The 72,089-nt window shown below is 36.2% G+C and overlaps 2 protein-coding genes and 1 non-coding gene across 4 annotated transcripts; all 3 read left to right on the forward strand.

Moving 5' to 3' along the window:
• The first annotated feature begins 30,873 nt into the window (after nt 1-30,873).
• On the forward strand, nt 30,874-30,981 carry LOC112773885 (small nucleolar RNA R71). Its single transcript, XR_003188409.1, has one exon. It is a non-coding gene; the product is annotated as a small nucleolar RNA R71 (small nucleolar RNA).
• Nucleotides 30,982-43,098: 12,117 nt separating this feature from the next.
• On the forward strand, nt 43,099-51,319 carry LOC112771823 (anaphase-promoting complex subunit 6). Of its 2 annotated transcripts, none has more exons than XM_029295181.2 (18): nt 43,099-43,377; nt 43,893-43,998; nt 44,582-44,976; nt 45,331-45,444; nt 45,919-45,992; nt 46,215-46,254; nt 46,501-46,546; nt 46,697-46,776; nt 46,946-47,127; nt 47,256-47,381; nt 47,805-47,879; nt 48,114-48,239; nt 48,670-48,739; nt 48,871-48,953; nt 49,442-49,555; nt 49,875-49,974; nt 50,579-50,614; nt 50,923-51,319. In XM_029295181.2, the coding sequence occupies exons 3-18, from the start codon at nt 44,731-44,733 to the stop codon at nt 51,025-51,027; spliced, it is 1,617 nt and encodes a 538-aa protein (XP_029151014.1). In that variant the 5' UTR covers nt 43,099-43,377; nt 43,893-43,998; nt 44,582-44,730; the 3' UTR covers nt 51,028-51,319. The 2 variants fall into 2 exon arrangements, with proteins under 2 accessions (XP_029151014.1, XP_025672426.1); XM_025816641.3 differs by having other exon boundaries at nt 44,723-44,976.
• A 10,845-nt stretch (nt 51,320-62,164) lies between these two features.
• LOC112771581 (protein trichome birefringence-like 42) lies at nt 62,165-66,628 on the forward strand. The gene is made up of 5 exons (XM_025816366.3): nt 62,165-62,556; nt 62,962-63,133; nt 63,219-63,397; nt 63,635-63,793; nt 66,207-66,628. Exons 1-5 carry the CDS (start codon nt 62,273-62,275, stop codon nt 66,475-66,477), a joined length of 1,065 nt encoding a protein of 354 aa, XP_025672151.1. The 5' UTR covers nt 62,165-62,272; the 3' UTR covers nt 66,478-66,628.
• The last annotated feature ends 5,461 nt before the right edge of the window (nt 66,629-72,089 follow it).

A 72,089-nucleotide genomic window follows, 5' to 3' on the forward strand; every position in this document is an offset into this window, starting at 1 on the left:
GTTGCCAGAAATCAGCATCTGTACCTAAGCAGTGACCCTTCCATGAAAGAAGAGGTTAAAACAGTAACTGCTGAACTCAGTCCTGTAAAATAAGCTGCTGAATTCAATCAGCAATCGGACTTTCTAATAAAGCAGTTAGCCGAATTCAAGGATAGACTACAAGAGACAAGGATGGCTAATATAAATATGGAAGAACAATTGAAGCAAACAAAGCAGCAGCTGTCAAAACAAATAACAGAAGAATGCCAAGCAGTTCAATTAAGAAGTGGGAAGACATTAAATACCCCACCTCAAGGCAGCAAGAAGCCAAGAAATGAGCAAACAACCCAAAATCCACCTAAGGACAATAAGAGCCCAGGAAAAAATAATTCTGGCACTAAAACGCCAGAACTTGGGTGGAAGGCTGGCGCTGAACGCCCAAACCATGCTTAGGACTGGCGTTCAACGCCAGAAACAAGCAAGGATATGGTGTTGAACGCCCAAAAGAAGCACAGTTCTGGCGTTCAGACGTCAGGAACAAATGAGGAGCTGGTGTTTAACGTCACTCCAGCTTCTAACTCTGGCACTCAATTGCCAGTGAGGGATCAGACACACACAAGTGCTGATGACAACCCATCTAAAAGGGCTTCTTCAACCACTTTTGTAGGAAATAAACCTACAGCAACTAAGGTTGAGGAATATAAAGCCAAGAGGAGCAGGATAAGCAATTTGCTCGCTTTGCAGATTATCTCAGGACTCTTGAAATAAAGATTCCATTTGCAGAGGCACTTGAGCAAATACCTTCTTATGCCAATTTCATGAAAGAGATCTTGAGTCATAAGAAGGATTGGGGAGAAACTGAAAGAGTTCTCCTCACTGAAGAATGCAGTGCAGTCATTCTGAAAAGCTTTCCTAAAAAGCTTAAAGACCCTGGGAGTTTTCTGATACCATGCACATTAGAAGGTAATTGCACCAAGACAGCTTTATGTGATCTTGGGGCAAGCATCAACCTAATACCTGCATCCACTATCAGAAAGCTTGGTTTAACTGAAGAAGTTAAACCAACCCGGATATGTCTCCAACTTGCTGATGGCTTGATGAGCGGATATTTTATACGCTTTTTGGGGTTAATTTCATATAGTTTAGTGTGTTTTAGTTAGTTTTTAGTTTATTTTCAGTAGTTTCTAGGCAAAATTCATATTTCTGGACTTTACTATGAGTTTTTGTGTTTTTCTGTGATTTCAGGTATTTTCTGACTGAAATTGAGGGAGCTGAGCAAAAATCTGATTCAGGCTGAAAAAGGACTACTGATGCTGTTGGATTCTGACCTCCCTGCACTCAAAGCGGATTTTTTGGAGCTACAGAACTTCAAATGGCGCGCTTCCAATTGCGTTGGAAAGTAGACATCCAGAGATTTTCAGAAATATATAATAATTCATACTTTGCTCAAGGATAGACGACGTAAACTGGCGTTCAACGCCAGTTCCATGTTGCTGTCTGGCGTCCAGCGCCAGAAACAAGTTACAAGTTGGAGTTCAACGCCAGAAAAGGATCCAAAGCTGGCGTTGAATGCCCAAAACAGCCCTATGCACGTGATTAGCTTAAGTCTCAGTCCCAGCACACACCAAGTGGGCCCCAGAAGTGGATTTCTGCACCATCTATCATAATTTGTTCATTTTCTGTAAACCTAGGTTACTAGTTTAGTATTTAAACAACTTTTAGAGGTTTATTTCGCATCTCATGACATTTTAGATCTGAACTTTGTACCTTTTGACGGCATGAGTCTCTAAACTCCATTGTTGGGGGTGAGGAGCTCTGCTGTGTCTCGATGAATTAATGCAAGTATTTCTATTTTCCGTTCAAACATGCGTGTTCCTATCTAAGATATCCATTCGCACTTCAATATGAATGTGATGAACGTGACAATCATCATCATTCCTCCACGAACGCGTGCCTGACAACCACTTACGTTCCACCATAGAATGAATGAATATCTCTTAGATCTCTTAATCAGAATCTTCGTGGTATAAGCTAGATTGATGGCAGCATTCAAGAGAATCCGGAAAGTCTAAACCTTGTCTGTGGTATTCCGAGTAGGATTCAGGGATTGAATAACTGTGACGAGCTTCAAACTCGCGAGTGCTGGGCGTAGTGACAGACGCAAAAGGATAGTAAATCCTATTCCGGTACGATTGAGAACCTGCAGATGATTAGCCGTGCGGTGACAGCGCATCTGGACCCTTTTCACTAAAAGGATGGATGGTAGCCATTGACAACGGTGACCCACCAACACACAGCTTGCCATAGGAGGACGTGCATGCGTGAATCAGAAAACAGAGGAAAGCAGAATTTCAGAAGACAAAGCATCTCCAAAACTCCAACATATTCTCCATCATTGCATACAAGAATAATTTGTGTTCTGCCCTTTTATTCCTTGCAATCAAATCTGATAAGTGAATTATTTTATTATTTTCCTGACTAAGAGTTACAAGATAACCATAGATTGCTTCAAGCCAACAATCTCCGTGGGATCAACCCTTACTCACGTAAGGTATTACTTGGACGACCCAATGCACTTGCTGGATAGTGGTACGAATTTGTGAAGAATTGTGATTTACAATTTCGTGCACCAAGTTTTTGGCGCCGTTGCCGGGGATTGTTTGAGTTTGAACAACTGACGGTGAATCTTGTTGCTTAGATTAGGAATTTTTGTCTTTTGGGTTAGAGTCTTTTATTTTATTTTCAAAAAAATTTTTCAAAAATAATTTTTCTATTAAATCTCGTGCCAAACTTTAAGTTTGGTGTTTTCTTGTTGATTTTCCTTTGTTTTTTGAAAATTTTATTTTGGTTTTCTAAAAATTTTAAGTTTGGTGTTCTTTCTTCATGTTCTTGTGTTCTTGTGAGTCTTCAAAGTGTTCTTGAGTTTTCCTTGTGTCTTGATCTTAAAATTTTTAAGTTTGGTGTTCCTTGGTGTTTTCCCTCCAAAATTTTCGAAAACAAGGAGCATTAGATCTAAAAAATTTTAAATCTTGGGCTATCTTAGTGTTTCTCTCTTTCCTCTTTAAATTCAAAAATATCTTTTCTCTCTATTTTTAAAACAAATTTTCGAAATTTATTTTTAAAATTCAGATTTTTTTCAAAATTTAAAATCTTTCTCAAATCATATCTTTTTCAAAACTTCCTGACCACTTTCTCTCTCCTCATTTTTTCGAAAATCTTCACCTATTTTTATTTATTTTATTTTAATTTATTTTATTTTTGAAATAATTAAATAAATAAATAAATAAATAAAAATAATTTTTTTATTTTACATCATCTCCCTTTCTCCATCATAGATCTAAATGGAAATGAACAGTTCAGGAGGACTCTGGGGTCATATGCTAACCCCTCTACTGCTTCATATGGGAGTAGTATCTGCATACCCTCCATTGGAGTCAGTAGCTTTGAGTTGAATCCTCAGCTCATTATCATGGTGCAGCAAAGCTGCTAGTATTTCGGTCTTCCACAGGAAGAACCTACAGAGTTTCTGGCACAGTTTTTACAAATTGCTGACACAGTACATGATAAAGAAGTAGATCAGGATGTCTACAGATTACTACTGTTTCCATTTGCTGTAAAAGACCAAGCCAAGAGGTGGTTAAATAACCAACCTAAGGCTAGCATAAGGACATGGAAACAGCTGACAGAAAAATTCCTGAATCAGTACTTTCCTCCAAAACGGATGACACAGCTAAGGCTGGACATCCAAGGCTTTAAACAAGGAGATAATGAATCTCTTTATGATGCCTGGGAGAGATACAGAGAGATGCTACGAAAATGCCCCTCTGAAATGTTTTCAGAGTGGGTTCAGTTAGACATCTTCTATTATGGGCTTACAGAAAGAGCTCAGATCTCTTTAGATTGCTCAGCTGGTGGATCTATCCACATGAGAAAGACAATTGAAGAAGCTCAAGAGCTCATTGATACAGTTGCTAGAAATCAGCATCTGTACCTAATCAGTGACTCTTCCATGAAAGAAGAGGCTAAAACAGTAACTGCTGAACTCAGTCCTGCAGAGCCAGCTGCTGAATTCAATCAGCCATTGGATTTTCTAGCAAAGCAGTTAGCTGAATTCAAGGATAAACTACAAGAGACAAGGATGGCTAATATAAACATGGAAGTACAATTAAAGCAAACAAAGCAGCAGCTGTCAAAACAAGTAACAGAAGAATGCCAAGCAATTCAATTAAGAAGTGGGAAGACATTAAATACTCCACCTCAAGGCAGCAAGAAGCCAAGAAATGAGCAAACCACCCAAAATCCACCTGAGGACAGTAAGAGCCCAGGGAAAAATAATTCTGGCACTAAAACGCCAGAAATTGGGTGGAAGGTTGGCGCTGAACGCCCAGACCATGCTCAGGACTGGCGTTCAACGCCAGAAACAAGCAAGGATCTGGCGTTGAACGCCCAAAAGAAGCATAGTTCTGGCGTTCAGACGCCAGGAACAGATGAGGAGCTGGCGTCTAACGTCACTCCAGCTTCTAACTCTGGCACTCAATTGCCAGTGAGGGATCAGACACACACAAGTGCTGATGACAACCCATCTAAAAAGGCCTCTTCTACCACTTTTGTAGGAAATAAACCTACAGCAACTAAGGTTGAGGAATATAAAGCCAAGATACCTTATCCTCAAAAACTCCGCCAAGAGGAGCAGGATAAGCAATTTGCTCGCTTTGCAGATTATCTCAGGACTCTTGAAATAAAGATTCCTTTTGCAGAGGCACTTGAGCAAATACCTTCTTATGCCAAGTTCATGAAAGAGATCTTGAGTCATAAGAAGGATTGGAGAGAAACTGAAAGAGTTCTCCTCACTGAAGAATGCAGTGCAGTCATTCTGAAAAGCTTTCCTGAAAAGCTTAAAGACCCTGGGAGTTTTCTGATACCATGCACATTAGAAGCTAATTGCACCAAGACAGCTTTATGTGATCTTGGGGCAAGCATCAACCTAATACCTGCATCCACTATCAGAAAGCTTGGTTTAACTGAAGAAGTTAAACCAACCCGGATATGTCTCCAACTTGCTGATGGCTCCATTAAATACCCATCAGGCGTGATTGAACACATGATTGTCAGAGTTGGGCCATTCGCCTTTCCCACTGACTTTGTAGTGCTGAAAATGGAGGAGCACAAGAGTCAATGATGATGAGTTTAAATTGAATGCTGTCAAAGCCATGCAGCATCCAGACACATCAAAAGACTGCATGAAAGTTGATCTTATTAACTCTTTGGTAGAAGAGATCAACATGGCTGTGAGTCTCGAATCAGAGTTGGAAGACATCTTTAAAGATGTTCAGCCTGATTTGGAGGATTCAGAGGAAATGAAAAAGCCTCTGAAATTTCCTCTGGAAGAGGAAAAACCTCCTAAACCCGAGCTCAAACCATTACCACCATCCCTGAAATATGCATTTCTGGGAGAAGGTGACACTTTTCCAGTGATCATAAGCTCTGCTTTAAATCCACAGGAAGAGGAAGCACTTATTCAAGTGCTAAGGACACACAAGACAGCTCTTAGGTGGTCCATAGGTGACCTTAAGGGCATAAGCCCAGCTAGATGCATGCACAAAATCTTATTGGAGGATAATGCTAAACCAGTGGTTCAACCACAGAGGCGGCTAAATCCAGCCATGAAGGAAGTGGTGCAGAAAGAGGTCACCAAATTACTGGAGGCTGGGATTATTTATCCTATTTCTGATAGCCCCTGGGTGAGCCCTGTTTAAGTTGTCTCCAAAAAGGGAGGCATGACAGTGGTTCATAATGAAAAGAATGAACTGGTTCCCACAAGAACAGTTACAGGGTGGCGCATGTGTATTGACTACAGAAGGCTCAATACAGCCACCAGAAAGGATCATTTTTCTTTACCATTCATAGACCAGATGCTAGAAAGATTGGCAGGTCATGATTATTACTGCTTTTTGGATGGCTACTCAGGCTATAACCAGATTGCAATAGATCCCCAGGATCAAGAGAAAACAACATTCACATGTCCATCTGGAGTGTTTGCTTATAGAAGGATGCCATTTGGGCTGTGTAATGCGCCTGCAACCTTCCAGAGATGCATGCTCTCTATTTTCTCTGATATGGTGGAAAAATTTCTGGAAGTCTTCATGGATGACTTCTCAGTATATGGAGACTCATTCAGCTCCTGTCTTGATCACTTGAAACTAGTTCTGAAAAGATACCAAGAGACCAACCTGGTTTTAAACTGGGAAAAATGTCACTTTATGGTGACTGAAGGGATTGTCCTTGGGCATAAAATTTCAAACAAAGGAATAGAGGTGGATCAAGCAAAAATAGAGGTAATTGAAAAATTACCACCACCTGCCAATGTTAAGGCAATCAGAAGCTTTCTGGGGCATGCAGGATTCTATAGGAGGTTTATAAAGGATTTTTCAAAAATCACAAAACCTCTGAGCAATCTGCTAGCTGCTGACACGCCATTTGTGTTTGACACAGAGTGTCTACAGGCGTTTGAAATGCTGAAAGCCAAGCTGGTCACAGCACCAGTTATTTCTGCACCAGACTGGACATTACCATTTGAGCTAATGTGTGATGCCAGTGATCACGCCATTGGTGCAGTACTGGGGGCAGAGGCATGACAAGCTTCTGCATGTCATTTATTATGCTAGCTGTGTTTTGAATGATGCCCAGAAAAATTACACAACCACAGAAAAAGAATTGCTTGCAGTGGTTTATGCCATTGACAAGTTTAGATCATACTTAGTAGGATCAAAAGTGATTGTGTACACAGATCATGCTGCTCTTAAATATCTACTCACAAAGCAGGATTCAAAACCCAGACTCATAAGATGGGTGTTGCTTCTGCAAGAGTTTGATATAGAAATAAGAGACAGAAAAGGGACAAAGAACCAAGTGGCTGACCATCTGTCCCGGATAGAGCCAATAGAAGGGACATCCCAACCCTCTCTTGAGATCTCTGAGACTTTTCCAGATGAGCAATTATTTGCCATTCAGGAAACATCATGGTTTGCAGACATTGCAAACTATAAAGCTGCAAGGTTCATATCCAAAGAGTACAACAGGCAACAAAAGAAAAAATTAATCACTGATGCAAAGTACTACTTATGGGATGAACCCTATCTCTTCAAGAGATGTGCAGACGGAATAATCCGTAGGTGTGTGCCTAGAGAAGAAGCACAGAGGATCCTATGGCATTGCCATGGATCACAATATGGAGGCCATTTCGGAGGTGAGCGAACAGCCACCAAGGTCCTCCAATGTGGCTTCTATTGGCCCACACTCTATAGAGATTCCCGAGAGTTTGTACGTAACTGTGACAGTTGCCAAAGAGCTGGTAATCTGCCTCATGGTTACGCCATGCCTCAACAAGGAATCTTGGAGATTGAGTTGTTTGACGTATGGGGAATTGACTTCATGGGACCTTTCCCACCATCATACTCAAACACTTATATTCTGGTGGCAGTTGACTACGTATCAAAATGGGTAGAGGCCGTTGCCACACCCACCAATGATACTAAAACAGTGCTGAAGTTCCTCCAGAAATATATCTTCAGCAGGTTTGGGGTCCCTAGAGTACTAATCAGTGATGGGGGCACTCACTTCTGCAACAAACAGCTTTACTCTGCCATGGTCCGGTATGGGATTCGCCACAAGGTCGCAACTCCATATCATCCACAAACTAATGGGCAAGCTGAAGTCTCTAACAGAGAGCTAAAAAGAATCCTAGAACGGACTGTAAATACCCGTAGAAAGGATTGGGCAAGAAGCTTGGATGATGCTCTATGGGCATACAGAACAGCATTCAAGACTCCTATAGGGACCTCTCCATACCAACTTGTATATGGTAAGGCATGTCACCTGCCCGTGGAACTGGAACATAAAGCCTACTGGGCAACCAGATTCCTGAACTTTGATGCCAAATTAGCTGGAGAAAAAAGATTGCTTCAGCTAAATGAGCTAGAGGAATTCAGATTCACTGCTTTCGAAAATGCCAAGCTTTATAAAGAGAAATAAAAAAAGTGGCATGACAGAAAGCTGTCATCTAGAATCTTTAAACCAGGACAGAAGGTTCTGTTGTTTAACTCTAGACTCAGGCTATTCCCCGGGAAACTAAAATCCCGGTGGAGGGGACCATATGTGATTACAAGTGTATCACCATATGGTTATGTGGAACTTCAAGATATTGATTCTGATAAGAAGTTCATTCTTAATGGACAGAGAATCAAGCACTATCTTGAAGGCAATATTGAGCAAGAGTGCTCAAGACTGAAGCTAAATTAAAAGCTCAGCAAGGTCCAGCTAAAGACAATAAAGAAGCGCTTGCTGGGAGGTAACCCAGCCATGGGGCATCACTTCCTCTAAGTATTTTGCCCTATTCTTGATTTTATTTGTTTATATAAAGTTCATTGATACTAAGGTAAAGAGTCAATTGTATAAGTTTACAGGGTTACAGAAGGATTTTGCACGCAAAACAGAGAAAAAGAGCTCACTGGCAAGAAAACGCCAGTAAAAGTCTGTTTTGGGCGTTCAACGCCCAAAAGAAGCATCCACTGGGCGTTGAACGGCAGTAAGGATAGCCATCTGGGCATTAAACGCCAGAAAGAAGCATCTTCTGGGCATTGAACGGCAGAAAGAAGCTCCTTCTGGGCGTTTAACGCCAGATTTACAGCGTCCTGGGCGTTCAGAAAAATGCCCAGTGACAAAGGAGTTCCTGGCGTTCAATGCCAGAAAGAAGCAACAGCTGGGCGTTGAACGCCCAGGAGAAGCAGCAGTTGGGCGTTGAACGCCCAAAACATGCAGCGTTTGGGCGTTCAAACGCCAGGATGGTGGGGAGGAGGTAAATTCGTTTTTTCTTCATGTTTTTCATTTTAATCTTAATTTTCATGTTTCAATTCATGATTTCTTGCATAAACATGTTACAAACCCTGATTTCTAAAATCCCTAATTTCTAAAAACCCTTCTTTAAAAATATTAAATGTATCTTAATCCATAAGCACAAATCCTTTTTTTCAATCCAATTCAACTCTTTTTCAAAATTTTCAAAACAAATCTATCTCTTTTCATTCAAAAATCTTTTCAACTAATCAATATCTTTTTCAAATCTCCATATTATCTTTTTCAAAATCCAATTTTATCTTTTTCAAATATCTTTCATATCTTTTCAATTTTAAATTATATCTTTTCTTATCATACTTATTTTTTTTAAAATCATATCTTCTATCTTATCTTTCTCCCTATTTTCGAAAACCCCCCTCCCTTTTAAAAACCCATTCGGCCTCCTTCCTCTCATCCACCATCCTACACTGGCTCTCCTTCTATCCCTCTCCTTTCTTTTCTTTTGCTTGAGGACAAGCAAACCTCTAAGTTTGGTGTGTTTATCCGTGATCACTAAACTATACCCACTAAGATCATGGCTCCTAAAGGAAAACAACCCACTCCAAGAGGCAAGAAAGAGAGTGTTCCAAAACCACTTTGGAATCAAGGGAAGTTCTTAACTAAAGAACATTCAGACCATTATTACAAAATAATGGGTCTAAGATCAGTGATCCCGGAAGTTAGATTCGATCTGAAAGAAGACGAATATCCGGAGATCCAGGAGCAAATTCGAATCAGGAACTGGGAGATCCTAGCTAATTCTGAAACGAAAGTGGGAAGGAATATGGTCCAGGAGTTCTATGCTAATATGTGGCAAACAGACAAGCAAAGACTATCTGGATCTGCTCTCTATGACTATCGGACCTTGGTCAGAGGAAAGATTGTTCATACCCACCCTGACAAGATCAGGGAGATCTTAAAGCTACCTCAGCTGAAAGATGATCCAGACTCCTTCAATAGGAGAATGATGAGAACGGACAAGGGCCTGGATAAGATTCTAGAGGATATATGTATCCCTGGAGCCAGGTGGACCACCAACACGAAGGGTGTCCCAAATCAACTCAAAAGAGAAGATCTCAAACCAGTCACCAGAGGATGGCTGGACTTCATTGGGCATTCTCTGCTGCCCACTAGCAACCGTTCTGAAGTCACTATTAGAAGAGCAGTGATGATCCATTGCGTCATGATGGGAAAAGAAGTGGAAATTCATCAACCGATTTCAACTGAATTTTACAAAATTGCAAACAAAAATTCCAAAGATGCCAGGTTGGCTTATCCAAGCTTGATTTCTATTCTCTGCAAGGACGCTGGAGTAAGGATGGGAATAACTGAGTATATCTCAGTTGAGCGGCCAATCACCAAAGCATCAATGGAAAAACAACGAGCACAGGATGACCCCATCAAGAAGAGAACACAGGAAATTCTCCCAGAAATTCCTCAATCTGAATACTGGGAGTATCTTGAAACATCTATTACCAAGATGCAAGAAGCTATGGAACAAATAAAGAAAGAACAGAAGGAACAAAGTAGCATTCTTTGCTATTTGCTTAAAGAACAGGAGGAGCAAGGGCGTGATTTAAGGGAATTGAAGCGCCAGAAATTATCTCTTGAAGGACCAAGCACCCCGCAGATTAGAGAAACATCCACTTCCCAGAATACAGGTTGTTAAATTCCAATCTTAGCCTTAACTCTGTGATAACTGTTTTTATTTTAATTTTACCTTAGGAGTCATATAGTAGTAATTAGTATCTATATTTTTTATTTTATCTCCAATTAAGCTATAATTTAATTTTATCATCATCATTAAACATGAATAAAATAGAAGAATTTCTTTAGAATAAGAGGCAATAAATTTCAATTTTTTTTTACAAGAAAAATTCTAATTATTTACATGTGGTGGCAATGATTTCTGTCTCCTGAATGAATGCTTGAACAGTGCATATGTCTTTTGAATTTGATGTTTAAGACTGTTAAATATGTTGGCTCTTGAAAGAATGATGAACATGAGACATGTTATTGATAATCTGAAAAATCATAAAAATGATTCTTGAAGCAAGAAAAAGCAGTGAATACAAAAGCTTGCAGAAAAAAAAAATTTAGAGAAAGAAAAAGAAAAACCAAGCAGAAAAAGCCAATAGCCCTTAAAACCAAAAGGCAAGGATAAAAAGGATCCAAGGCTTTGAGCATCAGTGGATAGGAGGGCCTAAAGGAATAAAATCCTGGCCTAAGCGGCTAAACCAAGCTGTCCCTAACCATGTGCTTGTGGCGTGAAAGTGTCAAGTGAAAACTTGAGACTGAGCGGTTAAAGTCAAGGTCCAAAGCAAAAAGAAGAGTGTGCTTAAGAACTCTGGACACCTCTAATTGGGGACTTTAGCAAAGCTGAGTCACAATCTGAAAAAGTTCACCCAATTATGTGTCTGTGGCATTTATGTATCCGGTGGTAATACTGGAAAACAAAGTGCTTAGGGCCACGGCCAAGACTCATAAAGTAGTTGTGTTCAAGAATCATCATACTGAAATAGGAGAATCAATAACACTATCTGCATTCTAAGTTCCTATAGATGCCAATCACTCTGAGCTTCAATGAATAAAGTGAGATGCCAAAACTATTCGGAAGCAAAAAGCTACTAGTCCCGCTCATCTAATTAGAATCTGAGCTTCACTCAAAAACTCTGAGATATTATTGCTTCTTGACTTATTAGTAGTCTATTTTATTTATCTAGTTGCTTGGGGACAAGCAACAGTTTAAGTTTGGTGTTGTGATGAGCGGATATTTTATACGCTTTTTGGGGTTAATTTCATATAGTTTTTAGTATGTTTTAGTTAGTTTTTAGTTTATTTTCATTAGTTTCTAGGCAAAATTAATATTTCTGGACTTTACTATGAGTTTGTGTGTTTTTCTGTAATTTCAGGTATTTTCTGGCTGAAATTGAGGGAGCTGAGCAAAAATCTGATTCGGCTGAAAAAGGACTGCTGATACTGTTGGATTCTGACCTCTATACACTTGGAATGGAATTTATGGAGCTACAGGAGTCCAAATGGCGCGCTTTCAATTGCGTTGGAAAGCAGACATCCAGAGCTTTCCAGCAATATATAATAGTCCATACTTTGCTCAAGGATAGACGACGTAAACTGGCATTCAACACCAATTCCATGTTGCAGTCTGGCGTCCAGCGCCAGAAACAAGTTACAAGTTGGAGTTCAACGCCAGAAACAGGTTACAACCTGGTGTTGAACGCCCAAAACAGCCCATGCACGTGAGAAACTTAAGTCTCAGCCCCAGCACACACCAAGTGGGCCCCAGAAGTGGATTTCTGCACCATCTATCATAGTTTACTCATTTTCTGTAAACCTAGGTTACTAGTTTAGTATTTAAACAACTTTTAGAGATTTATTTTGTATCTCATGACATTTTAGATCAAAACTTTGTACCTTTTGACGGCATGAGTCTCTAAACTCCATTGTTGGGGGTGAGGAGCTCTGCTGTGTCTCGATGAACTAATGCAAGTATTTCTGTTTTCCATTCAAACATGCGTGTTCCTATCTAAGATATCCATTCGCACTTCAATATGAATGTGATGAACGTGACAATCATCATCATTCCTCCACGAACGCGTGCCTGACAACCACTTACGTTCCACTGTAGAATGAATGAATATCTCTTAGATCTCTTAATCGGAATCTTCGTGGTATAAGCTAGATTGATGGCAGCATTCAAGAGAATCCGAAAAGTCTAAACCTTGTCTGTGGTATTCCGAGTAGGATTCAGGGATTGAATGACTGTGACGAGCTTCAAACTCGCGAGTGCTGGGGGTAGTGACAGACGCAAAAGGATAGTAAATCCTATTCTGGTATGATTGAGAACCTGCAGATGATTAGCCGTGCGGTGACAGCGCACCTGGACCCTTTTCACTGGAAGGATGGATGGTAGCCATTGACAACGGTGATCCACCAACACATAGCTTGCCATAGGAGGACATGCGTGCGTGAATCAGAAACAGAGGAAAGCAGAATTTCAGAAGACAAAGCATCTCCAAAACTCCAACATATTCTCTATCATTGCATACAAGTATAATTTGTGTTCTGCTCTTTTATTCCTTGCAATCAAATTTGATAAGTGAATTATTTTATTATTTTCCTGACTAAGAGTTACAAGATAACCATAGATTGCTTCAAGCCAACAATCTCCGTGGGATCGACCCTTACTCACGTAAGGTATTACTTGGACGACCCAGTGCACTTGCTGGTTAGTTGTGCGAATTTGTGAAGAGCTGTGATTTCCAATTTCGTGCACCACTCCTCAGGTTCTGACACAAATTTGCAAATATTGTGCGACCAAAACACCAAATCGTTGAATCTCTTGCTTTTCGGCTCCAATAGAGGCTTGTCTTGCTACTCTTGATATGTGTGTGCCTCCTCTTTATGTTCCTGCTCCAGCGTTTCAGTATATATTTTGGTGCTACTTTATCTACTTACTCAAAGCTTAAGACGCTCAGAGAATGGCGGCATAGTATGCCCTTTGACTCGAACAGCAGGCAATAGCACTTTATTTCTCATGATACTGCGTCGTAAGTGACAAAAAACTTGTTGAATGTGGAGTTAGAAACCTACCCTATGACTTCTTATGTTATAAAACCTAGGGTGGAATGCATTGATCTTGTGATGCAATTCACCTTTCCTCTGAATTGTGCTTGAACTTCCCTGAACTTCTTGTGAGTATACACATGCTAAAATTGAGCCTCTATTACTGATTTTGTTGTGCACAGTATCACGGTGTGAAAATTTGTTGCATCAAATTCTCTCTCTCTTTGCTCTCTGCTTGCTAGTCAATTATCGTAGTGCTTCACAAATTGAATTAAGGAGCTATTGTGTGTGATGAACTTGTTGAAAAATGCATGCATGCTCTCGCTCCTTTGTGTGCTTTTCATCCCGTCACAAAAGTGGTGATCCAGATAAATTGGAATCCATAAATGAACCGAAAACATGAGCTCGGATAAACTGAAAGCTATGCACATTTTAACAAAAAAAAGTAACAGCATCAAATAATTCGAATTAAAACCTCGGTTACCTGAGAGCCACTTATTGCCTTCGACACTCTACTTTGTGACAAGATCCTTCCAATTTCAGTCGAATGCGTCTTTTGTGAACGAGTTCCAAATGATGTGGTTCATCTCTTGTTCGATTTCTTCGTGTCACTTGTAGCCGTTTAATTTGCTTGGGATCTTCTTCATGATGTGGCAGATGCACCATCGGTGAATTGTTGTTGGCATGCACATCTCTATGGCCCTTTGCATTGTTGCGCATTGGTCGGTAAGAATACCTTTTGGTGTCTTGCCTTCCATGCAACGGAGCCAATACTCAAATAGCCATTTGAATGATTGGATGTCCTCATTTTTCATTAGAGTGAATCCGAGAAGTGTTGACTGACCATGGTGATTCCCGCCCACAAAAGAACCAAAAACCAGATTGTACTTGCAGAAATGGACACTGGCAACAGTTATGAATCGGAATGTGTTGGCTTGGTGAACCTAAAACTTAATTTCAGTGAACCGAATACCTGTTTGTGTTGTAAGTAGTGTCAAAATAAAATGACGTCTCCAAAATACTAGCATGCAGCCCTGCTTCTTGCATCGGCCCAGAATGCATTTTTGATGGAGTGATCGCCTTTGAGGTTAAGCTCGAAAGAGAAATTTTGATTCTTCTCTTTCATGCTTAATAAGTACTTCTCAAATTTTTTGGCATCATCTTGTTCAAAAATATTTCGTACTTCCCTTGTGATGTAATTACTCACGTCTTTTTCGATAAAACTTAGTTTCCGATGACTGTCTGCTGCTGTTACGAATGATTGATATGTTTTGCTCGGTATAACGACCCGACTTTTTGAAAATTAAATAAAAAGTGATTTACAATTTATAATATTTATTGAAAATTTTATTTAAAAAAATTATTTTTCCTAAAAATAGTTAAATTAAATTTTATGATATTTTGAATTTAAAATTTATTAGACTTTCTAGATAATTTTTATTATAATGAGATCTTTCAAAAAAGATAAAAGAATTATTATTATTATTATTATTATTATTATTATTATTATTATTGTTCAAAAAAAAAGGAAAGAAAGTGGCCGAAGGCCATTATATATACATATATGCCGTTATATATATTCATTATATATATACATAGTAAAGAAAGAAAGCAAGCAAGCTAAATGTGGCTTATATGCATGAATATATATAAAAACACGACACATGCCTCTAAAATCATCACGTTACCATCTTAATTCCTTTTTTCTTCATCATTCAGTTTGTGAGTCTTGAGAGAAGGAAGAGAGAGAATTGTAAGAGAGAATGAGAGAAACATGGCACCGTAAATCTTTTGACTTAGATTTTTTAAGTTTTGTAACTCCAATAAAAAATTTAATTCGGTAAAAGTGTTTGTATTCTCTTCCTCCATACGTTGATGTTATTTTTATATGGTAGAAGTTGACGGTGACGTAACTCCTCTTTTCTTTGAGTTTGGCCAATTGAAATTCTAGAAGGCACAGACGATTTTTAACGTTTTCTTCTTCAGTGACTTGGTTAGAAAGCCTCTCCGAAACTTCCGTTTTTTTTTATTTCGTACAGAGGTAGAGTTGTGTAACTTTATAATAATTAAATGTGAATTTGATAAGTGAATGTCGATTTGGTTGATTATTGTTTGATTTTGAATGAGTTTATGTTGAATTATTGTTGCTTGTGATTTGTTGGTTTGGCTATGAGGAACAGCTCAGCTGTGGTTGTTTTAATAGTTTTGGGACTGTTGTGATGTGGTATTTTGATGAAATTGATGAGATTTGGTGGTTGAAAGATTAAATTAAAAGTTAGAAAAATCGATAATCGAAAGACTCGAAAACGGATTAAAATACAAGTAATATTTTGAAAAGGAAGGGCTAAGGGTTTCAGTTTTGGTATAAGAGGAAGGCTAATATTTTAAATTTATTTTTGAAGGGTAACATTGTATTTGTATAAAAAAATCAAGGTACAATTTGTAATTATATAAGTTTCTGGGTATTTTGGGTAATGAATAAAGTACGAGGGTAAAAATGAGTATTTTATAAAAGTTCAGAGTTATTTTTATAAATGTAAAAATAAGTGAGGGTTCCAAATACAATTTTATAAAATATTAAGGTTAAAAATATAATATTAAAAAGTTCGTGATTCAGAAAGTAATTAATAAAAGTTTAAAAATAAGGTTTTATAAACTAAGTTTTAAGAAAATATATATAATATAAATATTATTTGTTTACTATTTAAATTATTCTATTTATATTATTGTTAATATTTTATTAGGAATATTAATTAGTAGAGAACACAGACTTAATTAAAGTACTTTATAATTCTTTTCCATAAGATACTTAGGGAAGGGCGAGGGAATAATGCGAAGATAAATTGTATTATGAAATGATAGGAAAAGAAAAGAATACATTAGTTAAAGGAATCTCTGTCACATGAGAGCAGAGAGCAAAAACTAAAAGAATCTAATGAACCTCTGCCACAGAAGAGCAGAACACAAGAAAGAAAAGAATATATTAACTAAAGGAATATGTGTCACATGAGAGCAGATCTCTGCCAATAGAGAGCAGAGAGCAAAGATAAAAAGATTTTAAAAGATTGTATGCCACATGAGAGCAGATGCAACCTTGTTTGAGCCTCAGTGCCAAATGTATAGTGGGGAAGCCCACATACTGAGAACTGTTTTCCAGATGCAAGCATATTGAAATACACTTAAAAGTAACATTGTATGCGGCATGGCCGTGCACACTGTATGCATCTAGAAAGTCATACCTGGGACTCGTGGCTGGGTAATGTCGGGAGCGGGTAGGCAACTGACACATGAGCTTATGGCTTGCGTTAGGAATAGACATGCATCATACTTGTTTGTGCATATTTGTTTGTGTGTTTTCTGTGATTATGGGTGTGCTAAATGGCTGTTTGAATTTTGTGTTCTATAATTATTGAATTAGATTGTTCCTTGTTGACTGTTATTGCTAACCAAGTATATATATAAAATGAACTAAAAATTTCTAACCCCGATTCTAATAAGAACTCCCCAATTCTTACCCCCTATTTTCTCCCTTTTCAGCTATAGGTGCGAAGGTTTAGTGCAGAACTACAGCAGCATAGAAGATTATGCTTACAAGTTGAGTTGTTAGAATTTATTTTTCTCTCATCGTTTATTCTTTTGTTTTTTGGCGGGGTAGGACTTGTAATTGAAATTCTTTTACTAAGTCTATGTATATAATGCTATGTGGAGATATATATATATATATATATCTTTGTGATTAAGTAATTAAAAGCAAAAACTATTTCGTTTTCTTAATTAAAATTTCGGTTCGTATTCGTGAAGGCTCAATATTAAATAAAGATAGTATATAATAAAAATGTTTAGAGGTAAGTAGCGCCTGTACTTTTAGTACGATCATGGGGTACTAAAAGTTAGGGTATTACATTATGGTATCAGAGCAGTTCGTTTCTGTTAAAGCCTTGGGAATGGATTGATTATGCTTCACTGCATACTCTGAGTGTCTGTCATGCGATAAAACTTGTCTTAATGACAAGAGTTTGAGTTTCAAATGCATGATTGTCTATTGATTAATGCTGTTAGTTGACCGTTGCATCTCTCATGGTATTAGGTCTGGCCAACTTAATGCTGATGATTTGTATATACGGAAATACTAATAGATTTTCATAGACAAAATAGAATTAACAGGTTATGCGAATCATGAGTTTTGGGAACGTTAGGAGTTATTTTTCAAAGATCCGTTTAGTTTCGACCTACGATTCTTGTCGCAAGAGTTGGCACATTGTTTCTTGTTTTACCATCTTCATTGGAGTTCTTTATTTCGGATACCTTTTCTGAACCATGCTTTGATTTTCTTCTGACCATATTCCATCATTCGCATATATTTTTGCTTGATCATGTTCCTGTACCACACTACACTTTTTCAATCATTTTCACATGATATTATTTTTCTCATATTCAAAAATTGAACATGTCAAATCTTTCTGTTTTTCTTTGACATGTCTAAAAAGGAAGATAGTATGAATCTCTTCCATCTTAAATCAATTTTTGAGAGCGAAAATTTTTATAAGGTGGGTAGAATATAACAATCTGAATTTTTGAAAATTAAATAAAAAGTGATTTACGATTTATTATATTTATTAAGAATTTTATTTAAAAAAAATCATTTTTTCTAAAAGTAGTTAAATTAAAATTTATGATTCTTTGAATTTAAAATTCATTAGACTTTTTAAATAATTTTTATTATAATGAAACATTTTGAAAAAGATAAAATAATTTTAATTATTATTATTATTGTTCCAAAAAAAAGAAAAAAAAAAAGAAAGTGGCCGAAGGCTATTATATATACATATAGGATTTTTTACTTAAATAAATTGTATGGGAGTCAGAATTATCTGATTCCCCTGAAACAGATTCTGCAACGTGAATCTCCTCTTGGTATTATTATATAAATTGTCCTAGGCTGCATAGGGTTACAGAAAACGTGAATCATCTCAGCCTAGAACGATTAATGCATGAACATGTAAGGCAAATCAAACGTAAATTGTGGCAGGGTCTCCAGGGTTAGAAGAAGAGCATAAATCGTCCCAGGGTGGTAGGTTTCACGTGTTAATGGGCTAACTCTCACTGGGCTGCCACGATTTATGCATTATTGGGACCCTATTCAGCCTGGCACGAGTTATGTTTGTGTTCGTAACACTAACTGGGCTGGGACGATTTATGCCCAAGTTAGTAACCCTAAGGACCTAAGGACGATTTACACAGTCAGAAACTCTATAAATAAACGAGTTTCAAACAGATGAGCCACACGGGACATTTGTTGAGGGTGTGAGAGATGGCGGAAAGTATTTTCTTGTTAGTGCATCACCGGAAAAAAATTGATGAAAACACAAGTGAGGGTGTAACTTTTTCTAGCAAAAAGTAGATAGGTGTGTTTATAACTCCGTCAACGACGTTGATGGATTTGCACAGTAGTATATTAGAGAAGGCTGGAAAGTGTGGTAAAAAATGCGTGAAGCAATTATTTTTTCGTATTCCGATATCATTGAAGCAAGGTTATGTTAAGTTTGGGAAGTACGCGATGTTGGGTGATGACGACATGCGAGTTATATTTCACAGTCAATCAATATTTTCCGACTTAGGCGCGCTGGAGTTGTTTGCCAGAATGGTTGACGTGGAGGGCAGTAGCGGGGGATCTGCTCCGAAACTGCCCACTAGCGTCATAGAAGGGACTTCCACCGCCATTCCAACAGGGCAACCAGTGACTCCACTTGTTTTGTCCCCATCTTTTGCTGCTGATTTGCCTGTCCCGGGTGATGACTTGGGTGATGGGCGGAGCTTCGGCCAGCTTGCAGCTGCTATGGGATCTGCACATGTAGTGGACGGTGTACCCGCATTCATGGAGGTAAGAGAGAGAGATCCGTTTACGGAGGCTATAGGTGATGATGGGTCAGATTCGGAGCCACCAATTATTGGTGACGAGAGCGACGGTGAAGAGGACACTGCATTTGCCGGGGGAGCTCAAACCCATGGTAGCAGTGGTACACAGCAGTACCCTTGACACTTTACCACATTGGACCTTGAAGCTATGAACCAGGCCGCAAATGTAGATTAGCATCACCCTGTGATTCATGGAGAAAGGCCTAGCGTGATTGGCACGAACGAGTTTGAGGTCGGGCAACGGTTTGAAACAAAAGAGGAAGCTGTACTAACAATCAAGAGTTATAATATTCGGCGGGGTGTAGAGTATAAAGTGTTTGAGTCCGACCAGTTGAAGTATCATGGGAAGTGTGTCCAGTTCGGGAATGGTTGTAACTGGCTGATCCGTGTCACTATGAGGCAGAGGAAAGGCTACTGGGAAGTCAGAAAGTACAGCGAACCACACACGTGTCTAGCAACGGAGATATCGACGGATCATAGACAGCTTGATTACCATGTCATATGTGCCTCGATTCTGTCATTGGTGATGGCTGATGCATCGGTCTCAGTTAAGGTGTTACAGAATGCGGTGTCTTCGAAGTTTGGATTCAAGCCCAGCTACAGGAAGGTTTGGATGGGCAAGCAGAAGGCAATTGCTCAAATATATGGAGATTGGGAGGAGTCTTACAACCACATACCACGTTGGATCATCAGGGTTCAGTTGTATATATCGGGTACTATTGCGCTTTTGCGCACTTCGCCAGTAAGGATAGGTAATATCGTAGATGCGTTAACGGTTTTCTTTCATCGACTATTTTGGACGTTTCCTCCATGCATTGAGGCATTTAACTATTGCAAGCCACTGATATCCATCGACGGGACCCATTTGTATGGGAAGTATGGCGGCACTCTTCAAATGGCTATTGCCCAGGATGGAAACTCGAACATTCTCTCAGTGGCTTTCGGGTTAGTCGAAGGGGAAAACACGGATTCGTGAAAGTTTTTCCTCAGCCACCTCCGCCAGCATGTCACCCCTCAACCTGGCATTTTAGTCATATCTGATCGACACAATGCCATCAAGGCTGCCTTGCTTGCGGAGGACGGCGGATGGCTCCCACCGACAGTATACCGGGCATTTTGTGTGTGACACATCGCGGCTAACTTCGCACTATCATACAAGTCTAAGGAAGCCCGGAGGATTCTCGTGAATGCCGCATATGCAAAGACTGAGGAGGATCACCGGTATTACATGGACATTTTGCGGAAGGAAGATCCTGCAATGGTTGAATGGTGCGACAGGATTGAGTTGGAGTTGTGGACCCAATATCGGGATGGTGGTCGTCGATATGGTCATATGATGACTAACATCTCCGAGTGTATCAACGCCGTGTTTAAGGGTACACGCAACCTCCCGGTGGGTTCGTTAGTTAAGTCAACATATGGGCGTTTGGCCGAGCTCTTTGTGAGGAAGGGAAAGGAGGCCGAGTCTCAGGTCGGGACAAAGCAAGAATTTTGTCAAACCCTTGTGAAGGCGATCGAGAGGAATCTACAAGCCTCTAGAAATATGAGGGTGGATCTGTATGACAGGGGAAACTCTGAGTTTGTCGTTGAGGAACTTGCGCCGACTGCGGGGAGGATTGCAATGAGTGTGTGTCGGGTGTCTCTATCCGCCCGCACATGCGACTGTAGGTAATTTCAAGCCATCCACTACCCGTGTCGTCATGTGCTTGCAGCATGCTCATTTTGTAGACTGGATTGGAGGACTTACGTTGATGAAGTCTACCGTATGAAGACCGTGTTCAATGTCTACAAGATGGGTTTCTCTCCGCCTATCCAGGATGATCTCTTACCCGTATACGAGGGACCTCGTGTCATCCCCAATCCCGGCATGATGCGGGCTACAGTTGGAAGACCTCGGAGCACTAGAATAAGGAATAGTATGGATGAGGCAGATCCGGATAGACCGAAGAGATGCGGACTGTGTAGGACCCCAGGTCATACCAGAAGAAACTGTCCACAGTGACCGGGAGCTTCTGGATCGCATGAAGGTAGCAATGCATAGGCGCCGTTAGCTTATGAGTGTTTACTATTGCTCATGCGTCTGTATAATATGTCGTGTACTTTTTAAGTTTACATTCGTTATATGCCTTTGTTAAGGTGATCTATATGTACTTGAATTCGTGTGTTCTTAATTTACATTGACTATGCTTTTGTTTGGACTTATACTTATCTTGTATTACCTCATGGTAGTGATACGCGAACGAAACATATTACGTCATGCACAACACAGTCAAAGATAGGAAACGATAGTAACATAAAACATGTACCAAATATAAACATGTACCAAATGGTAAGATACAAACCCATAAAGTAGCAAAACATGTATGAAATGAACAAGGTAGTTAAGTTCGACCAAGAAGTCCTAACACAAGTAACATAAATCATAAGACCAACTATAAAAACAACACTACGCACTGGCCAAGATCTATCCGCCAACGATAACTAACACATGTGTGAACCTGTGCCTCACTTTGCCGGCTTGATCACGCGCTTCCTCCGCTGCGTGACTGGGACAAACGCATCTGGGGGCCTGCTATCATCGGCATCTGCAGGCTCCAGCAGAACAGGCGGTGGGTGTTGTCTCAGTCCACCAAAGGCAGATGCTGGAGTGCCTCCCAAAGCAAATTCGCCTCCTTGATATCCAGTCGGCACTTCATTCAAGTCGACGTTGAGATCCACCGTAACACCATCAAACTGTGGCCTGTAATCACCAGCTGGGCTCCCGAACTGGGAAAAGTCTGCAAAAAACTCTGAACCAGCGCCGAATACCTGCTCCATCTGGTTCGGGCTGCCGAAGTCGGAGAACAATGTGGCCGCATCAGCCTGGACACCTCCACTCCCACCCTCAGTAGTACAATGGAATAAAGAGCCCTCAACCCCTACAACATCTGTATCACCCTGATGCCCAGCAACATGCCCTCTGGAGGTACTACCACCTCCCCGTCCTGATCCACCTCTAGCTCCACCCCCTCCTCCCCCACTACCACCACCCCAACCCCACCCAAATCCACTAGCACCCCCACCCCAACCAGAACCACCACCACCACCCTCTCTCCACCCAGATCCACTCGCACCGCCTCCCCAACCAGTACCCCCACCGCCACCTCCTCCCCAACCATCTCCACCACCCCAACCCCAACCAGACCCGCCACCACCATGCCCCCAACCCCCTCGATGACCCTGGTGGCCAGTTCCACCATCATCTCCCCCGTCACCGCCATCATCACCTCCATCACCGCCATCATCATCGTGATGCTCTAGATCCTCATCTATCCCAAGAGCATCCTCGAATCTTGCCCCAACAGGCTGGCTGTATCGAGTCCCCACACGCGCATGGGTCGCTCTCCGCCTATTGTCAGGCACATTTGGTCCTTGCTGCCTAGCAGGTGCAGCAACATGACCCCGAACTGGAGCATCTACGGGAACTCCACCCACTTGAGGATCCATGAGTAGACGATCATGTGAAAGGAACCTACGTGCTACACGGAACCACCAGTCGAGATATTCAGCAGACGGACGGGGGTCTGGAACCAACTGAAACGAAAGCACGCTCTGACGTCTCTCATCCCAACACTGATGCCATGTGGCGAATACCTCCGGAAACCACCTAGTGGGTCCTCTACCATCCTTCGATAACAAGAAGTCGATGTTGATGGTTGGCTCTGGGATGTGCTGAACTCCCCCGAGCTGGGATAACACCCTATCAACTTGATACCACTCTATTGACGCAAAGTATATCAACGCAGTGGTCGACTTCCATAAAAGCGTGTGGTCAGGCTAGAGTATGTCAGGATGGACTACTTGGATTACCTCAAGACTGTTGTACAGCATCCAAATGAACTGCAACATGGAAATCAGTCAACATTACCAACCGAGTATATGAAAATAGAAATGCAGCACATAGCATTATAGACATTCAAACTTACATCATCGCCAGTCAGCCTATCTAATCTGTGTCGGGTAGCAATCACACGAGGTCCCTTCTCATCCGACGACGGAAGAAACCGACCCCACCTGCTCCATTACAAAGCGACCAGAAGTGAGCCTATAAAATATGATACAAACATATGCATAACCATGATGTTGCATCAAAATGATATACCTCGCAGCAAGCGGCCAGAGAATAGCGTCAAACCCTCTAGGCCTGAATGCCGGGAAATGCCAAAAAATCCAAGACTTTAGTAGTGACAACGGTCCAGCGAGGTTCTTTACATTCCGATTCGCAACCCTACAGAGACACCTGTACAACCAAGACAAAGTGGCCGAAGCCCAGCTGTACTTGCCGAGTCCATCGAGGTCTGCAACATACGGGAGCCACCGTAAGTGTACCCTGGCACCAGACTTATCCGTGAACAGCGCGGTGGACAACAACATCATAATGTAACCCCGTGCATAGATCTGAACCGTCTCCCCTGACGCATGAGCGGGCAATACTCTAAACTTGTTCTGGAACCAAGAAAAAGAAACTGTGAAGTCATCGATGCAATCATCCGGTGGGAGTTCACCAAATAACTCTCCAAACCACACCCATGCAGGCTTGCCACCCTCCATCAACTGCTCGAAGTCGTTGAGGCACCCACTTACTGGATGACCGTCAATAGGAAGGCCAAACTGGTATGCCACATGTTGTAGTATTATGGTACACTCCCCAAATGGCATATGGAACGTATGCGTCTCGGGACGCCATCGCTCCACAAAAGCACTGATCAGCGGCTCATCAAGCTTGAACCAATAATCATTCAACCGAGCAACATGTAATAGGTTGGCACGATCTAAGTATGGGAGTATACGATCATGCAGTATCATCTTCTGTTGCCGATGCACGCTCCTAACGCATCGGGTTGGCTGAAAATACGCAAACATAAGCACATCATTATTTCAGGTCCTTATTGGTGCACGAAATTGTGATGTCCAGGCTCGAACAATCCCTGGTAATGGCTACAAAGCTTGGTGCTTTGATCTTAATTCATAATTGTCACAACTTCGATACAACTAACCAGCAAGTGCACTGGGTCGTCCAAGTAATACCTTACGTGAGTAAGGGTCGAATCCCACGGAGATTGTTGGTATGAAGCAAGCTATGGTCACCTTGTAAATCTCAGTCAGGCGGATATAAAGTGATAATGGTGTTTTCGAATATATAATAAAATAGAGATAGAGATACTTATGTAAATCATTGGTAGGAATTTCAGATAAGCGAATGGAGATGCTTTTCGTTCCTCTGAACCTCTGCTTTCCTGCTATCTTCATCCAATCTGTCTTACTCCTTTCCATGGCTGGCTGTATGCAAGGGCATCACCGTTGTCAGTGGCTACATCCCCTCCTCTCAGTGAATAATATGCTCACGCACCCTGTCACGGCACGGCTATTCATCTGTCGGTTCTCGATCATGCTGGAGTAGGATTCACCCTCCTTTTGCGTCTGTCACTAACGCCCAGCACTCGCGAGTTTGAAGCTCGTCACAGTCATTCAATCATTGAATCCTACTCAGAATACCACAGACAAGGTTTAGACCTTCCGGATTCTCTTGAATGCCGCCATCATTCTAGCTTACGCCACGAAGATTCTGGTTAGGAGATCTAAGAGATACTCATTCTAGCTTATTTCATGTAGAACAGAAGTGTTTGTCAGGCACGCGTTCATAAGGGAGAAGGATGATGAGCGTCGCACATAATCATCACCTTCATCACGTTCTTGGGTGCGAATGGATATCTTAGAAGAGAAATAAGAAGAATTGAATAGAAAATAGTAGTACTTTGCATTAATCTTTGAGGAACAGCAGAGCTCCACACCTTAATCTATGGAGTGTAGAAACTCTACCGTATGAAAATACATAAGTGAAGGTCCAGGCATGGCCGAGATGGCCAGCCCCCTAAACGTGATCACAGGATCAAAATACAATCCAGGATCCAAAGATGGTCAAAAAGACGTCTAATACAATAGTAAGAGGTCCTATTTATAATAAACTAGTCACTAGGGTTTACATGAGTAAGTAATTGATGAATAAATCCACTTCCGGAGCCCACTTGGTGTGTGTTTGGGCTGAGCCTGAGTGTTGCACGTGCAGAGGCCATTTGTGGAGTTGAACGCCAGTTTCTGTGCCAGTTTGGGCGTTCAACTCTGGTTTTGGATCCTTTTCTGGCGCTGGACGCTATATTTGGGCAGAAGGCTGGCGTTGAACGCCAGTTTACGTCGTCAATTCTTGGCCAAAGTATGGACTATTATATATTGCTTAAAAGCCCTGGATTTCTACTTTCCAACGCAATTGAAAGCGCGCCATTTCGAGTTCTGTAGCTCCAGAAAATCCACTTTGAGTACAGGGAGGTCAGAATCCAACAGCATCAGCAGTCCTTTTTCAACCTCTGAATCTGATTTCTGCTCAAGTCCCTCAATTTCAGCCAGAAAATATCTGAAATCACAGAAAAACACACAAACTCATAGTAAAGTCCAGAAATGTGAATTTAACATAAAAACTAGTGGAAACATCCCTAAAAGTAACTAGATCCTACTAAAAACATACTAAAAACAATGCCAAAAAGCGTATAAATTATCCGCTCATCACAACACCAAACTTAAATTGTTGCTTGTCCCCAAGCAACTGAAAATCAAAATAGGATAAAAAGAAGAGAATATACTATAAATTCCAAACTATCAATGAAACATAGCTGCAATCATATGAGCGGGACTTATAGCTTTTTGCCTCTTGAATAGTTTTGGCATCTCACTTTATCCATTGAGGTTCAGAATGATTGGCATCTATAGGAACTTCAGATTTCGAATAGTGTTATTGACTCTCCTAGTTCAGTATGATGATTCTTGAACACAGCTTCTTTATGAGTCTTGGCCGTGGCCCTAAGCACTTTGTTTTCCAGTATTACCACCAGATACATAAATGCCACAGACACATAATTAGGTGAACCTTTTCAGATTGTGACTCAGCTTTGCTAAAGTCCCCAATTAGAGGTGTCCAGGGTTCTTAAGCACACTCTTCTTTTGCTTTGGACCTTGACTTTAACCGCTCAGTCTCAAGTTTTCACTTGACACCTACATGCCACAAGCACATGGTTAGGGACAGCTTGGTTTAGCCGCTTAGACCAGGATTTTATTCCTTTAGGCCCTCCTATCCACTGATGCTCAAAGCCTTGGGATCCTTTTTATTTGCCCTTGCCTTTTGGTTTTAAGGGTTATTGGCTTTTTCTGCTTGCTTTTTCTTTTTCTTTCTATTTTTTTTTGCCTATTTTTTTTTTCTTTCTTTTTTTTTTCTGCAAGCTTTGTTTTTTTTTTTTTTTTTTGCTGCTTTTTCTTGCTTCAAGAATCATTTTTATGATTTTTCAGATTATCAAATAACATGTCTCCTAGTCATCATTCTTTCAAGAGCCAACATATTTAACATTCTTAAACAACAATTCAAAAGACATATGCACTGTTCAAGCATACATTCAGAAAACAAGAAGCATTATCACCACATCAATATAATTAAACTAAGTTCAAGGATAAATTCAAAACTCATGTACTTCTTGTTCTTTTGAATTAAAACAGTTTTTATTTTAAGAGAGGTGATGGATTCATAGGACATTCATGACTTTAAGACAAAGTTACTAACTACTAATGATCATGTAATGAAGACACAAACATAGATAAGAACATAACATAGAAAACGAAAAACAGAGAAAGTAAGAACAAGGAATGAGTCCACCTTAGTGATGTCCTTGAGCTCTTCTATGTCTCTTCCTTGTCTTTGTTGCTCCTCCCTCATTGCTTTTTGATCTTCTCTTATTTCATGAAGCATGATGGAGTGCTCTTGATGTTCCACCCTTAGTTGTCCCATATTGGAACTCAATTCTCCTAGGGAGGTGTTGATCTGCTCCCAATAATTTTGTGGAGGAAAGTGCATTTGAGGCATCTCCGGGATCTCATGGAAATGAGCTTCTTGCGCCTCTTGAGCTCCATGATTGGGCTCTCTTGCTTGCTCCATCTTTTTCTTAGTGATGGGCTTGTCCTCTTTGATGAGGATATCTCCCTCTATGTCAATCCCAGCCAAATTGCATAGGTGGCAGATGAGGTGAGGAAAGGCTAACCTTGCCATAGTGGATGACTTGTCAGCCACCTTGTAGAGTTCTTGAGGTATAATCTCATGAACTTCCACCTCTTCTCCAATCATGATGCTATGGATCATGATGGCCCGGTCTATAGTAACTTCAGACTGGTTGCTAGTGGGAATGATTGAGCATTGAATGAACTCCAACCATCCTCTAGCTACAGGCTTGAGGTCCAATCTTCTTAGTTGAACCGGCTTGCCTTTGGAGTCAATCTTCCATTGAGCTCCTTCTACACATATGTCCATAAGGACTTGGTCCAACCTTTGATCAAAGTTGACTCTCCTTGTGTAGGGGCGTGCGTTCTCTTCCATGTATGGCAAGTTGAACGTCAACCTCACAATTTTCGGACTAAAATCTAAGTATTTCCCCCGAACCATTGTAACATAGTTCTTTGGATCCGGGTTCTTACTTTGATCATGGTTCTTGGTGATCCATGCATTGGCATAGAACTCTTGAACCATTAGGATGCCAACTTGTTGGATGGGATTTGTTAGAACTTCCCAACCTCTTCTTTGAATTTCATGTCGGATCTCCGGATACTCATTTCTTTTGAGTTTGAAAGGGACCTCATGGATCACCTTCTTCTTGGCCACAACATCATAGAAGTGGTCTTGATGGGCTTTGGAGATGAACCTTTCCATCTCCCATGACTCGGATGTGGAAGCTTTTGTCTTCCCTTTCCCTCTTCTAGAGGATTCTCCGTTCTTGGGTGCCATCAATGGTAATGGAAAAACAAAAAAGCTATGCTTTTACCACACCAAACTTAGAATATTGCTCGCCCTCAAGCAATAAACAAAAGAATAGAAGAAGAAGAAGAAGAAATATGGAGAGGGAGAGGGAGATGTGGCTTCGGCCAAGGAGAGTGTAGAGGGGTGTGTTGTGTGAATTTGGTGAAGAATGGAGGTCTTTATATAGGGAAGGGAGGGGGGTTTAAAGTTCGGCCATATGGGTGGGTTTGGGTGGGAAATTGGTTTTTGAATTTTGAATGTAGGTGGAGTTTATGAGGTAGGTTTATGGGGAAGAGTGGATGGATGTGAGTGGTGAAGAGGTGATGGGGAAGAGAGTTTGAGGTGATTGGTGAAGGGTTTTTGGGGAAGAGTGTTTATGGGGTTGTGTGAAAGAGAGTGGTGATAAGAGGTGAGTGGAGGTAGGTGGGGATCCTGTGGGGTCCACAGATCCTGAGATGATCCTGTGGGGTCCACAGATCCTGAGTGGATCCTGTGGGGTTCACAGATCCTGAGGTGTCAAGGCATTTACATCCCTGCACCCATTAGGCATGTAAAAATGCCTTTGTACCCAACTCTGGGCGTTCAGCGCCAGGTTGGTGGCCATTTTGGGCGTTCAACGCCCAATTGTGTGCCATTTCTGGCGTTGAACGCCAGAACCATGCCTGTTCTGGCGTTCAGCGCCCAAAAGCTGCCCATTTTGGGCGTTCAGCGCCAGAACCATGCTCTGTTCTGGCGTTTGAACTCCAGACAGATGCTCCTCCAGGGTGTGATTTTTCTTCTGCTGTTTCTGATTCCGTTTTCAATTTTTATATTTATTTTGTGACTCCACATGATCATGAACCTAAGAAAACATGAAAAACAATAAAAATAAGAATTAGATAAACATTGGGTTGCCTCCCAACAAGCGCTTCTTTAATGTCAATAGCTTGACAGTGGGCTCTCATGGAGCCTCACAGATGTGCAGAGCTTTGTTGAGACTCTCCAACACCAAACTTAGAGTTTGGATATGGGAGTTCAACACCAAACTTAGAGTTTGGTTGTGGCCTCCCAACACCAAACTTAGAGTTTGACTGTGGGGGCTCTGGTTGACTCTGCTTGGAGAGAAGCTTTTTCTGCTTCCTCTCCATGGTTGCAGAGGGAGATCCTTGAGTTTTAAACACAAGGGAGTCCTCATTCCATTGAAGGAATATTTCACCTCTGTCAACATCAATCACAGCTCTTGCTGTGGCCAGGAAAGGTCTTCCCAGGATGATGGATTCATCCTCTTCCTTTCCAGTATCCAGGACTATGAAATCAGCAGGGATGTAAAGGCCCTCAACCTTTACTAATACATCTTCTACTTGTCCATAAGCCTGTTTTCTTGAGCTGTCTGCCATCTCTAGTGAGATTTTAGCAGCTTGCACCCCATAGATTCCCAGTTTCTCTATTACAGAGAGGGGCATGAGGTTTATTCCTGAACCAAGGTCACATAGAGTCTTAAAGATCATGGTGCCTATGGTACAGGGTATTATGAACTTTCCAGAATCCTGTCTCTTCTGAGGCAATGTCAGTTGATCCAGATCACTTAGTTCATTGATGAACAAGGGAGGTTCAACTTCCCAAGTATCAATGCCAAATAATTTGGCATTCAGCTTCATGATTGCACCAAGAAACTTGGCAGTTTGCTCTTCAGTAACATCCTCATTCTCTTCAGAAGAGGAATACTCATCAGAGCTCATGAAGGGCATAAGGAGGTTCAATGGAATCTCTATGGTCTCTAGATGAGCCTCAGAGTCCTTTGATTCCTCAGAGGGAAGCTCCTTATTGATCACTGGACGTCCCAGGAGGTCTTCCTCCTTGGGATTCACGTCCTCTCCTCTCCTCACAGGTTCGGCCATGGCGCTTATGTCAATGGCCTTGCACTCTCCTTTTGGGTTCTCTTCTGTATTGCTTGGGAGAGTACTAGGAGGGATTTCAGTGATCCTTTTACTCAGCTGGCCCACTTGTGCTTCCAGATTTCTAATGGAAGACCTTGTTTCATTCATGAAACTTACAGTGGCCTTAGATAGATCAGAGACTAGATTTGCTAAATTAGAAGCATTTTGTTCAGAGTTCTCTGTCTGTTGCTGAGTTGATGATGGAAAAGGCTTGCTATTGCTAAACCTGTTTCTTCCACCATTATTAAAGCCTTGTTGGGGCTTTTGATCCTTCCATGAGAAATTTGGATGATTTCTCCATGTTGAGTTATAGGTGTTTCCATAAGGTTCACCTAAGTAATTTACCTCAGCTATTGCAGGGTTCTCAGGATCATAGGCTTCTTCTTCAGAAGATACCTCTTGAGTACTGTTGGATGCAGCTTGCATTCCATGCAGACTTTGAGAAATCATATTGACTTGCTGAGTCAGTATTTTATTCTGAGCCAATATGGCATTCAGAGTATCAACTTCAAGAACTCCCTTCTTCATAGGTGTCCCATTACTCACAGGATTCCTTTCAGAAGTGTACATGAACTGGTTATTAGCAACCATATCAATGAGTTCTTGAGCTTCTGCAGGCGTTTTCTTTAGGTGAATGGATCCACCTGCAGAAGTGTCCAGTGACATCTTTGATAGCTCAGATAAACCATCATAGAATATATCCAGGATGGTCCATTCTGAAAGCATGTCAGAAGGACACTTTTTGGTCAACTGTTTGTATCTTTCCCAAGCTTCATAGAGGGATTCACCTTCTTTCTGCGTGAAGGTTTGAACATCAGCTCTAAGCTTGCTCAGCTTTTGAGGAGGAAAGTACTTGGCTAAGAAAGCCGTGACTAGCTTATCCCAAGAGTTCAGGCTGTCTTTGGGTTGAGAATCCAACCATAATCTAGCTCTGTCTCTCACAGCAAAAGGGAAGAGCATGAGCCTGTAGACTTCAGGATCTACTCCATTAGTCTTAACAGTATCACATATCTGCAAGAATTCAGTTAAGAACTGAAAAGGATCTTCAGATGGAAGTCCATGAAACTTGCAGTTCTGCTGCATTAGAGAAACTAATTGAGGTTTCAGCTCAAAGTTGTTTGCTCCAATGGCAGGAATGGAGATGCTTCTTCCATGTAAATTGGAATTAGGTGCAGTAAAGTCACCAAGCATCTTCTTTACATTATCATTATTTTCGGCTGCCATCTCCTCTGCCTGTTCGAAAATTTCTGAAAGGTTATCTCTGGATTGTTGTATTTTAGCTTCTCTTAATTTTCTCTTCAGAGTCCTTTCAGGTTCTGGATCTGCTTCCACAAGAATGTTCTTGTCCTTGCTCCTGCTCATATGACAAAGAAGAAGGCACAGAAAAATAATAATAATAATAGAGATCCTTTATACCACATATAGGGATCCCTTTGTGAGTGGAAGAAGAGGGGGAGACAAAGAATGTAATATAATGGAAGAAACACAACTGTGAGGATGGAAGAGAGGTGAGATGAGATGTTAGGATATGAATGAATAAATAGAATGAGATGGGAGAGAGAGAATTTTTTCGAAAAATATTTTTGAAAAAGAGTTAGTGATTTTCGAAAATGGTTTTTGAAAAATGTTAGTAGTTTTTTTGAAAATTAAGATTTAAAATTTAAAATAATAGTTAATTAAAAAGAAATTTTGAAAAAGGGGGAAGATATTTTCGAAAATGAGAGAGAGAGAGTTAGTTAGGTAGTTTTGAAAAAGTTAAGAAACAAACAAAAAGTTAGTTAGTTAGTTGAAACAAATTTTGAAAACCAATTTTGAAAAGATAAGGAGTTAGGAAGTTAGAAAAGATATTTTGAAAAGATATTTTTGAAAAAGATAAGATAAGAAGATATTTTTGAAAAGATGTGATAGGAATTAGTTTTTGAAAAAGATTTGATTTTTAAAATCTCAATTAATGACTTGATTCATAAGAAATCACAAGATATGATTCTAGAACTTAAAGTTTGAATCTTTCTTAACAAGCAAGTAACAAACTTCAAATTTTTGAATCAAAACATTAATTGATTATGTTATTTTCGAAAATTTGATATAAAAATAAGAAAAAGATTTTTGAAAAATATTTTTGAAATTTTCGAAAATAACTAAGAATTTTGAAAAAGATTTTATTTTTGAAAAGGATTTTGAAAAAGATAAGATTTTCAAATTGAAAATTTGATTTGACTCATAAGAAACAACTTGATTTTAAAAATTTTTGAAAAAGTCAATCCAAATTTTTGAATTTGATGAGAGAAAAAGGGAAAGATATTTTTTTGATTTTTGAATTTTTATGATGAGAGAGAAAAACAACAAAAAGACCCAATGCATGAAAATTTTGAATCAAAACAATGAATGCATGCATGAATGATATGAGTGTCAAGATGAACACCAAGAACACTTTGAATGTCAAGATGAACATCAAGAACATATTTTTGAAAAATTTTTAATGCAAAGAAAACATGCAAGACACCAAACTTAGAATTCTTTAATGCTTACGCACTAAGAATTCAAGAATGCATATGATAAACATGAAAAGACACAAAACAAAAAAAATCATCAAGATCAAACAAGAAGACTTACCAAGAACAACTTGAAGATCATGAAGAACACTATGAATGCATGATATTTTCGAAAAAATGCAAGATGCATATGCAAGTGACACCAAACTTATAATGTGACTCAAGACTCAAACAAAAAACAGAAAAATATTTTTGATTTTTTATGATTTTCTAAATTTTTTTTGTATTTTTCGAAAATTAACATGAAAAAGAAAAATAAGGATTCCAAAATTTTTAATATGAATTCCAGGAATCTTGCATTCTTAGTCTAAAGCTTCAGTCCAGGAATTAGACATGGCTCACTAGCCAGCCAAGCTTTCAAAGAAAGCTCCAGTCCAAAACACTAGACATGGCCAATGGCCAGCCAAGCTTCAGCAGGTGATCATGGATCAGTAGCAGGTGGATGAGCAACAACTAATTTGCTCTTTATAACAAATTGCAAGCCTCAGTCCAAATGAATTTAGACATGGCTTTACAGCCAGCCAGGCTTCACATGCTTCATGAAACACTAGAATTCATTCTTAAAAATTTTGAATAAATTTTTGAAAACATTTTTATTTTTTTCGAAAACAAAAGAGAAATTTTTTTGAAAATATTTTTGAAAGATTTTTGAAAAGAAAACGAAAAGAAAGTTACCCAATCTGAGCAACAAGACGAACCGTCAGTTGTCCAAACTCGAACAATCCCCGGCAACGGCGCCAAAAACTTGGTGCACGAAATTGTGATGTCCAGGCTCGAACAATCCCTGGTAATGGCTCCAAAGCTTGGTGCTTTGATCTTAATTCATAATTGTCACAACTTCGATACAACTAACCAGCAAGTGCACTGGGTCGTCCAAGTAATACCTTACATGAGTAAGGGTCGAATCCCACGGAGATTGTTGGTATGAAGCAAGCTATGGTCACCTTGTAAATCTCAGTCAGGCGGATATAAAGTGATAATGGTGTTTTCGAATATATAATAAAATAGAGATAGAGATACTTATGTAAATCATTGGTAGGAATTTCAGATAAGCGAATGGAGATGCTTTTCGTTCCTCTGAACCTCTGCTTTCCTGCTATCTTCATCCAATCTGTCTTACTCCTTTCCATGGCTGGCTGTATGCAAGGGCATCACCGTTGTCAGTGGCTACATCCCCTCCTCTCAGTGAATAATATGCTCACGCACCCTGTCACGGCACGGCTATTCATCTGTCGGTTCTCGATCATGCTGGAGTAGGATTCACCCTCCTTTTGCGTCTGTCACTAACGCCCAGCACTCGCGAGTTTGAAGCTCGTCACAGTCATTCAATCATTGAATCCTACTCAGAATACCACAGACAAGGTTTAGACCTTCCGGATTCTCTTGAATGCCGCCATCATTCTAGCTTACGCCACGAAGATTCTGGTTAGGAGATCTAAGAGATACTCATTCTAGCTTATTTCATGTAGAACAGAAGTGTTTGTCAGGCACGCGTTCATAAGGGAGAAGGATGATGAGCGTCGCACATAATCATCACCTTCATCACGTTCTTGGGTGCGAATGGATATCTTAGAAGAGAAATAAGAAGAATTGAATAGAAAACAGTAGTACTTTGCATTAATCTTTGAGGAACAGCAGAGCTCCACACCTTAATCTATGGAGTGTAGAAACTCTACCGTATGAAAATACATAAGTGAAGGTCCAGGCATGGCCGAGATGGCCAGCCCCCTAAACGTGATCACAGGATCAAAATACAATCCAGGATCCAAAGATGGTCAAAAAGACGTCTAATACAATAGTAAGAGGTCCTATTTATAATAAACTAGTCACTAGGGTTTACATGAGTAAGTAATTGATGAATAAATCCACTTCCGGAGCCCACTTGGTGTATGTTTGGGCTGAGCCTGAGTGTTGCACATGCAGAGGCCATTTGTGGAGTTGAACGCCAGTTTCTGTGCCAGTTTGGGCGTTCAACTCTGGTTTTGGATCCTTTTCTGGCGCTGGACGCCAGATTTGGGCAGAAGGCTGGCGTTGAACGCCAGTTTACGTCATCAATTCTTGGCCAAAGTATGGACTGTTATATATTGCTGGAAAGCCCTGGATGTCTACTTTTCAACGCAATTGGAAGCGCACCATTTCGAGTTCTGTATCTCCAGAAAATCCACTTTGAGTGCAGGGAGGTCAGAATCCAACAGCATCAGCAGTCCTTTTTCAACCTCTGAATCTGATTTCTGCTCAAGTCCCTCAATTTCAGCCAGAAAATATCTGAAATCACAGAAAAACACACAAACTCATAGTAAAGTCCAGAAATATGAATTTAACATAAAAACTAGTGAAAACATCCCTAAAAGTAACTAGATCCTACTAAAAACATACTAAAAACAATGCCAAAAAGCGTATAAATTATCCGCTCATCACTTATACAGACACACATAGAAAATCTACACAGTCCAAGACAAATATCCAACTCACAGATGCCATCAAAATGGATATGTTCATAATGATATTTCATGTTCCTATCGACATTACCAATATATTGTAAGAACCATAGAAGTCAGAACCGAACCGGTGATCGAACCGATCACGTAACCGGGTTAATGGTTCAACCGGCAGGTAACCAGTTGAACCGATTTACCCGATCCTATGTAATTAAAAAATAAAATATATAAAAATTTTAAAATTAAAATTTAAAATACATATTTTCACTATTAACCCAACTTCAACATTTTTTAAAAAATTTGAAACTCAAGCGGTTCGGTCGAACCTGTCTTACCAAGTGATATCGATTTAAACCAATTCACTCTGATCCGGTCCGGTTCGGTCCTGCTAACAATAGTAACAACAACAAATTTTTGGGGATTCTGCCATCAGAACCATCCCTCTAACATGAGCGAATTCCATAATCTACTAAGAACCCTGATTTCTAACGTCTTATACTAAACCAAAAACTAACTAAATCACTAAACATGGTATCGGGCAACGTCTTAATCAAAAAATATTCTAAGATGCATATTCACCCTATATAATATCATTCAACATACTATATCATCCAACATATCAATGTACTTAACATACTCATGGCCTCGACTCAACAACATTATAAAATTCAAAAACTTACCTCTTGATCAATAAATCCGGCAACATGCGAAATGCCGTTCAGGCGGTACATATCTCCTTGGTTCGCGGCCATTATCACCGCCAGACAGATTACTTCCTCCACCAGCCGGTCACCGGCGGCCCACTGCCACCACCACCTGCGCCACTCAGGTGCCTCTGCCCACCATCAGTTGAACCCCCGCCGCGGGCTGGTCCCCACACCCGAAACACTTCTCCCCCCCAAACTTCCTCTCCGATCAAAATGGTGGCTCCCAACCCTCCTCTCTCCTTTACGCCGCAGCAAGTTCACCTTGCACTACAAAGATGACTCGTCCTTAGGTCCTTAGGGTTACTAACTTGGGCATAAATCGTCCCAGCCCAGTTAGTGTTACGAACACAAACATAACTCGTGCCAGCCTGAATAGGGTCCCAATAATGCATAAATCGTGGCAGTCCAGTGAGAGTTAGTCCATTAACACGTGAAACCTACCACCCTGGGACGATTTATGCTCTTCTTCTAACCCTGGAGACCCTGCCACGATTTACGTTTGATTTGCCTTACATGTTCATGCATTAATCATCCTAGGCTGAGATGATTCATGTTTTATGTAACCCTATGCAGCCTAGGACGATTTATATAATAATACCAAGAGGGGATTCACGTTGTAGAATCCATTTCAGGGGAATCAGGTAATTTTGACTTCCATACCATTTATTTAAGTAAAAAACCCATACATATATGCCATTATATATATGGTTAATTCTATGGTGTCTATAAGTTTTTGTCTAACTTATTTTTTGTAGTAAGTTTTAATTTTTTAAAAATTATTTATTTTTATATCTTTAAATTAAATAATAACTTTTAACCCTTTTTAATAAATAGATATCACCTTTTAAACACCATAGCATTTACCTATATATATTCATTATATATATACATAGTAAAAAAAAAGAAAGCAAGCAAGCCAAATGTGGCACGACACATGCCCCTAAACTCATCACATCACCATCTTAGTTCTTTTTTCTTCATCATTCAGCCGTGAGTCTTGAGAGAAGGAAGAGAGCGAACTGTGAGAGAGAATGAAAGAAGGTGAATGCTATGGTGCCTAAAGTATGATGCCTAACTTACTAAAAAAGGTAAAGAAATAATATTTAATAAATTTTAAATATTTTATATTTACTTTATACATTTTATTTTTTACTTATAAAAGCAAGTTAGGCAATTTAGGCACCACAATAAAAGGCACCATAGAATCCACCATGAAAGAAATTATGGCACCGTAAACTTTTTAACTTTGATTTCTTGAGCTACGTAATACCAATAAAAAATTTAATCTGGTAAAAATGTTCGTATCCTCCTCTTCTATACGTTGGTGTTACTTTCATCTGGTAGAAGTTGACAGTGACGTAGTTCCTCTTCCTCTTGAGTTTGGCCAATTGGAGTTCTAGGAAACATAGACAATTTCTGACGTTTTTTTCTTCAGCAGCTTAGTCAGAAAGCTTCTCTGAAACTTTCGCTGTTTTGATTTCGTCAAGAGGTAGGGCTGTGTAATTTTATAATAATTAAATGTGAATTTGATAAGTGAATATTGATTTGGTTGATTATTATTTGAGTTTGAATGAGTTTATGTTAAATTATTGTTGCTTGTGATTTGTTGGTTTGGCTATGAGGAATAGCTCAGCTGTAGTTATTTTAATAGTTTTGGAACTGTTGTGAGGTGGTATTTTGAGAAAATTGATACGATTTGGTGGTTGAAAGATTAAATTAAAAGTTGAGAAAAATTGATAACCGAAAGACACGAAAACAGATTAAAATACAAGTAATATTTTGAAAGAGAATGACTAAGGATTTTGATTTTGGTACAAGAGGAAGATTGATATTTAAACTTTATTTTTGAAGGATAACATTGTATTTGTATATAAAAATCGAGGTACAATTTGTAACTATATAAGTTTCCGAGTATTTTGGGTAATAAATAAAGTACGAGGGTAAAAATGAATATTTTATAAAAGTTCAAGGTTATTTTTATAAATATAAAAATAAGTGAGGATTCCAAATATAATTTTATAAAATATTAAGGTTAAAAATAGAATATTAAAAAGTTCGTGATTTAGAAAGTAATTAATAAAAGTTTAAAAATAAGGATTTATAAACTAAGTTTTAAGATATATAAATATTATTTTTTACCATTTAAATTATTCTATTTATATTATTGTTAATATTTTATTACGAATATTAATTAGGAGAGAACGCAGACTTAATTAAAGTATTTTATAATTCTTTCCCATAAAACACTTAGGGAAAGACGAGGGAATAATGCGAAGATAAATTGTATTATGAAGTGATAGGAAAAGAAAAAAATATATTAGCTAAAGGAATCTCTGTCACAGGAGATTAGAGAGCAAAAACTAAAAGAATCTAATGAACTTCTGCCACAGAAGAGTAGAGCACAGGAAAGAAAAGAATATATTAACTAAAGGAATATCTGTCACAGGGGAGTAGATCTCTGCCACAAGAGAGCAGAGATAAAAAGACTTTAAAAGACTGTCTGCCACATGAGAGCAGATGCAACCTTGTTTGAGCCTCAGTGCCAAATGTATAGTGGGTACGCCCACACACTGAGAACTGTTTTCAGATGTAAGCATATTGAAAGACACTTAAAAGTCACATTGTATGCGGCATGGCCGTAAGACTTATGGCTGCGTTTGGTTGATGTCTTGAAATAATAAAGACATAGACACAAATACACATGAGTACATAGACATAAAAGACACTCAATTTTTCATCTTGTTTGGTAACTTAGGCTGCGTTTATTTTCAGAGACAGGACAGAACATGACACTGACACAGAGACAATAGGATGGAGACACTAAAAATTATTGTTTGTGTATTGTGTTTGGATACGATGTACAAGACACCAATGTAATGTCAAGTATTATGTTTGGATACACATGGACAAGGCTAAAATATTATATAAAATGACTAAAATAACCATATGATTCCAAATTTTCTACATCAAGTACAAACTAATTTAATAGAGAATGAGAGTACATAGGAGTATAGATGAAACTTGAAAAAATGTTTGAAGAGACCAAAAATTTTAATAAAAAATATATAATAGTATTTATATTAAAATAAAAATTATAAATATATTTATTTTATTTTTAAATTTATTATTAATATGTAGGAATACATATGGTTAAGATTAATAAAAAAATAGATCTGAGTTTGATTAATAAAAAATTTTGTTTAGGTTAATAAGTCAAATTAATTTTAAATAAAAAATTAGTTTTAAAAAAGAATCCGTTTTTACATGAAAAAAATTAGTTTTTGCACATAAAAATCTATTTTTATTTAGAAAACCAATTTTTTTTTATCTAAATACTAATTTTTCTTTAAATTATATAAAATCAATTACAACTTATAAATTATTTTTTAACATTTTAAAAGATCAATTTTACCTTTAATAATATTTATTTTTCAAAAGTTTCAAGACTAATTATAGAAAAAATAAGAAGGGATAATAGTGGAATAATAAAAAATATTTATGGACAAAAAGGAAAATAAAATTTATAAAAAGTCTGTGTCCATTCTTCCAAATCCCGTATCCATCATTGTCCTTCGTAAAAGAGTGGACACAAAAATATAAAAAACGGTCTTAGAGACAATATGTTCCGTGTCCATGTCTCTGCTTCCAAACACATTTTAAACATATATTGTCCATGTCTCTGTGTCCTGTCTCCGAAAACAAACATTACCTTAGACACAACAGATACAACTCAAAATTTTACTAAAATGTCAATTTTATCCCCATCATTCTTCTCTATCACTATTTTTGTCCAACCCCTTCTTTCAGAGTTATCATCAACATCAATACCATTATAATCTTCAACCAAATATAAAAGCAACAATATGCTAATTTAAATTAAATTTAATAAAATAAAAAAAATTTTAATTTGTTGCATATCTGTAAAATAAAATACACAGATAATTTTTTTAATAAAGGGATAATAGAAGAGGAAAAGATCAGAGACGTTCTTTCTGAAAAGGATGAATGACGTTGATAGAGAGAGGATGTGGAGGGAAGCGCCGTCGAAGCTTGAAGCCGCCGGCGAATCTGGATGACGATGGATCTGGACTCCCGTAATCCGAACCCTTTTAGAGAGAAGGAGGAGCAGAAGCAGCGGTTCTTGATGGAGGAGCAATGGCAATCGATGGCAAAAAAAATGAACGCAGAACATTCATCTACATAATAAAATTAATTACAAAACCAGAACATTCATCTACATAATCTCATAACAAAACAAGATTTACAATATATATTCTGAAAAAAATTTAAAAATAAAAATAAAGAAGCACAAGAAGATAGAAACAAAACAATGGTAGTATAATGATACTCACAATAACATTAATCAAATTACAACAAATTCAGTATAAAAAATTTAACAGTCAAACTAAACTCAAATAACCAAATCTGTGTTCAAATATTATTATCTAAAAAAGAAAAAACCTTTGAGATAAAGTTGAAATAGATAGAACAACTGCAGCACCCACATTGACGGCGAGTCCGAAACGGTGAGAGAGGGCGATGCGGTGAGACCTGTGACAAGGAGGGAAGGAGGCACGGCGAGATGCAGAAGCGCAGAGGCAAGAGGCAGAAGAGAGACAACACAATGGTGAGAGGAGAGGTTGAGTCGGCGGAGTTCCAAGTGAGGGATGCGGCTAGCAATGGTGGCAAGGAGATTGAGGAAGGCCGGAGACGAGACAGTGGTCTGACTTCTAAGAGAGAGAAGAAGAAGAAAAAAAGAAGAAAAAGAAAGAAAGAAAGAAGGAAGGAAGAAGATCTGGAAAGAAGAAGAAGGGGGTTGAGGTGCTGATGGAGGAGAAGAGAAGGGCCAAATGGTTTGGATAAATCTGAAATTTTCAAAAAATACTAAGGATAAATTTGTCCAAAATTGTAGTTTAATTTATGTCTCAGGATGAAAATTCGTGTCTCATGATTTGGGAGAGACACAAAATACACGTATTTTATATACTCTTGTGTGTAACCGTCTCTCTCTCTTTTTTTGTGTCTCACAAAACAAACAACACACATGTACTCCCGTGTCCATGTCTTTGATGGACATGAACACTAAACAAACACTACCTATATGCATACTGTATGCATCTGGAAAGCCATACCTGGGACTCGTGTCTGGGTAATGTCAGAAGCGGGTAGGCAACCGACACATGAGCTCATGGCTTGCGTTAGGAATAGACATGCATCATACGTGTTTGTGCATATTTGTTTGTGAGTGTATTTATGTGATTGTGGGTGTGCTAATTGCTGTTTGAATTCTGTGTTCTATAATTGTTGAATTGGATTGTCCCTTGCTGACTGTTATTGCTGACCAAGTATATATATAAAATGAACTAAATTTCTAACTCCGATCCTACTAAGAACTCCCCAATTCTTACCCCCTATTTCCACCATTTTCAGCTACAAGTGCCAATGTTTAGTGTGGAGCTACAGCAGCATAGAAGATTATGCTTACAAGTTGAGTTGTTAGAATTTATTTACCCTCGTCGTTTATTCTTTTGGTTTTTGGAGGGGTAGGACTTGTAATTGAAATTCTTTTACTAAGTATATGTATATAATGCTATGTGGATATATATATATATATATATATATATATATATATATATATATATATATATCTTCGTGGTTAAGTAATTAAAAGTAAAAACTATTTTGTTTTCTTAATTAAAATTTCGGTTCGTATTAAGGTTCAATATTAAATAAAGATAGTATATAATAAAAAGGTTTAGAGGTAAGTAGCGCTCAGAGTTTTAGTATGATCATGAGGTGCTAAAAGTTAGGGTGTTATACTCGGTCTGATTCCGACTTCCTCGTTGTTTTCAATGGTGCGATGCATAAACATGCTTAGCTCTCTGTGTTATTTGAGCATCTCTGCTCGGTCTAGATAGCAAGGGTGTGAATGGTTCAGAACAATTTTTGAAATTGTCCAAAGATCGACGTCCTTCAATATATGTACGTAAATCCTGGCTGGACAGTTTATTTCGACTGAGGGGTTTGTCTTCAGAGTTGGAGATATCTTGAATTTCCACTTCCCTTCTCTACTGCATACGATTAGTTGATTCTTAATCTCATCTCCCTTTCGAATTGTGTTCCTTATTTTGATAGAAAAACCGGCAAGTTTAGAATAATCTTTGTAGAACTTTCCAGCTTCTTCCAATGTCTTGAAAGTTATCCCGACCTTTAGGACAAATTGTTCATCCACGACAAACCTGGACTACAGAATAAATCGAAAATATTATTAAAGCAAAGCCATTGTATAATACTAAATGAATCGAACATTGTCCATTATATAAATTCAAATTCGAACACCTACCTATAGAATGAACTGAAAATATAAGTCAAAGTGAAACCAATGTACAATGCTAAATGAACCAAATATTGTATATATAAAATCAAATTTAAAACACCTGCGTCTAGAATTTATAGATTATCAATTCATTCAATTCAATTCAGAATACCTGCGTCCATTCAATTCAATTCAATTCAATTTGGCAATTCTTTTCCATTCAATTCAATTTAAAATTGAATAATCCAAACCTTATCCACTTGATTTGAGCCTTAGTTAGATTACTTATTCATCGATTTTATAATCGAAGCAATCAATTTGGTCCAATTTTAATATTATAGGTACAATATTACAATTAGCTTAACAAGTATATCAAATATATGCTAAAAAAATAATAATAGAATTAACTTGACATGAAAAGCTTTTTCAACTTACATAAAAAGTTTTAGGCTCAAGTCATGAAAATAACAAAATAATTATTTCTAATAGATTATCCTTAATAAAAAATATTTAAAAAAATTGGATACCAATCTACTCTCGTATAATTTATGTATAATTATTTTTTTAAAAATATTAAAAATTACTTTTTCTCAGCTTAATAATTAGTAGATATTCCACTCCTAACTTTTGTCCATTGTTTGATTATTGGTTTGGTTTGGCAAGTTAGTTGGCAAAATCGAAATATTTCAGGGTATCATACTATAAATAATTTAAATTTAAATTATATTTCATGTTGTTTTTTTTTTTAACCCTAGCGATGCATTGATTTGATACCAATACCATAGCGTTAGCGTATGCGTACCTCTCTTTTCCCGCTCTCTCTCTCAATGTTCCTCTGAACCGGTCGGTTGGATCGGACCGGGAACCGACCGGTTCTTGTGAAACGGCGTCGTTTTCGTTATTTAAAAAGAAAAAACCCAACGTTAGCCCTCACTCACTCATCCCCCCTTCCCCTCACTCACTATCCGTCTGAACCTGAATCAAAATTCAAAATCACCCAACCAAAACCCTAGGTTCTGCCGCAGTGCCGCCGCCGTCCGTGCTGTCGGCGCCTCCGCGTCCTCTCTTGTAGCCCAGGCCCTCTCTTGTAGCTCGGCGTCCTCCTTCCCCCTGTCCCCGTCCTCCCTGGCTTCTCTCGAACTTGGAGCAGCTCGCCGCCGTGTCGCCGGTCGCCGTCGTCTCGCCGGTCGCCGTCCGTGTCTCCGTAGAAGGTTAGTAGCACTGCTTTCACTTCTTCGGGTTCTTCTCTTCCTTTTATGCTCTGTTTGCTGATTTTTGAATGTGAAATTGTGAATGGATTAATGGAAAATCAAATAATTGATTTTGTGCTGCTGCTCTTTTTTAAATTCCTGAAATTTTTGTTGAAATTTTCTTGCTACTGTTAAAAATGGAAATTAAATCATTATTGAAATTTTTGTTTAGCTTTATTGATTTCAGGTTTAGTGTGATTAGGGATTACTTGTTGCTGTTTTGTAATGTTTGTTGCTGAATGCTAAAAACGGAAATCAAATCAAATGTTGTTTGTTGCTGAATGCTGAATGCTGTTGGTAGTATTAATTTTGTGCTGCTATTAATTTTCTGGCTGTGCTGCTGCTGCTGTGGGTTTTGGTGTGCTGTTGTGTGTTTTGTGGCTCTGCTGTGTTGATCATCTTTCTCAATTGTCAATGTTCACTCTTCACTCGCGTTGTGTTGATAATCTTTCTCAATTGTCAATGTTCTTTATCAGAACTGAGAAGGAAAATGGCAATCTGAACCAGCAAAAGGATTTCCGCAGCGTCAGCGCATGCTCACACTCGCAGGAACAAGAAAACTAACTCTTTTTCTGCCCTCTGGTACCTCTTCATCTTTCCTTCTATTTCTGCACTCATTCATTGTATAGTAAGTCAACTCTTTGGATTACTGGTATAATTGAATTGGAGATTCAAGGGACACAGTTGATTCCTTAATACTGAAAATTCACCCTTAGTTTTGATCTAATTGTTTTGTTTATTAGGAACTAATAGAATCTCTTCATTGCTTTATCATTGTTGTTTTCCAAGTTATACTAGTTTCTTGTAAGAGAATTAATGCTAGCTAGTCTGGCCTTCCGTTTTGCACAAATAGGAATATGTAAATATGGCCATTTTATCAAAACTATAGTCACAATTAGGAAGTTTAATTTAATAGTATATGATGCAGATACGCCTATGGTACAGATATTTGAGAAGAAACGAAGTATTTGTACATTATAGCTTGCATATGTTGCGGAATAGGATAATAACAATTAAGAGTATTGAGTATTGATATACTTGTTATCTTTCTTTGAAATGTTACTTTCTGTATTTACTGTTTTGAACATTGTTTATAATTTTTTTTCTTTTAATATCATGTTTAAATTGGCAATCAAAATTTAATTTCTTTAACAATCAAATGCAGGTTTTGAGTAGCATAGATACCAAAAGAGTGGAAAAGAGCTTAGCTCCCCCTCAAATTTCAATTTCACATACGTAGCACACTCTCTGTTGCACTCATTTTGCTAAAGTGAATACCAAACCCTAATTGATTTGAATCAAATAGTTGGAAGAATGAGGGAGGAAGAGATTGAAAGGCTTCGTGGAGTAGTGAGGGACTGTGTGACCAAGCACCTTTATACGTCGGCCATCTTCTTCGCTGACAAGGTGGCTGCTTTCACCAATGACCCTGCTGATATCTACATGCAGGCACAGGCGCTCTTCCTTGGCCGTCACTACCGCCGCGCCTTCCACCTCCTTAATGCCTCCAAGATTGTCCTCCGTGATCTCCAATTCCGATACCTCGCCGCCAAGTGCCTTGTAAACTATCTCTCCTCCAAAATCGCCTATTTAATGAAATTACAGACTATTTGTGATTTATGATTTATGACATACCATCATTATAAAGGGGTTTGTATAATTATGTAATGATATCTTCTACCTCTATATATGAGACTTTTTGAAGCAGTGAGTGTGAAGTTGAATATTTTTGCACATGTGGCAATAGATAGTTTGGATTGATAGTTTATCAAAGTTAAATTTTTCAAGCCAGTTTTGTTGATATTATTTAATAATTCATATTTTGATTAAAGTAGCAATGGTTTTGTTTTGGGAAGCTGTTATAGTTTAGTTTAGCAATAGCATTCATGTTTGTTGTTGTTTTGCTTTCATTAGGAGGAACTTAAGGAGTGGGATCAATGCTTGTCAATGCTGGGGGAGGCTAAAGTGGATGAGGATGGAAATGTTGTCATGTACCTGGATAAAGATTGTGAAGATCATGAAATCAATGTGAGATCCTTTTTGGGTTTACGTTGATTGTAAATTGCAATATTCTTAATATTTCACCACGTGCTCCTTTTATTTTATTTTTTAGTTTTTCTCATCTGTACAATTAAATCAGATGGTAAAGAACACAAGTTTCTATTTTGTAGTCACACAGATGTTTCATTTTTGTTTTTCTTTTCTATTCTCTCTTAAAACAGTATGAGCATGTTATCTTTGTGTATAAGTATGGCTATATTTGCTATGCTGGTTAGGAGAAAACGAAAGAAAGGATGGATAAATATAGCTAGACCTGATTTGGTGACTGATGGGTTTATGGCTTTTACCTTTCTTGAAACTCCATATGGATTCATTTGTTTTTTGTCTGACATGATGGGTTTATGGCTTTTACCTTTCTTGTTATAACTGTCATTTCCCATTTCAGCAATGTCCTTCTTACCTCAACTTTTTACGTGAGTATGTTTTGTTATGCTGTAACAGATATCCTCTGCAATATGCTTCTTAAGAGGCAAAGCATATGAAGCTCTAGAAAACCGTGCTCAGGCTCGATTGTGGTGAGTTTCTTTCCTTTGTTTTGATTTGACTGTTATTTTTATAATTAATGGATGAGTAGAACAATGATATTTTTTTTCTTTTGTTGATCTCCTCATTTAATATAGAAAAAGGATGTGTTACTACTTGCTTGCTTGCTTTCTGAATGCGTGAAGATTATAGATATGACATATGCTAATTTCGCTGAAAATTCTGCCATTTTTTCTGTATTTTTTTTGTTGAAGGTACAAAGCTGCAATAAAAGCTGATCCATTATGCTATGAGGTATCTGTTGATATTCTCCTTATGGGTATTTATTGGGTTTATTAGTAATAAACTTCTTAAAATGCTGGCACCCATTGATGTCTATAGCTGCTATTGGTTCATAAACTGAGCTATTTTTTTTTGTCAGTGTCTCAATATCACTAATTAATTCATGGTTGCCTATCACCAAAAAATTATATAATGACCATTCTTCTTGTTATACACATGTTAATCTAATTTGTTCCTTAATGTTTGGTATGATGTTAGGCATTGGAATGTCTCATTCAAAATCACATGCTTACATGTGAGGAAGGTAAAAGTTTTTAACCGATCTTGTGGAAACTCTGATGATTTCCTTCTTTTTCTTCTTCTAGTTTGGGAAAGTAGGCATATGAAATAGATTATGACACTGAAATTATCGTCGGTTGTATCCTTTCTCCTTTTCTTTTTGTGGTGAATTCAGAATCAAAGTTGATCTCGTCACTGCAATTTGGTAGTGAAGATGGATGGCTGTCATCATTTTATTCATGTTTGATAAAGAAGGTACGGGAAGTGCTAATTTGAATTTGCTTCTATCCTGATGTTTTGAGTACCCAACGGGTTCTATTTCCAAAGATTGGTTAACTTCCTCTCTCTTATTTACATTTATACTGGTGATATGATGGATTCCTTCCATATGTCTTGACGAAGATTTATTCTTTCTGTTATACAGTATGAAAAAGAAAACGTTGTAGAAGCCAAGTTCAGAGATCTCGAGAATGAAAGTTGCAAAAGTGACCAGTCTGATCCTTCTTTCATGCGCACACTGAAGTCCAACACTGATTTATTGGCTTGCAAAGCTGAATATTACCATCAATGTGGTGAATACCAGAAATGTTTTGAGTTGACATCTGTGTAAGTTGGGATCTGAATTCATGAATGAAGTGAGAATTAGAGTGAGATATAGGCATATGTCTTTAACCTCATTTAATGGCTTATTTTCTTCACCCTTTTCTTGCTTAACTTAAGCATTTCTGTAACAGATTGCTCGAGAAGGATCCTTTCCATCTCAAGAGTACATTAGTACATCTGGCAGCTGCTATGGAGCTTGGGCATTCAAATGAGCTATATTTAATGGCATTCAATTTGGTGAAGGATTATCCACAAAAGTAAGCACATTCAGTAATATCAATTGTTATGTTCTAAAGACTTTGCTACATGTGTGAATAAATTCTTTATATTTTGCATAATATTTATATTGTATATTCATAAGGTTTATTACATTAAAGAACAATTTTTTTTTTCCAACTGTTCTAATAGCTTGTCAATTTGCATAGCAACAAAGGACATGCTACTAAGACTTTGAAATACATTAAAGAGGGGAATAAATGGGACTAAAAAATAATTCTAGTGTAAGAATTTAGTATTTATGAGTTAAACATTCCCCATCTTTTGCCATAAAACAGCAGATTAAAAGCCTCAGCCCTCATTCTCCTATCAGAACACAGTCTTTTTGATGTGTCACACTAAGTTGAATTTGCACACACGAAATTTTAGTTATTTGGTGCTTTGTTTTCTTTTAAATGTTGTAGGGCTTTATCATGGTATGCTGTTGGTTGCTACTACTATTGTATCAAGAAGTATGACGTATCCCGCCGATATTTCAGGTAAATGTAACTTGTTAATCGTTACCATAGACCCTGAATCCTAATAGATACTATTAATACTGAAACATCTGACACACGAGCATCCTTTTGTAATTTATTCTTTTATTTTATCATGTCGAAATTTTAAGCACTAATTTGGTTGCTTTTCTAATATCAGGGTTATTTGTTATTTAACCTTTTTGGTCTTACGCCATTGCCAAAACTCATTGTTCAATCTCATTGACTATTATTCAGCAAGGCGACTAGTCTGGATGCAACATTTCCACCTGCTTGGATAGGCTATGGGAATGCGTATGCTGCTCAAGAAGAGGGTGATCAGGCCATGTCAGCTTACCGCACAGCTGCTCGTTTGTTCCCTGGGTAACATTTTTTTCTATAAGATCTCACTGGCGGGTATTTTCTTCAAGTTGTTTGTCAGGACTTGAATAACCATAGAAAACTTTGCATGTCAGATCTGTTTTTCGTTCTTCATAAATGAGCAAAAGACAGAAAAGGGAAAAACTGCTATATGGAGTTTTATTACTATGGTGTTAAAGAAAAATATATGGTAATCGTAAAGTTAATGGCATAATTCTGGGCTCTTTTCTTTTATTGATTTAGAGCCCTACAAAGATTTTGTTTGTTAGTTTCCAATGTTGTGATTTGTATACTAGATGGTCACTTGATTTTATATGCTTATGTGTGTTTCTTGTTTTGAAGCATAAGTATGAAGTATGAATTCATACGAAATCCTCTTATTATCCAAAAATTGTTCTTTTACAGGTTAAAACTTGATATTCTCTTGATCCAGGTGCCATTTACCAGCTCTTTATATTGGAATGGAATGCATGCGAACCCACAGCTATAAACTTGCTGAGCAGGTATGCTATTAAGTTAGCTTCAAGCAACGGCTTATAGGGAGGCTTGGTTCATCCACAGCAAATCTGTGCAGTCATTCATTTATTATTTGTATGCTTTCAAAGAAATGCTTATATTCCTGTATTTTTTCCAGTTTTTTATGCAGGCTAAGGAAACATGCCCCTCTGATCCACTTGTGTGTAATGAACTTGGAGTTGTGGCTTATCATATGCAAGAGTAAGAATGTCTACATGATTTGAGTAAATGTGATATTCATATTCACTTTCACAAAATTCTTCTCACAGACCCCTACACAACTCACATTCCTATATGAGAAACCACAGCTTGTATGTGGAGAAACTTATTTGTATACATCGGCCCTGTTCGACACAAAATGAGCTGCTTTCATTATAATACCAAAAGAATATAGTGCTTGTTTGTGTGCCATTTTTATGATTAAAGAAGATGTCTTTTTCTAAGGAAAACTTTCATGTTATTTAGTATCTTTTGGTAATTTCTTTTTGTAAAAGTTGAGTCAATAGTACAAGCAGAAAAACATCATTTTTGAGAAGTTAAAATACCCTATTTATGACATAAAAAAAGATGTTCAAGGTTAAATAAGATTTTGTACTGTTACATTTGAATTATCATTGTCTATTTTTCTTCCCTTTTCTCTGCGCCATTCTGTGAGATTTCAACATGAATAATTGTCTCTTCTGATTCAGGTATAAGAAAGCAGTGTGGTGGTTTGAGAAAACATTAGTCCTCATACCAAACTCTTTAAGTGAAATGTGGGAGCCAACTGTAGTCAACCTTGCTCATGCATACAGAAAATTGAAGTAAGTTGATAAATATCTAGTCATTTCACATGAACTCTTGTTGTCCACACCTTTTGGAATTGTTAGCCAAAAGAAAGTTTATTATATGCAAGCGAATTTGTCATTTTGGTAGTTGCTTTTGGTATCCCATAATTTCCTGTCCGAAAACTCTATTTTTCTCAATTTCCTCAACCTGTAGTTTCGAAGTTTGAGTGAAGGATAAAATATCCTTCCATCAAGCTGATCCTGTTGTTTGTTATTTCTTATTTGTAATGAGAAATAGTTAATACCATTTTGATAGTGTTGTAGTCCTAATCCTGCATTTTCTAAATTCAATTAGGATGTACCGTGAAGCAATTTCATATTATGAGAAAGCACTTGTGTTATCAACCAGAAGTTTGAGCACCTATGCTGGTCTTGCCTACACTTACCATTTACAGGTATATAAAATCCTCTTTGTTTTGCCTGTTTTGTGGTGTTCTGCATGCAATAATGTATTCTTAGAAAAGCAAATGTCCTGTGCTTGGTAGCTTCTGCAGTTTGAAATACCTAGGGGATGTGTGTTTAAAGTCATTTGGAATGATTGCTCGACTTATATCGGATTATATAATTTTGAGGAATAAATGATGGATTATACATGAGTACATGACCTGTATTTTTTTTTTATTTACTTGGAGCAGAGGTTGGTAATAATTTGTTTTAGATCTTTCATATTACATGATCCGAGTGCATTAACAGTAGAATTTACTTATTGGGTTTTTTAATGAAAGAATTTGTGGCAGGTTTCGAGTAGAGCATGTTGAAAGAAACACATTCTGTTATATAATGTTAAAGGCCATTTAACAGTATCACTGTTTTTGTCGAGATACTGTTGTCCTTAATGAGAAAAGCAGTTGTGCATGTTTATATATTTCTGTTTTACTCTGTTTTATGGTTTAAAATATATTCAATTTTATGTTCATAGAGAATTAGATTTATCTACATTACCATTTTGTGAAAACTATGTAGACTGAGGTTTTCGTTTTGCTTTTGTAACTCATGCAGGATGATTACAGCACAGCAATTACATACTATCACAAAGTGAGTAGTTATGATTCTGCTTGATGGTTATGCCTTTAACCTTCATATGTTTTACTTTGGCATGAATCTCTTTCTCTCCTGATATTTTCTATATTTATATCCCTAATATGGTTAGTGTAAAGTGGCAAACTGGTAATCATTGATGTCGTCATTTACCATGGACACTGCATTCAACATTAGACATGTATAAGATTGTCCGGTTCATACTTCATTCAAAAAACATAAACATCGAAACTGAGGTTTTTTGAACGTTATTCTAACTTAAAAAATTGCCTTCAACTGATTGATCTTTTTGTTCCTTAATCCAGGCATTGTGGTTGAAGCCAGATGATCAGTTTTGCACCGAAATGTTAAGTTGGGCTCTAGTCGATGAAAGCCGAAGGGGCGTTGACCACATTCTTGAACAACAATGAAGGCTAAGTTGAATATGGTGGTGCAACTTCGGTTGCTCTTGTAATGTGTGTAAAAAATTACATTAAATCCAGGTAAGGCATGAAATTTTGTCTGTGTAGTTGTTATTATTATTGTTATTATTATTATTATTATTATTAGTTTCTTTTAAGACCCGATTATTTTATTTTGTTTATATTTTCCTTTATTGAGGAATGTAATTTAGAATACTAGGAATATTGAGATGATGTCATTGTTAGATCTGAACTATTTTGCATTTGCTTGTGTTTCTTTTAAAGTTGGCTACTTTCAGTATCTGATCACTGTTGAATTGTTGCGTTGTATCTTCTAAAGTCACATAAGTCTGGTTTGCATACTTTTTCTAAGATAGAAAGATAGGGTGAAAGTGGAAAAAAATTATTTATCTTTGCTTTTCTGTATTTGTCTCCAATTTTTTGTTTCAAAGACTATCCAAATGCAATGAGTGTGACAGATACAAGGCAGAACATTGATAACCTTATGATTGGGAGTGAATAAGCAAAATCGATTTTATTTATTATTATTTATTTTTTTTCGTATTAAGCAAAATCAATTTTATACTCAACAAATAAGTCACTTTAGTTCTTTTAAGGGCTTATAGAAATGATGGAGCTGAGATGTTAGCAAGTGACCAATAAAATAGATGCATCCTCCACTTTTCTTCCTTCAGAAGGTAGAGAAATTGCTTGAAAATTTGTTCCCAATGCTTATTTTCATTGATATTTAAGGTAATAGAGATTTTATGAATATGTTTTTGCTTTTATTATGTTTTTGAAAAAAAAGTTTTCTTTTTAATTTTATCTTTGTACTATCTGTCGGATGGTTTTTTTGTTGGAGACTAAAGAAAGAAAAAACAGAGATAATCAAATTAATTTGCTAGGTTTATATCTAAATCTATTTGATGTTGAAGTTTACTTTATGGTTGACTCTAATTTGAGTGAAGAAGCAGCTATTTTAGTTATACAATCTGTAATACTATTTGCATTCCTCTCAATTAAAAGAATAGAGACTCTAATTCCAATTCATAATCTCTTATATATGTTTTGCCAAATTTTATTCCCAAATATCATTATCAAGCATTTTTTGGTTTACCAAGAAAAATGGTTTTTAAATAGTCTGTTTTACAAATAACCTTACGGAATCTACTATCTCAAGTTAGAAGTAAATATTTCCAAATCGCATACAATTTAACAAAAAGAACACTGCACACTTCGACTATCCCTGTGCAACATTTCAACTATCATCCATCAGAATTGTGAACGATATAATTAAAACCAGCATAGCCAAAATGAGTAAAACAACTAGCATCATAATTCAATTTAACAAAATGAACTGGAGGTGGAACCCAATGCAAACAAAGTAAAGGAGAAGACAAAGATTGATGTATAGCAAAAAGGGTGTGGAATTTTCTTACTGAACTATGAATCAAACTCACCACTTTACTAGCACTCCAAGAGTCATCTGTATTAAATAAGTCATGATTCCTACTTTTCCAAATACACCAGATGGTTGAGAAGAAAAAAAAACATCTAAATTCCTTGCACCTCTGTAGAGCCAATCACGTAAATCTGAGTTATCTGATTATAGGCCTAAAAGGTTCTAGACCTCCTTGGCATTGGGACACTCCCGAAGATAATGAAGCATGGATTCAGAACCACTTTGACACTGATGAGTAATGACAAGTGCTAGATAAAGCTAAGCCACAATCAAATCGAAACTCTGTCGTAGGAATAACGTTATGAAAACTGAGCCAAATCAAGAATTTGTAGTTCTTAGGAATATGCAGTCGCCATACCCACAACCAATTATCACACTCATTCCAGTCAAACTTTCTTTTGGCTAGCCAACTGTATCCACTCCTAATTGAGTAGAGTCTAGAAGATGCCACACCCCACGGCCAACCTGCACTCTCCCCGGTATTCAAATTCAGATTATAAGCATTCAAACGCTCTCTGACATCTTCTGGAATGTTAGAGAAAACATCATGGAGATTCCATTGGCCATCTTTCTAATAGTTAAATCAGAGTCAGATATATTAACAAAAGGGACATCTTGAGCAATTGGAACCTCAATACTCCACTTGTTAAACCAAAAGGATTGATCAAGTGACCCAACGGACCAAGAGAAGGCATCCTTAAGAGCACCAAAAGCCTTTGAGATACTCTTTCAAACATGAGAAGCGTTGCAAGGAACAAGGCCATCTAAAACTCCCTCATTCCTTAGATACTTTGTCCTCAATAGAGCAACCCAAGGCTTGTCTTGACAATGAAAAAGTTGCCAAACCAATTTACGAAGTAAAGATATATTTGCACACCTAGGATCTCTAACACCCACGCCACTAAATCTCTTTGGAGTGACCACGGTCTTCCAATTAACAAGAGAAAGACCTCTGTCATCAACTTGACCCTTCCAAAGGAACCGTCTCATCATAGAAGACAATTTAGCACAAACCCAATTTAAAAAAAATGATACCTGCATATGATAAACAAGAATGGATGCTGCAACAGAATTGATTAGGCAAAGTCTTCCTGCTTTATTTAGAAGTCTTCCTTTCCAATTAGCTAATATTTCCCTCACCTTTTCAATCACCGAATGAAAAGAGGCCCTACTAGCACAGGAATGATTAATGTTAATTCCAAGATATCTTCCTAAGTCCAAAGCAACACGTATTGAAGAAACACTAGTAAAAATATATCTTCTATGAGCAGTCACATTCTTAGAACAAAAAGCTTTGAACTTTTCAAGATTTACTTTCATTCTAGATGCCTTGTAGAAAATGTTAAGTGAATGCATGACCAGTTGGACCTGACTCTTTGTAGCATGATAGAAAAGTAAGAGATCATCTGCAAACATCAAATGAGAAAATTTCGGGCCACCCCTAGTTACAGAAATCGGTTTCCACACATCCTCGACCACCTTATGAGATGTATAGCAAGCAAGACTTTCTATAAAAAGTATAAATAAGTAAGAAGACATTGGATCACCCTATCTAAGACCCTTTTTTAGGAACAAAACTATCCAATATATTTTCATTCCACATAATAGAAAGAGATGATGCACAGAAACAATTCATAATCAAATTAACAGTGATGATAGGAAAACCAAAAGCAACGAGAGTACTCTCCGAAAATCTCCAATCCACCCTATCATAAGCTTTTTCAGGATCAATTTTAAAAGTAAGAGTACCCTTCTTGGATTTTGTGTGCTTCATGAAATTCAGAATTTCTTGGGCCACAATAATATAATCAGTTGCACCACGACCCGAAATAAAACCTCCTTGTAAAGGACTAATAATATCTGGAAGAAAGGGCCGAAGTCGATTAGTCAACACTTTGGTGATAATTTTATAAACATAATACAAGCTAATAGGCCTGAAATCCTTCATAAAGGTAGAGTTATCAATTTTAGGAATAAGTACAATCAGAGTTTTCATGATGCTAGGATTTAAGTACTCTCCTAAAAAAGCGCTCTCGACAATATTCCAAATCTCAATGCCTATTATCTCCCAATATTCTTTTAAAAAATAAGCTTGAAAGCCATCTGGACCAGGAGCCTTAAAAGGGCTCATACTGAACACTGCTAATTTGACTTCCGCAAAAGAGACCATGTCAATTAACTTAGCACAAACCTCGGTTCCTAGAGTGGGCATTGGAACATCCCCTAAACAATCAACCTCAACATCTTCCATTGTACCAAAGAGATTCTTGTAAAAAAAAAGGGCTTCTTCCTGGAGAACATCTGGATTAGTAGACCAAGACCCATCTCTAACTCCATGTACTCTATTATGGTTTCTATGCACCAAAGTCTGAAGATGGAAGAATTTAGTGTTTCTATCCCCATACTTGACCCACTACTTTCTAGATTTCTAGTACCAAAAAATTTTTTCTTGCAATAAAAATCTATTGTAATCTTTTCTCTGTTCAACTTCTTTAATTCTCAGAGACAACACATCAGTAACCTCCAAATGCTGTTGAATCTGATCAATCTGACATTCCAACTTACTTTTTCTCACAAAAATATTTTCAAAAACTTTTGAGTTAAAGTCTAAAGAAATCTGTTGAACCATCTTAAGTCTTTCAGTAACGCCTCCAAACCCTTGATTTCAAGCTTTACTAACAATATGTTTATAAGAAGGATGTGTTGCCCACGTAGCCTGAAATCTAAAAGGACGAGAACCTTTCACTCTGGGCCTACCATGACAACGAACTAAAATATGACAATGATCAGAATGAAGCCTGCTAAGAATTTCAGAATAACCCTCAGGAAACATTGTCATCCATGCCTCATTGACTAGTGCTCTATCCAATTTTTTAGCCAAGTTCTTGCCAGTTTGAACTGTTCTATACCAAGTAAATCTCCTACCAGTTACTTTAAGATCAAAGAGTTCACAGTCATCTAGAGTAGTAGCTAATAGACTAGCTCTATGAGAAGAAAAATAAACACCCATACTCTCATTAAAATCACCAACGGCCAGCCATGGTCCATTATGACACAAATTAATAGAATGCAAATGATCCCAAAGTATACTTCTTTTTTCGAATTGAGGACTCCTATACACTGTACTATAAAGCTATACTGAGTTACCCACACTTACTTTCACTGTGATACATTGGTCAGTTTGGTCAGTAACCAGTAACTACACAACAAGCATTAGCAATAGAAGAGAGAAACCAAATGCCACCCATGTGTCCTACTGCTTCCTCAACACCAACACAATGAAAATCCAACTTATCACAAAAATTCTTCAAATTATTAAACACGGTATAAGTCTCAAAGAAAAAGAAGAAAGATGGTTTATATATTCTCACCAAATTTTTGCAATACACACGGGCCATCTTGTTAAACGCACCCCTCACATTCCAGGCTAAGATATTGAAACTATCCATAAAAAACAGCAAAAAAGGAGCTCCAATAACAAACTCGAGGCTCAACATGATGTCTCTGTCTTCGACGATCCCGCCTTTAATGGACTTTCAAGTTGCAACGTAATTTTCACCGTCGAAACTTGCGCTACACCTGCCGTCGATGCTTCATCCTTATTTGCTGGCGAATTCTGCAAAGAGTTTGGGCAAGGTCGCTTTTGCACAATACAATTTGTTGTCTCACCTTGCTGCTGATGATGTACATTGTAACGGGTCTCCGAAGAAGCCACACTAACCAGTTTTCTAATATTGATGTTCCTGTTTAATTTTATTTTAGATCCATTAGCATGTGTTGCACGTTGATGATTAGGACTTTGTCCAAGTATTGGTAGCCTTGTTAGGAGTCTTCTTTGCTTTTGTTTGGGCCTGATGGGTGCTAGAAGAAGGCTTTTGGTCCATTTTATACCTTGTTTTTCTAATAACTTGAGTCTAACCTTCTAAATCCTCATGTTGTGCATGGTCTACATGATCAGCATGCAAATCACTTTCCACCAAATCCGAGACAGCAATAGTTACGGTTTCACCTCCAAGATTCTTGCCAAAATAAAAACTTGCCATTTCCACATGCATAGGACTTTTTGAATTTGAACTTTCTGGCTGCTTTGCTACATCGCCGACCACCTTGGCATTAGCTCCTCCTCCTGTGTTGCTGTCAGTCTTGCACATCTTCATATCATGACCAAACTTGAGACAGGAGCAACAAATAAGGTGAAGACTTTCATATTCAATACCGCCAACAAGAATTTTCTTAGTCACCGACAATCCTAAATCTATTTGAACACATGCACAAGCATATCGTCCTCTTTCCACTAATTTTGTTGCCAAATCAACCTTGACGGGGATGCCAACTACAGCCGCAACACGGAGCATTGCATCTTATTGGTAGCACCAAGTTGGTTATCCAAAAATTATAATCCACCCTAAAGTTGTTCCAAAACAGTTTTCGCTTGATCTGAACTCTTGATCCCAAGACTTCACTGCCACATAATTTTCCTCAATCATCCATGGACCTCCTAAGAGAATATTTTCTCGCTCCTCAGCCACATCAAACTTCACCCGAAAATAGTCAAACTCCATGTCCAATAAATCAAAACCTCCCTTAATTCGCCATACCATTCAGAGTTTATGAGATAATGTATTGTAGCTATAATGTTTACTTAGCACCTTAATCACTATAGCATCCTTATAAGGTTTTGCCAAATAATTCTTAGCTTCTTGGGTAAACATTACACTCGGTGGCAAGAAATTTTCTTGCTTTTTAGAAACTACCGCAATGTTATCTCCTGACAATGTTTCAACTAGTGCAAAAGCTTTAGCAATCTTATAACCACAACTTTGTCCCTGAAAGAAACCTTTAGGTAGCGTTTGTTTTGAGGTACTGAGACAGAGACTGAGACTCAGTATCATGTTTGTTGGTTCAGAGACTGGTACTAAAATTTCTGTCTCTGTCTCTACAATTTCAGTATTTCAGTACCTCCAAAAAGTAGAAACACAGGGGACTAAAATTTTTAGAAATAGAGACTGAAACTTTAATAATATTTTATACCTAAAATACCCTTATTTCAACTAATTAATTCCAATTTTACCCTTTGTGCAAATTAAATTAGAGTTTCATTCTTATTTCAATCTCTGTCTCTTAGTCTCTGTCTCTCAGTCTCAGTCTTTCTGTCTCTGTCTCTCCACCAAACGCTACCTTAAAGACTTAAAAACCCCTCTCGGAACATGATTCTCCTTTTCCCCTTATGCAAGCCCTCCCTCTCTCTCCCCCTTATCTCTTCTGCCGACATTGTCGGCTGTCTCACAGTATTTCACCTCAAGCTCTCTTCCCCGTTTACTCTACCGCTCATCTTCGATATGTCAGATAGGTTGTAGGTTGTATACTAATGATGAATACGTAATATTTATAATTGATTAATGTATTTTTAGTTAATTTATTTCAAATATAAAGAAATAGGTGATGTTACATGCACATATATTTTTGGTAACCAAATCTAATAAAGTTGGTACAAATTCAACAAAAAAAATGCGTACATTTATCATATAGTTTTTTGTCTCCAGTGTTTTTCAAGAATAAAAATTTTGTTGCAAAAAATAAATTTTTTCTCGTTAGCAAGAAAATTCTCACATGGCACATAAAATCATGGATATAACAAATTTTTGTAGTTAACACAAATTATAATATCATGTGTTTATTTACTAATGTAGCAAGTTATTCATAACATCATGTATTTATTTACTAATTCAGCAAGTTATTAATATAGCAAGTTATTTACGATATTTATAATGTATATTTACGAGTTGAAGAAAATATTAGGCAATAAATATATTTATAATATTGTGGTAATATTTCTATTATTGTAAACTATTTATTATTTATTAATATTATGATATAGAAGATTAGCAAGAATTAGCATGAATAAATTTATTATGAAAGAGCATTTAACAATAAGTGAGAATAAAAATAATAGTAAATAATTGAATTAGTAATTATAAATAATAACATTTAAAATTTAGGGTTAACCACCAAAAATACCCCTGAATTATTCAAACGCTGACAATAATGACCTCAATTTTTATTATCGACGAAAATAACCTTTAATGATTTAAAAAGGTGCACAAAATATACTTCCATTAAGAAAGGCATATTCCGTTAACGGAAATATCTGATGTGGCAATCGGAGACTCTCTCTCTCTTCCTTCACTGCCACTACCACCACTTGACACCACTCCTTCAAATCTCTCAAGCCCACCACACCTGAACCATTAACATTACCTGCATCCTTACCCTTGTCACCATCACATGGTCGCCATCTTCACATACTTCCCGTAACACCATGAATCTCACCCCAATCTGAAAACTCAAACTACAACCTTCACCTATCTTGCCGCCACCATATTCCATCGTCATCCTTCTAAAAATTCATCCCACTCTCATAGTTCATTCACTAACAACAACAACAACAAAATCAATAATAACTCACTATGATTTCAACAACAGATTTAACAATATAAACAAAAACAGAAGCAAATGGTGAAGAGCTAAGTCAATGACAGTGAGCGAAATAATGGAGAAAGCAGAGGTTGTTATTGCGATAAATGATGGAGGAAGGAGAATTGGGACGGAGCCAACTCCCACCCGTGAAGCTCGCCTTCCAGACCCGGCGGCGCTTGCCTTCCAGATCTGGCAGTGCTCGCCTTTTAGTTCTGGTTATGGCCGAATGATAGAGAAAGGAGGAATGGGACTGAGCCAACTCCCACCCGTGAAGCTCGCCTTCCAGACCCAGCGGCGCTTGCCTTCCAGATCTGGCGGTGCTCGCCTTTCAGTTCTGGTTGTGGCGCGAATGATAGAGGAAGGAGAATTGGGACGGAGCCAACTCCCACCCGTAAAGCTCGCCTTCCAGACCCAGCGGCCTTCCAGATCTAGCAGTGCTCGCCTTTCAGTTCTGGTTGTGGAGCTCGCCTTCAGCTCCGACCGTCAAGCTTCCCTTCCATTCCGATCGTGCTCGCGTTGTAGTTCTGGGAGGAGAAGAAGAGCATAGAGATTTGGGAGATTTGGGGTTTTAGGGTTATTAATTTTGGGGATGGGGATACACGGTGAGGAAGAAGAAAAAATAAGAGAGAGCGCACGCCACGTATGTTTTCCGTTAACGGAATATGCCTCTCTTGACGGATGGATATTTTGTGCACGTTTTTAAATTATTAAAGGTTATTTTTGTCGATAATAAAAATAAAGGTTATTATTGCCAGCGTTTGAATAATTCGAAGACATTTTTGGTCGTTAACCCTAAAATTTATTATTTATCATTAACAAATGGTATTTATTATTAAATAATTTAATATAGAAAAAGATTTGCAAGAATTATAAAAATTAATTGTTACCTAAAATTAGTAAATCAAATAGCAATAATTGAAAATGAGAGTTTTAGTAATAACAAAAATAGTAATAAAAAAAGGAATAAATGAGTAATAGTGAACAAGAGTTTATTTATTTCGGGAAAAAAAAAGTAATGAATTAATGAAAACATAACACTTCACTCACATTAATTTGCAGAAAAATCTAATTTCAGTATATATATAATGAATTAATGAATTAAGAAATATTTTTTTACCAAAAATAGAAAGACTCAAATTCGCAACTTTTTAGATGAATATGAAGAGATTATATTGTTTAAACTATAACTCATTCACATCTAATTTCATATATTACAAAGATGATAAAAAGAATTCGTATTGAGATAAGCAATGATAATTCCTTAAACTAGAATAGGCGAATTACTGGAAAATAAAGAGAAAATGTATAACTTTAATTATTTTATAAGTTCATCCACTTTAGTTCAGGTTTAAATAATTTGGAACGCTGTACTACATATATTCGAATACTACATGTATTCGGAAAAGGAAATGAAAAGTCCAATATTTTTCTGTCGGTAAGTTTTATTAGTTGAAGCATTAATTTATTCGACCCCAGAAATTAGATAATAACTATATATATGTGTGTCATACAACATTAATGGTTATATTTTTAATATTTTTTTAAATTAAATAAGAGATTTTTTGATTTACGTAATTTTTATATAAGTATTTTTTTATTTGTCTTATACTATTTTTTTATTATTTTTGAGGTTCATCGAGAATCAAATTCTAAATTTTTTAGACATAAAACTCTGATATTATATCATAAAATCACTTATCCTAAAAATTTAAATTGATAAAAAATTAATATTAATGATTATAATACATAAAAGTATATAATTTTAAAAAAAAAATAAAAATAAAATATGCATAAGAAAGGGTCACTAATAAATGAAAAAAGATTGGATGGAATAAAGAATAATTATGATAATATATAAATAATTAAGATAGTTTGTTAATTAATAATTTATAAGATAAAATATATTTTTTGTTCATGAAATTTGTCAAATATTTTAAAAATACTCTTAAAAATATTTTTAAGTTTTATTTTATTTTAATTTTATTCTAAAATTTTTTAATTTGGATGAAACATACTCTTGAGTGTTAAATTTTTAAAAAATTTAGGACTAATTCAGCAATAATATATGATAACTATCTCTACTTTATTTGTATTGATGGTTATTCTTGTAAAATTGTTATTGAATTAGTCTTAAATTTTTTAAAAAATTAGTATTTGATATAAATAAAAAATTTTTAGGACAAAATTGAAACAAAATAAAACATAGGAATATTTTAAAACTTTCAATAAACTTTAAGAACAAAAATATACTTTATCCTAATTTTTATATTATTCATTATTAATTATTTAGTATTAATAATTATTAGCTGAAAATATTTCAATTATCTTTTTTGTTTGTAGATCTATTATTTTAATATCTAATGAATTAATCAAATCAATTAGTTCATACAAATAATTAGTATATTTAATTTGATTTAATAAATTAAAAAAATAAATAAAAAAATCAGTACACTTTCATCTTATAAAATTAATCAATTCAATTAACTGGTATAATTAACTATATAAATATATTATAGTTAATTAATTGATATAAATTATAACAAATATTATGATATTTGAATATCTATCAAATTAATTAATTGATATTATTAATTAATTATTATTGATTTGATTTAATGAATTAGACAAATAAATCAAAAAATATTTTTAAGATCATATCACATTAGCTCTATTATTAAGTTCATAAAATTCGATTTTTATATAGATATAATAGATATAATAAATAATAGATAAGATATAATAGATAAATAGATAAAAAAGGTATTAATAACCTCAATATACCTGCATTAACGGAAATAAAAATGCAACTTAATTTGAATTACTGTCACATATGTTATGCCAATAATTTAAGTTGATAGTTTTCAATTAAATAAAAAATATGTGATCTTATATTATTATGAATCATATAATTAAACATTAATTATGTTTCCTCTTTGTGTCAATTTCTCCATTTTCCTTTTGGGTGACCAGTGATTCTAAAATGACTTCTTCGTAACAATTTCTTTTTATTAACAACAATTTTGTCATAAACAATAATAAGTTAATTCCAATTCCAAATGATTTATTCAATTTATTAAATTAAATTATATAATAAAATATAGTCATGTGCAATAATTAAGAATATTGCATTAATTGCTTTTTACTAAGATTCTTTCTGATGTAGCTTTGAATAGTTATAAAAAATATACCCATTTAATTATATATTTTAAGATTTAAGCACATACACACCATAATCAAGAACTAAATAACAACAATAAATATGAACTTTGCGGTCTCAAAAGTTTTCATTTCATACAATCACAATTTCAATCCCCAATGGCATTCACATTGTGGCTTGTTCCTCTTACACTACTAGCCTCTTATACTTTTGTGGTGGCAGTGGCAATTCCACAATCACCAAACCAAAAAGTGATTCAGAACAAGGTGGAAGGGTGTGATCTTTATGAAGGCAAATGGGTCATTGATGAATTTTATCCTCTACATAATGCTTCAAGCGATTGCTCTTTCATTGCTAAGGGATTTGATTGTGTTAGAAATGGAAGGCCTGATAAAAAGTACCTCAAGTATAGATGGAAGCCCAATGCTTGTGACCTTCCAAGGTAATAATCTTACACTTTTTCCAGGTTTATGTAAGCATTATATTGTATATGATATAAGAAGATACGAATAATAAAAAAAGAAAATGTGTATCTTTTTTGCTTCTATCATTTATGTCTTTACCTATAAATACATTATTTTTTTATTTTTCTGTTTATTTATATTTGGTTTAAACTACCAAATACTAACTAAATATGAACTATTCATAATAAAAATTAGTTTTCAACTTTCTTTTAGATATTTATTTGTATTTTTTATATACGTATCAAGTCAATGCATTTTCTTAATCTATTATATAAAGCATGAGACTTGGTATAAACTTTACATTCTATAATTAAATATGAAAGGAAATGAACTAGCTTGGTATAAATTCAACCAATCATTCCTAATGATATTGATGAATGAAGGTTTGATGGTGAAAAGTTTTTGGAGAGAAACAAAGGAAAGAAGATAATGTTTGTTGGGGACTCAATAAGCAACAACATGTGGCAGTCACTCACATGTTTACTTCACAAGACTGTTCCAAACTCAAACTACACCTTAACTAGACAAAGTTTGCTCTCTATTTTCTCATTTCCGGTAATCACACATCTTCATTGATAGTGAGCCTTCATAATTTCTTATTAGAAAAATTCAATCATTTTTATTTATTTTTTTTTTGTAGGAATATGAAGCGTCAATCATGTGGCTGAAAAATGGGTTTCTTGTGGATTTGATAAATGACAAAGAAAAAGGTGGGATTCTAAAGTTGGACAGCATTAGCACTGGGGGACAGTGGAAAGAAGTAGACATTTTGATTTTCAATAGCTATCATTGGTGGACTCATACAGGACACTCTCAAACGTATTTATTTCATTTTCCTCAATTATATATTTTATGATTACTGTTATAATTTAATTTTGACATATTGAATATTTGATAGTATAAATTTTTTTGTATCCTTGTCAAATTAAATTTATTGTTCCGGATAATTTTTCATTAATGTAAAAGATAATTAATTTTATTGATCTTGTTATATGTGTATAAAAAGTTATTGTTGTATATAGAAATTAAAACCTTGCTATTATATTGTTTCTACAGATGGGATTATTTTCAAGTGGGTGATAAGTTGATCAAGGACATGGATCATATGGAAGCTTTCAAGATTGCATTAACCACTTGGGCAAAATGGATAGATTCTAACATTGATCCTTCAAAGATTAGAGTCTTTTTTCAAGGAATTTCTGCTTCCCATGCTGAGTAAGTTCAATTTCTTTTCTTCCATTTCTAGCTTTTCTTTGTATTATTTGACACCAACACTTTAGGATACTATATTTAATTTATTTTTATATAACTGTTCACTCAAAAGATCTCAATATTCCTAAAACTAATAAAATGCAATATTCTAAAGAAATTTTATGCACATTTAAATTATTGTTATGAAAGTATAATAGCATGTATGTGCAGGGACGGACCCAAGTAGTGAAATAGGGGACATTTGCCCCCACTTTTATTATTATTTTTTTAAAATATATACATATATAATATGTCCGCATTTTAAATTTTAAATGACCCCATTATAAATAAATTTAGCCTAATTATTTAAAGTTTCAAATTCACTTTATCTTTCTATCATTTTGACTATTAGTTAACCTAATCAAATTTAGTCTTCTCTCATTCTCAAATCTCAACCGTCATCACTCTTTTATTCTCTTAAATCCTCTTCTTAGTTTTAATCTTTTTTTTCTATTCCTTTTCTAGTGGTTATCTTTTCTTCATCAAAAGGTAAATTTTAAGTTTTCTATTTTTTAATATAACTCTTTATGACTCTATGTATCTTTCAATTTCATTGTTTCTCTTTTTGATATTTTCAATTACAAATTATAATTCAAGCAATTATAGTTTAGGTATTAATCTAATTTTTTATTCTCTTTATAAATTTATATATTTTATTTTATTCTCAATTTAGTGATCCTTATTATTTATTTGTTTATCTTTCGTTCTATTTTATTATATGTAATTATGTTGCATATAAATTTCTAAAATCAATTGATCATTTTACTAATTTAGAATATATATTTTTTATTTATAAAAATAATAATGAAAAAATATTTTAAAAAATATCTTTCGTTCTATTTTATTATATATAATTTTGGCTTTTTTTTATTCGAATAATTAATGTGTATTTTTATTTTTTTAATTTAAATTAATATATCTTATAATAGTAATGTATATTATTTTTGTCCCCACAATATAAATTTTCTGAATCCGTCACTGTGTATATGAAATGTGTTCATTTCTTGACAGCAAAAATTATGTCATTCTTTAGTGACACAGTGATGAGTAAAAGTGAGCCTGAAGTCCAATTAAAATAATTTTATTAGTTAGTGTGATTTCTTATAATGAAAGATAATAAAAATGTATACTACCAAAAAAATGTGACAGTAAAAATGCAATCAATCAAAAATAGTAATTAGTAATTTTTTCTCTCTCTTTAAAATTCTACTCTTATAGAATTATCCACTTTTTTAATTTTCTTCTCTAGTCTAATGAATCCTTTCCTTATTTCTCTCTAATTTTGTTAATTCCTTCCTATTTTATTTTCTTCTCCGTTCACATAGTGTACCATATACTTCTCTTCTTGAAGTTCTAATGGTCAATAAATATCAATTTTTATAATTAATAATATCACTATCCTTTATGGTTATTGAAAAGTTTTCCATAAAGAAGAGAAAAATTGTTCACTATAAAAAAAAGAAAGAAGAGATTCAGAACGTGGCTAAAAAAGTTTCTTCAATTAAGAAAACAAGTGCTAGCTATATGCTGCCAGCTCAAATGTCCATTGACCCAAAAGTGAATGCATGCACTATAAATATTCCAAGACAGAGTCATAAGATCATAAACAACTGTTGACAGCTTTTAATTAAGTGATTACAAAATGTACACATAACCCATGTTTAACTCTAATTTACCTCTAATTGTGTGGACTAATTAAGTTCACTATCTTAGTTATTTTTCTTTCATTTAATTTGTTAATTAAAATTTAGGGTATCAAAATTGCAAATTTAAGAAAATTTATGGAGACTATTTGCACATAAAACCAAAGTTCAAGAATATATAACCCACTTATTATTTTGGACAAAATTACATTTTAGAAGAATATAGGTGTTTAATTTAAACATTTTAAAAATACATATTTTTAAGTTTATTAGAAGTTAGAATACTCATAACTTAAAATTTAGGAGTATAATAAATTGTAATTAATTTATTAGCAATGTTGATTATAAAGTTTTACAAAACAAATTAGAGTCCATTTAAAAAACTTCAAAAGCTATTTTTTAGAACTTTTGACTTATGAAAAATTACATTAATATTGTTTGGTACAATTTTTTATATGTTTTTAACTTTTTAAAAAATTATTTAAATTGCTTTTAACTTTTTGAAAATTTAACTTCTCTCTTTTTCAAAAACTATATTATCATTCCTATTTATTAAAATAATTTTAAAATAAGTACTTCTATAATAAAAAATATAAATATAAAATAATTTATTTATAAATTACTTTTAATATAAGTCTTTATATTTTAAACACTTTTAAAAAAAGAGCTTAAGTAAATTGTTCATCCAAAGTAGCCCTTAATCACTTGCTTTTTTATTGAATTGAATATTGAAGTGAGAAGGCATGCTTGAGAAAAACTCAACCAGAGGAAGGATCAATGGCACCACCATATCCAGGTGTGGACATAGTGAAGAGTGTTATAAACAACATGACAAAACCAGTGGAACTGCTTGATATTACTTTGCTAACACAACTAAGAATAGATGGTCACCCTTCAATTTATACAGGAAGTGGTCCTTCTTTTGTTGATTGCAGTCATTGGTGTCTTGCCGGTGCTCCTGATTCTTGGAATGAGATTTTTTATGCTACTCTACTTAGAGATTAATTTTTTTTCCAATGGTGTTTATTATACCTCTAGTTTATATAAGTTATTCTTTCTTGCATTTTATGTTTGGAAGACCTTCTTGCATTGTTGACGTTTATATAAGATTAATTATTCTTGCATTTATTAATCTATTATATATTTTAGAATTTAATTTGTGTATCCATTATTATTGACGTGAAACTTTATCTTTTACACTTTGGTATCTCAACCTGAAATTCCTCGAAAGCATTTTACAATGTCGTACTATACGATCACATTTGTTTTTTTAGATGACTATTCATGTGATTAATATAAAAAATAATTATTTTTATTAATATGATATTACCTAATTAGATATACGTGTAAAATTATTTTACACCGACAGTATATCAAAATTAAATTTTTTAAAAAATATCATTATTTTAGTAGTTATAGCAGTTGGTCTTAAGTTTATATATATAATTAAAATTAACGATTAAAATTATTAAAATACGCATAATTATTTTTAAAATACCTGAAAATTTTCTTCTCCACATTACGTGAGACAACAAAATTCATACTTAAAATTCCATCACCGACATATGGTGAGACTGATGAGTAGGGTTGAAAGTGAGTCAAGCCAGCTCATTAGCCAGTTGGAACTCGACTCGTTAACAGCTCGATAAACTAAACTCGTGAGCTGGTGAGCCAAGTTTGAGCCTGAAATTGAGCTCATAAATTAAATGAGTCGAGCTTGAGTTTGGATAAGCTCAGCTCATTAGCTTGTGAGCTGGTTCGATTATATATATAAGACATATAATTTATTTTTTACATATAATTTTAATATAGGACATAAATAAAAAATTTATAATTTATTGATAGATAAACAATATATAAAATTGATCTTTTCAAATATTTTTAAAAATATATAAGTTATAATTTATTGATATAAAATTATAGATTATGTATCAATGTTTTTCTTATTTGAGCCAGCTCGTGAGTTTTTAGTGAGCCGAACTTGAGCTTAAGAAATAAGCTCGATTGTTAATGAGTCGAATCGTGAGTCAAGTTGAATTTTCGTGAGCCGAGCTTGAACTTGGTCTAGCTCGATTCAGCTCGACTCACTTCCAGCCTTACTGATGAGGAAAGGTTAAACCATTGGAACATGGTAATCCGAAGAGAGGCGAGAAATTTTTAATGTCTCGCAATTGATTAACACAACCTCATATGCACATCTACAACTCTTTTGATGAGAGTACTAAAAACCATGGCATATCGCCATATACTAAATCACTGTATTATTTTGTGGTGTGCATAACATATTTTTTATTTTAAATTACACTCACATGCATAAAGTCTGCAATTTTTGCTGTTATTTTTCCTAGTTGAAATATTACCTACTATTATTATAATATGCAAAAATAAATAAATAAATGAAAAGTTATTCTCTCGCTTATTTATTTATTTATTTATTTTTTTTAAAATCACTGATGATTCTCTTGTTAAATAAATACGGATGAGTGACAATTTAATATCGTAATTTATAGAGGAATAATATTACTTTTCACATATTTTCTTTGCATTGTATATTTGTTTGAATTTATAAAAAGAATGAATTCATCAAAATGGGAGTGACATTATTATTTCTCTAATTTATAACATTATATAATAGAAGTTGAGGAAAATATATAGGAAATTAAGATGAATAATTGTGATAATAAATAATTATTTTGAATTACTCTAAACTTATAATAAATTAATAAAAAAAGTTCTATGTAAAAATTACATAGATGGTATTCATATAACTTTCATTTCACGTCCCACACCTCCGCTTGTTTTACACGTGCCTCTTATAACCTAGATAACGAATCTTCAACCTAATTAAATTCTTTGTTCTCATCTTTCGCGTTTTTCTTCTCTGCATTATGGATCTGGATTGATTCAATGCAATTATCTTCATTGTTCATCTTCTTTTTCGTTTTCTTCTTCGATTTACACTTTTGAATTGAAACAATGAATGAATCAATTTCAAATCAGTTGAATGAGTGCGATTTTGATGATTCTTCTCAAACGCATCAATTTGATGAGATTTGGATTATTGAATTCTGAATCGAATTTAATGGAATGAAATTTCTAATTTTATTTGAAGTGAATTGAATGGACTGAGGTGATCTACATCTGAATTGAATTCAATTGAATTGATAATATGTAACTGTGAGTAATTCTGAGTGTCAGTAATTGTGAGTAACTCTGAGTAACTGTGAGTAAATTTTCGGTTCGGTAAGTACTAAAGAGGTGGTTCATCACTTTCATGTTTTTGGTTCGGTCTGCAGAAAGGAGTCTAACAAAAATTAGACCAATATGTTCTGTTTTCTTCCCTAAGCACTATATAATTGTTTCACCGTAATTAGGATTTCGGTTCACCATAACTAAGATTTTGGTTTACCATGAGTACTGTGTTTAGTTCACCATGAGTACCGTATTCGGTTTATTCTGCACTATTCAAAACTCTTCTTCCTCACCTTCTACTACTTCTTCACCAGAGAGAGAAGGAGGAAAAGACAAAAAAATACAACAGTAACAATAACAAAAGAATGACGATAGAGTTTTAGGGTTTAGGGTTTTAGGGTTTAGGGTTTATGGGTTCAGGGTTCAGTGTACAGGGGTTCAGTGTGTTTCAAACTTTCGGTTTGCCCCGTGTATTAATTTCGGTTCACCGTGTTCATGGTTGAGGGTTTAGGGTTTAGGGGTCTAGGATTTAGGGTTCAGGATTCAGGGTTTTAGGGGTTTAGGGTTTACAGTTGGGTTCAGGGTTTAGGGTTTAGGGTTTAGGGTTCAGAGTTCAGTGTTCAGGATTCGGGTTCAGGGTTTAGGGTTTAGCGTTCAAGGTTCAGAGTTCAGAGTTCAGGGTTCGGGTTCAGGGTATAAGGTTTAGGGTTTAGGTTTTAGGGTTTTAGGGATTTAGGCTTTATGGGTTTAGTGTTCAGGGTTCTGGTTTTAGTGTTTAGGGTTTAGGGTTTAGTGTTTAGGGGTTCATAATTTTTTGGTAAACAGGAGAGTGATTTGAATTACTCTTCTGAAACGAATCAAACTGACAAAATTTGGATTATTCAATTTTGAATCGAATTGAATGGAATGCAATTGCTAATTTGAATTGAATTAAATGGACGGAGGAGTACTGATTTGAATTGATAATATGTAATTTGTAGGCAGAGTTATTTGAATTTGATTTTATATAATGGATTATGTTTCATTCACTCAGTACTATACAATTGTATTGTTTTTGGTTCACCATGAGTACTGTGTTCGGTTCATTTTGCAGAAAGCTGTTTGAATTTGATTTTATATAATGGATTATGTTTCGTTCACTCAGTACTATACAATTGTATTGTTTTTGGTTCACCATGAGTACTATGTTCAGTTCGCCATGAGTACTGTGTTCGGTTCACCATGAGTACTGTGTTCGGTTCATTCTGCACTATTCAAAACTCTTCTTCCTCACCTTCTACTGCTTCTTCACCAGAGAGAAGGAGGAAAAGACAAAAAAATACAACAGCGACAACAATAAAAGAATGACGATAAGAAGAAAACACGTAAAGAAGAAGGAACGCGAAAAAGGAGGAGAAGGAGGAGAATGAGGAACGCGAAGAAGAAGGCGAAGAAGAAGGCGAAGAAGAAGACGCTCCATGCGTAAACGAGCGTGAAAAGAAGAAGCGTGGGGGAGAAGAAGCGTTGGGCGATTTTGTGTGTACTGGGCGCGTGTATTTCACGTTTCATTTAATGGTATTGGGTTTTTTTTTTTGTGTTGGACTAACTTGGTTACATGGTTACATGGATGTGTAGCATCCCCGTAAATTAATCAGGTATAATTCAACCTTAAAAACTACTTTAACTGTTTAGGAGATAATAATTATGTTTACTTCACAAGGCTGTTCCAAACTCAAACTACAATTTAAGTAAAAAGTATTGATCCATATATGTTTCGTTTCTGAAAAAGTATAGGGAGACAATAAGTTTAGTGTACAATAGGGATAAAAAAGAAATTAAGATAAGATGATAATTAATTTAATTTATTTTCAATAATTTCCCATTTTGAATTAAAAAAAAAGTAAGGATTTGCAACAACGGTAGTTACGTATACTGCAAATCCCTCTCCCTCTCCGCATGTGATTTAACTTCTTCAGATATTTCACCCCAAATCATTCTTCCTCGCCAGCCAACAGCCACTCCTGTAGTCCCCTCCCCCGTCACCGTCATGGGATCGTCATCAAACAACCATCCACGTAGTTATTAAAATAATCATCCGGCTACCTAATGAAATGATCATCTATTATTTGTTAATTGTATATACTTAAACTGAATCGAATAAAATAGCCATCCAATTAAAAATTAAAATAATCATCTACACACTAGTGAATTGAACATCCAACACATTTGCGGGGTGGAGAGAGTCGACGATGACTATATTGTGAAAGAGAGCAGAATTAAATCAGAGAGGTTAAAGAAGAGAGAAAACAAATTCTTGGCATGAAAATCTAGTTACAACTAAAACCAAATTCATCAATTAAACATATTCAGCAACTAACCTTTGGTAGCAGGTCGATAACGGCTGGGGGTGGGTGCCGTTGCAGCAAGGGGGCCGAATTGTTCAGCGTCCACAAGCGCAGCGATCTGGGACGCTAGGGCGGCGGAGGCAAGACGTGACCACCAGGCTGGGTACCAGCACGAGAGAGAGCGGCAAGCTAGGCACCAGGGATGCACTGCAATGACCCAACTTTCAATACGTCATGATCGTACTAAAAGTAAAGCGTTACTAACCTGTTTTCCTTATTAACTATTTAATATTGAGCCTTTAGTTCGATATTGCATTTCAATCTTTAATAAAATGCTAGAAAATTATTTTCAACTCATTAAAAATCATATATCAAACATCACCAAGTAATAATAATTACATAATTACAAATAATGATAAATCTTATACAAGTAAATCAAAATAAAACTCAGATACAACACCTATCCCTCTGCATAAAATAAAAATCTTAAGCAACAAGCGAGGAAACTCTATGAAGGTAACTCAACTCATAAATAAAGTCAATAATTGCCCGCAGCTTCAAACTAGGTCTTCGAACCTATCACTGAAAGGGTGGAAGATATTGGGGTGAGAACAAACCAAACGTTCTCAGTAGGGAAGGGAATACCATCAAAGCAAAGAAATACTTGCAAATAGAATTAATTTCATCATAAAACGGTTTATCCTTGAAATAACCTTTTAAAAAAGTTTGGTAAAAAACTTACTTTGAAAGGTATTTAAAGAAATTCCTTTAATTTACAAATCAGTAAGATGAATAGTTTAAAGAAACAAAAAAGATCAAAGACGTGCCTAGTAACTTCCTATCCAACTTATCTCGCTCACTTCTATCCAAATAATACATACATTAGATTACTCAGGCAACACCTAGTCCACCTGCCCTAACTTTCATTACCACAAACCAAAAACCACCCTCATCACGTCTCCACCAAAAAGGGTCTCTCAGATAAACATACACATACATGACAAACAAAGAAATTACAGATAAAATTCAGGTACAGCAAGTAAAACAAGTAGCAGATAAACACGGCTAAGCAATTAGGCAAACCAAAACAAAAACACACTA

Source organism: Arachis hypogaea, chromosome 18 (assembly GCF_003086295.3).
Source record: "Arachis hypogaea cultivar Tifrunner chromosome 18, arahy.Tifrunner.gnm2.J5K5, whole genome shotgun sequence".
NCBI lineage: Eukaryota > Viridiplantae > Streptophyta > Magnoliopsida > Fabales > Fabaceae > Arachis > Arachis hypogaea.

Bases quoted from the DNA above. Each gene is read 5' to 3' on its own strand.
- LOC112771823 (XM_025816641.3), top strand. From the start codon at position 43,950: ATGCTCACACTCGCAGGAACAAGAAAACTAACTCTTTTTCTGCCCTCT. The intron at 46,777-46,945 runs GTACGGGAAGTG...TCTGTTATACAG, and splicing joins ATTCATGTTTGATAAAGAAG to TATGAAAAAGAAAACGTTGT. The intron at 49,975-50,578 runs GTATATAAAATC...TAACTCATGCAG, and splicing joins CCTACACTTACCATTTACAG to GATGATTACAGCACAGCAAT.
- LOC112771581 (XM_025816366.3), top strand. From the start codon at position 62,273: ATGGCATTCACATTGTGGCTTGTTCCTCTTACACTACTAGCCTCTTAT. The intron at 62,557-62,961 runs GTAATAATCTTA...TGATGAATGAAG, and splicing joins AATGCTTGTGACCTTCCAAG to GTTTGATGGTGAAAAGTTTT. The intron at 63,794-66,206 runs GTAAGTTCAATT...TGAATATTGAAG, and splicing joins ATTTCTGCTTCCCATGCTGA to TGAGAAGGCATGCTTGAGAA.